We start from the raw sequence: 72,089 nt of genomic DNA on the forward strand, positions 1-72,089 counted from the left end.
TCGCTAGATAGACAGATAGACAGACAGATAGATAGATAGATAGATAGATAGATAGATAGATAGATAGATAGATAGATAGACAGATAGATAGATAGATAGATAGATAGATTTGCAAAGATTGATAAAGATATATAGGGTTGCAATGAAATACAGGTTGGTAAAAATAGCTAGGGTTTGATAGCTGGAAACATAGATTTGCAACTATAGATACAAACAGGGTTCTGAGATAGATAGATAGATAAATAGATAGATAGATAGATAGATAGATAGATAGATAGATAGACAGATAGACAGACAACGAGGGAGTGAGAGATATAGCTAGATAGACAGGCAACTTGATAGATATAGAGGTAGATAGGTAGCTTGATAGACAGGTGGATGGATAGACAGGTAGATAGATAGACAGACATTCAGGTAGCTAGACAGACAGTTAGCTAAAGAGACAGACAGATAGGTAGACAGACATACAAGTTCTCAATTTAAATACATACCTGCATGACATAGAGGAGTTCAGTTAAAAATGCACTTCATTGTGCGCATAGTAAAAAAAACTAAGGATAACTTCAAGAAGAACAGTTTCAAATGGACACAATTTGGTAGATTGTGTAATTGCAGCAGTGAGATGAAAAGGCCACTCCCAAAGGAATTTACAGCACCATCAGCAGGAGACAGGAACTGTTAAAGCCAAAACCTGTCCTGTGATCAACATGGAGAGCTGGTAGAAAGTGTCCTGCTATCTTATCAGACTCTAAACACCAAGGCAACACCCAAGTAAAAATAAAAGCACTGGCACTGAAGAGAACTACCTTGTGTGTGGTGGCGTTCCTTGTGGAAGATCAAAATGCAGTCATTCAAAGGAAAGTTATCCAGTGGCTTAAGTGGACTGACTCACCAACCCATGCTGTATGCTGTAGTGGTTGGAAGCAAAATGTGATTGACACACCAACAGACCAACAGATAAAACCAGATGGCTGAAAGACCCTTTAAAGAAGTTTATCACAAACCTTTTTTTTTTTTAAATCAAAAGGTCCTCGCTAACGCCAATTCTAAAGAAAAGAAGCAGGCTCCCGCCTTTAAAAAGAAAGCTCATGGTGTGCTAGGACCTGGAGCGTGGAGCCACATATTCCTAATGGGGAGGGAGCATGCAGCCCCCTCCCATGAGCTTTGTGTATGCCCTGGGATCACGTTTCCTGGGGACTGTTTTCATAAAAAGGGGAGCAGGGCATGTGGTCCCCCTTCGTGAGCCTTAATGCGGCCCTGGAGACCTCAAGCGTTGGGGAAAGATCACATTTGTTTGAGAGTGGGCGTGCGGCCCCCCTTCCCAAGCCTTGCCTTGCAAAGGTCTCAGAGACCCCATTCACAGGGGCCTTGTTCTAATTTTTTGTGGAGGTGGGCATGTGGCCCCTGTAACAGAGCCACAAAAGGTTCCAGGACCCATCTTCGGGACAGTATCAAATGTGCTTGGGGAGGGAGTGTGTGGCAGCCCTCACTGAGCTGATTTCAGAACTGTGGACCCCTACTACAGTGGCTTGATGTATAGCCCGCCATCAGCTGGAGCAGTGCGCTCCCACCATGCGGGAGCAAACTTTTAGAACGTATGCTCAAACTGCGGGAGGACAGTGAAAATCTGCTCTCATCAGCTTCCAACTAATTCAAAACATGTGGTGCCTTTGGATTGCACTAGTACCCACTACAAAATAAAAAGTGTCTGACTCTATCAGGGGAGTCAGCAGCGGTCGCAAGAGCCATGGAGATCCCCCTGCAACCCTAAAGTTAGTTTAAAGGGTGAGTGTTCACAAGGGGCATCTCGTTTTTCGCAACGCGAGAAGCAGAAACATAAAATGGTAATGACTTTTAGTTATTATCATTTTTGCGTTGTGGGCGGGTGGGGCTGCTCTGCTCACCGAGCAGGGCCGGAGGAGGAGTGGTGTGCCCACTCCTGTGCTCAATGACTGTTGGGACGGCCCTCTCGGGCCGCACAACCAGTCATGCTCACTCTGCCCTTCTACATGCACGCTGCATTGCAGCCTGCATGGAGAACATGTCCACCCAATAAGCCCCTGGGCCGTCCCAACCAATCACCACGCTGCTTGCAGCGTGGTGATTGCCTTAGGGGAGGGAGCCTGGTTGCCTGCTTCCTGTTCCTAGGACAGAACGGAAAGTGGTATGTTTCTAGGTCTCTTGGCGCCTCACAGGAGAAAACCACATGGTAATTATCACAAATTCACCTATTGGAATGGCGGTGCTGCAAGGTGAGGAGAACCACAAACCTCCCCAATTTATTTAGCCCAGGCTAACAGAATACACTAATACTTCCCAGCACACATCAAGAATTAATGAAAAACAGTAGGTAGTGTATAGACAATAAGCACAATTAGTCAAAGATTCCAGATTCTCTCTGTCTTCTTTTCTCTTTTATTCAGTTGATATCCACTCAGTCAAACGGCCGACACGTGTTTGGCGGCATACATGGGTATTAGTCCCATGACTTTTTCAAGGCTAGGTCCTGTCAATATGGATTTTCTTTCCGTGGTGATACTTCCAACCCACAGAGGGTGTCTACTTCCTGCGGCGTCCTTTACACACAATTTCCATGAGTTCAATATTCCGTAATGTTCCGGTATCAAGTAGCGTATAACGGTCTTCTCATCTCCTGGACGCTGTCAGTATCATGTTGTCGAGTACGCATGTTGTCCTGTTCCTGTTGGAGGCAGGAGAGCAGGAGCCGAGAAGACGCAGGACCCGGCCACAAAGAAAATTTGTATTCTTCTTTTTTTTTTATAATGGAACCCCCGCGCAACCTTCCTCGCAACCTCCCGTACTCCCCCGCCCGGGAGCCATGCCAGCCCTGACTGCTGTTCACGGGGGGATTAGGACACCAAAAACATAAATAAAAGGAATGCAAACATTTTTTATAAATGAGCGGCAGCACCTGCTCATTTGCAGTGGTGGCTTATGAATTTTCAAAGTGGTGGTGGGTAAAAGTTGGGGACGAGGGACAAGTTTGACTTAGGGAGCGACTGAAGCAAGTGAACCTGACAGGCATAAGGGGGTTTTGTGGAGGCAGGCAAGGGTCCCCTTGTCCTTGTCTCCCTTATTTTCTCCCACTTTTTCCCTTACCAAGCGCTGGCTTATTTGTAATGTTTTGGATCAACTGGACGAAATGCAAATGTGCCATAAGAAATTAAACTATTAAGTCTGCTTAAGTGTGTGTGGTAACCAGAATGCCTAAAATTTCACAACTGAGAAGTAAATGTATTTTCAGCGTGTGGAGTCCCTAGGCCATTAAAGTTTCAATCAATAACTTGGATCCAGAAGCTTGCTCAGATCAAAGACACCTTTGAGTACTGACACTGTTTGCTCTGAAGTGTAAAAAATAATTTTTTTTAATTGTTAAATTGCGAGCTACATCTATGAAGAAATAATATAGCAGCAAATACATTGTTTCTTCCCCCAAAAATCTATTTGTAGTCAAGTCATGTTAAAAAAACCGAGGACTTGCTCATTTGAATTAGACAATCAGATCTAATATTTGCAGGGGAATAACATTCATGATTTAGGCATTTTGGAGATTAAGGATCCACAAATCATACAGTCTAAACCCAAATGCTGATTTGATATTGGGGCGATTCCATAGCGGGTCACTTTAGCCATTAGACTAGATCTTCTCCACGTTAAACACTCAAAATATAGAATACAAAATATCGAGAGGACATAATATCGAATGAAAAATATGGAGAGGACAGAATATAGAATGGACACAATATAGTTGGAAATAATATCGACATATAGGTAAGTAATATCAAATATAGAATGTCATAATATAAAATGTCATTATATCGAATTTTTAAAAAATTATATTATATGTTAGTATATGTGTTAAAAGTATATAATATTTTTTTAAAGTATGTTACAATTTTTTTAAGATAATGAATTATATGTTAATTAATTTTTGCGTATATTAATTCCATAGCGGGTTGTGGGTTTATAGGGGAATAGGGTGGGAAGTAATTTATTTAAAATTAAAAAAATATATAATGTATTAATTAATAATTTTATGGTTAATAATTAATATTGGTAATTAATTTTTGCGTATATAAGTTCCGAAGCGGGTTGTGGGTTTATAGGGGAATAGGGTGGGAAGTAATTTAATTTAACGGCTAGGGCGCTCGACCTCGGACCTGGGGATCTGGGTTCGAGTCTCGGTAACAACGCCAAAAACATCCTGTGATTCTGGGCAAATCAGTTAATCTCCCCGTGCCTAAAATGAATGTGTGTCCTCATGTAACGTAACTGGTGCTATGTAAAGTGCTCTGATACCCGATTCAGTTCGGGTCTAGTTCGCGCTATATAAAACTCTGAGAAGAATGTATTAATTAATAATTTTATGGTTAATAATTAATATTGCTAAGTACGGTAACTAATTTATTATTAGATATTTAAAAAGTTTTATTCATAAAAGTTTCAATTAATTGATAAATATGCAAATTGTTATTAATTATGACGTAATTAAATATTGATTATTAATAATTAATGTAATCATGTGTTAATTATGTTAATTTTTGAGGAGTGTATTGAGTGTTTATAGGGGAGTATGATGTTTATTAAAATATTTGAAAAAACATTTTTATTAATATTTATATATTATTTAATGAAAGTAAATTTATACTGTTAATTGTGTTTATTAATTTACTTATCATTGTTTTTATATTTTTGTTAATTGTGATTAGCTAATTAATTAAATGTTAATTAATTATGTTAATTTATTAATGTTTTAGTTTATTGGAGGTGACGTTTATAGTGGAAAATAGTGGGAAGTAAATTAAATCTAAATAATAATTTTTTTTTTCATTAATTTTAATTAAATTGAAGGACTGGGTCTACTAAATTATACCTCTAGGCTATCCAACACTTTCTCTACTGTTGCACTCTCTGGAGTGGGAATAGTAAATTTTACCCCTACAATATCCAACGCGTTCCCTACTGTTGCACACCCTGGAGTGGGAATAGTAATTTTTACCTACCCGCTATCCAACACTTTCCCTACTGTTGCACTCACTGGAGTGGGAATAGTAATTTTTACCCACCCGCTATCCAACACTTTCCCTACTGTTGCACTCACTGGAGTGGGAATAGTAATTTTTACCCCTACGCTATCCAATGCTTTCCCTACTGTTGCACTCACTGGAGTGGGAATAGTAATTATACCCTCCCACTATCCAACACTTTCCCTACTGTTCCACTCACTGGAGTGGCAATAGTAATTTGTATCCACCCGCTATCCAACAAATTCTCTACTTTTGCACTTGTTGGAGTGTGAATACTGATTTTATTCCCTTAGCAATGTAATGTTTTTTATTTTGGTATATTTATTGTAGTGTAAATTATTAATTAACATAAAAAGTATTACTTTAATTATTCTACCTTCCAAATGCGGCTGCGTTATGCAGCTGCAGCTTCTCAGTAAGGGTGACGGAGCATCGCCCACTGCTCAAAGCCAGCAATCTAAAAATATAATGATAATAAAACAATTTTATTTTCATTATATTTTATTAAGTGACTGGTCGAGCCATGCGTGTTTAGGGTGGGGCGGGGCCGCGCCATGGCAAGGAGGAGGAGTGGTGTGCACTGTAAGTGACCATGTCTGTTTGTCCGTCTAGCCAAACAGACATGAACGCTTAGGTTTCTCCAACCCATCTGTAGAAGAAACTGCACAGACTCTCTGCCTGAGCGAGCGTCAAACCAGGCCACTCAGGCCAATCCAGGCATTGCTCTCATAGCATGAGAGCAGCATCTGGATTGGATGGGGAGTCTGTCCCAGGGACTGCTGGGAGCAGCAGGAGAGCAGAGGAGCACAGAGGCGCGAGATGGCTGGCAGCATAAGGTAAGTCTATTTATTTTTCTTATTAACCCCAGTACCCTTCTTCCCCTGCTGCCCCGCAAGTAAAAATTTCCAGCAGCCACAACTGCATTATGGTTTCGGATGTACATTGCGGACCAATGTAATTTTACCCACTAAGGGAGCTCAGTGGGTCCTTGTGCCTACTGGTGAGTTCTGCATCTAACCTTCTGGTAACAGGTTTATTGACAGTAACATAACTAAGGTTTTTTTATAGGGCTTACTACCCAGATGTATGTGTGACCCTCGCGCAACAAGTCCCTGTCACAGGAAGGTAGCACAAGGGGCTACAGTGCCTAATACTGAGCGATATGTACGTGTGTGTGCGTGCATAATCTTCAGATTCATGGTTTTTATCACATGGAGGCAGCTCAGAGGGTCAGTGTTCCTGCTACTGACAAATGTATTTAACCCTCAGATCACAGCTCATGAAGAATAACTCAATTGGTTCTTTATGCTGTATACATATCCCTAGTGCATTTATGAAATAGCAGAGCATTTTAATCAGTATATTTTAAGTGTGATTAAGTAAAATAAACTTCCTTAAACACAGCCAGTTTTAGAGCCTCCAATGTTTTATGAGTGACCTTGGTTACGGCAGCCTCTGTGTCCTAAACTTCTCCACTACTTGGCAGCCACTCCTTTTGGCACCCCCATCTGTGTATTTCACCTCCACTGGCCCCATTTGCTTCAGCCCTCCATCCTCTCTGGCTTTAGGCCAGTCCGCCGGTTTCTTCAATAAAAATCCCTGCACTGAAACATTAAGTAAGAGTCTCTCAAATTCAGTGAGACTCTGGAATGTTGAATCTTTCTCGGGCACTGTGGGCAGTGCTTAATTTGAACCGGTAGTTTCTGGTGCTCGGCATCAGCACCTCGTTGTCAACACCAGCACTTATGACAGTCTGCCACATGGTGGCGCTGTCTGTCTAATTTAGGAAAGAGCACAACAGCAGAAGTTTACTAATTCAATGTACATTGAAAGGACTAATACCTACTGCCTTAGCCATCCTTATAGTGTTTGGCGCCTGGGATAGTCAGAATTGTTACACTTGTGGGAATGTGCTGGCTAGCAGTTGTGTTGATATTGTCATTGGCAGTGCTGGCATGACAACGGGTGGTGCGAGAAGCAGTGACCTCATAACGCGAGCCCTGGCACTTATTTCTTTTTTTTTCTCCAAATTAAGCACTAACTGTGTGTATTGCCCAAGACACTGAGAACAGAAGTTGCAGGAGCACAATCTTTATTTATTGAATGGATTAAACTGCTTCAGCCGCTGTGGGATATGTTGGGATCAGGCAACATAACGTGTTGCTATCCTATGTTACAATTTCTTGTACAGCAAATGTCTTTGCAGAGACCGGCTTCTTAGTGCTAAAAGGAATTGTGTGGGTAGGTGCACTGAATTATGCGAAAAGGTGCTTCCTGAAGCTAAGCAGGTTGTCGTTGGTTCTGAGCTGGATAGGAAGGGAGTTCCAGGGCTTCGACACTCAATAGGCGAATAATAGCCTTCCACTTCTTGCTCTTTTGATTATGGGAATAGCCAGGAGAGACTGATTGTTCGATCTTAGCTCTCTTGCATTGTTATACGGAGTAATAAGGTGACTGAGAATGTGTGGACCGTGATCCTGTTTTACCTTATGTGTAATGCATAGGGCTTTGTATTCTATTCTTTTGCTCACCGGTAGCCAATGAAGGCAGCCGGGGCTGAGCGTGCGGATTGAATTTTTAGGAAGCCCAGCAATACTCGAGCTGCAGCATTTTGAATAACTTGCAGCTTCCTGATGACATAGGCAGAACAGCCTAGGTAAAGAGAGTTGCCATAATCAAAGCAAGAGAGTATGAGGCCTTGTGCCACTGTCTTTGGGTTTTCACAGGGAGCCATCTGCTCAAAATAACTCCCAAACGCTTCACTTCTGATTTGGGGGAAGGGAGGTCGCCTAGGCACAAGGGCCAGAGTAGATGATTCCAGAGAGATGGGTAAGTAAGTAAAAATTACTTTATTTGATTTGGTTTAAATCATAAAAAGAGCGGCTTAACCACTAAAGCACATAAACACATTACACATAAAATTCATGAGCAAAGTACAAATTAGTTAATAAATTCTCATTTAAAATTTGTGATAAAAACCTTTTTTTTTCTTTTCTTGTTAAAAGAAAAACACACAGTGCAGTTGGTTCCTTCGGTCTTGTAATAGTGAGTCTAGCTATGAGATATCTAATTGTTATGCTGGCTTCGGGCTAATTGTCTGGACTTTTTCAAATTACTTGCTTTGCCAGTTCAAGTTCTCTGTCTCTCTTTTCTAGTGCGTTTGCAGCTAAACTCAAAAACTTTAATGCTTTACATACCAATTGCACAGTTGACCCTACTAAACATTTTATTACGGCTCTGTTCTTTTTTCATTAACGTCCGAGAGATGGGTTGTTTCCAACTTTTATGACCTCCGTTTTGTCGCCATCTAGTTTAAGACAGCTGGTTGCCATCCCCTTGTTCAGTTGTTCCGGGTGGATGGACAGTTTCTCTGATGTTAGATTGATTTTGGGTTACAAGGAAAAGACGATCTGGGTATTTTCCGCATATGACACCATAGTAACACCTGATGAACAGATAATGTCTGCTAGAGGACGCACAAACACAATAAAAAGAGTGGGGCTCTGGGACGAGCCCTTAGGCACCCCACTTTTAAGCTGACGAACCTTCGACAGACAAGGTTCTTCCCTGACCTGGAAACTTCTATTGTCAAGGAATGAGGTCAGCCAATTTAACGCCCTTCCAGTGATGTCTACCGCTTTCAGCCTGTGTTGCAGGATAGAGTGGGAAACTGTGTCAAAAGCTGCGCTCAAATCAAGAACAATAAGCGCAGCTGACCCCCCCTGAATGTCTTTTTATTGTCCTCCTGAGCTGCATTTAGATCAGGTCAAGGCAGTGCTTTTGCCGTGAACCTGACCAGAAATTGTACTTGCCTTGTGCTAGGTTTAAGTCTGCTCATGTGTGCTTCCTTCCTTCCTGTCTACGCATGCCAAGGTAGTGCGCACCGGAAATGCGCAGTAGAAGTTTGTTTAGACAGAAGCCTGTCCCGAATAGTAAGCGAAAGGCACCGAAAACCATGCTGTGGACACATTGCAGCATATTTACAAGTCCCTGGTGCCACTAGAGCTTCACTTTTTTTTTTACAAGGCCACACAAAGCCACTCTGCATGTCTTTTCATGGCCTTGTGAATATGGCCCCTATTCATGCATCACTTAGCGTGAAAGGAGCATGCAATGGGTGTTGCTGTGGGCGTTCCACTGCAGCACCCATTGCTTTTTGACGCTGCCGCAGATTTTCAAGGATCTGTAAATCTGAGGCAGCACAGAAAACTAACAACACTGAATAGCAGGTATTAGATTGGTGCAACAAGGAGAAATACTTTTATTTCTCCTAGTTTTTTTGCTCTTTCTATGTGTGCTGCAGAATGCAGCACACATAGAAGGAGCAAATCACCTTTAATGATTGTTTATGTGCAGGAAGGTGTCCTGTACTGCACATAAACAATCATCCCTGGAGTGCAAGCACCTTTGCACCATGGCGCAAGGGTGTCTGCGTTGGCGCTAGGCAGCATTTTTAGTGGCAATGGAAGGAAAAATACAGGGGTGCACCATATTCCTGTGAATACGGTGCATCCCTGTGTTTTTTTTAAATGACACATTGCGCTGCGTTATTTCTTTGTAAATATGCCTCATTGTGTGCTATGTAATCCTTAATTAGGAAAAAGAACACATTTGCATGCATGCTGCGTCATGCATATATTTTCTTAAACCGCATCAAGTGTTCAATGGCAGGCACAGCAATGACGATTGCAGAAGGTGAACAGAAATCCTCACCAATGTTGAGAATACGTTTATCAGGAACCTTTTTAATTTGCCTTTAAGCTCACCTATCTTACCCCTGAGTTGAGATCTTGCAATAAACCCAATACTCACAGTTACCCTGTTAAACCCTTGTACTGGATCGGACTCTGGGCCACTCAAGAGCTAGTAACTTATAGAGACTCAATAAAGGAAATGATAGCTCTTGATAAAGATGTACGTTACCCTTGGTTAAACACAATAAGGCAGCTTACGGTTAAAATAGGAATGGGTGAGCTATGGACGTCACCTGCACGATATCCAAAGTAGATGCCCAAAAAGCGAAACAAAAATAATGGATGGAATAGATGCAACAAACCTGGAGTGAACACCAGGAGGCGAGCATATCTGGCTTTTTTCCTGATCCACAAATGTATACCAAGGTTGGAACCCAATATGGATAGAATCCTCCCCTACCAGACGAAATGTCTTCATGTCTAAAACAGATGTGGTCTGCTTCTGTTGAGAGTTCATCCCTCAAAGTGACTTAACATTCCCTCCAACTCTAGATATTGCCCAAGCTGTCTAAACATTGTTCAGACGAAAGCACATTTTTATGTTCTTTTGCCCTCTATATAACATAGCATGCTATCTGTAGACTTATGGGGGTGAGACACTACTGGGATGCTGCAAGGATTTTGAAAAGTGATTCAGGAGAACAAATAGTTTTTGCGGTCTCAAGGTTTCTCTATTGTGCATGGAACCAAAGGAATAAGGACTAACCTACGCAAAGCTCTGATATTGTCTAAGCTAGTGGTGCCAGTTACCCATTAAGAGTTGTTTTTTACCTAGTATATTATTTTACCCTGTTTGTTAATATTATTTGCCAACCCCCCAACTAGTTGTGATGACATTAATGACCTTGTGGTGTAAAAACACATTTATTTGATGTAATAATATGAATGTTTTAACTGATGTTAACTTTACAGGAGCTTTTATAGTATTAACTTGAGATGCTTTTACACTTACCATCTTTTTTAAATATATCAATTTTTTCTTTTTTTATATTTGATAATTGGAGGATTTTTCTTTAAATTTATTAACGGATGTGACATTTATGTGATTGTATACCTTTTATGGCTTGATAGCCGAAATATAGTTTATATATATAAACAATATGCAACCATTTTTTTAACGATTTGCAGCAAATCCCTACCCGGCCCCTTTATATCTTTTTTTTTTTCCAAACTTCAGGACCGCAAAATATGTCCTCCAGTCCTGTAATGGCTGCCAGCAAAATGTTTCTGATGTTGCTGGCAGCCAATCAGAGCACTTGCTCCCAAGTCACTCTTACTACCGCTCGAGCGAATATGCCTAAGGGAAATAATGGGCCAATCAGAATGCTTTATTTTTGCATTGACACTTCCGTGACAGGCTCATGAGACTCTCACAGACCCAACCGTCCAGATATACAAATATTTTTTACCCTTACTTTCTAAAAAAATACTAAATGGATTAACACCAAATCACAAAAATGCACAATCTGTGGCTCAAGACCTTGTTTCCTGCCATTTTTATATAATTACATTCGGCAGTTTATGCTGTAGCCCCTCTTAGAGAAATCTATGGAAAATGCATGAAGATTTTGCATTTTGGGGCCCCCTTTTGTCTTGGCTCCTGCTTGACAGATCATCCTGAAACCTTTAATGCACAAACTATGCAAAAGAGAGTACTTTTTTGGAAAGTTTTGTGGAGATTCGTCCAATGGTGCCAAAGTTATTAGCAACACAAATAATGCTTTTCCTATGGAAATGCTAACCTAACTATAACTACGTATTTACGTGTTTGCCAACTAATGCTTGCAAGCTACCTTGCAGGGACATTTCCATGTCCTGTCTATGAAGATAAATAACAGAAATGGATGGTAAACAATTCTAGGCAAAGATTCTAATTCAAGCTTGCAGTTTGTGATAGGCGAAGGGCGCATTACTTCTTTGTGCTGGCTATAAATAGTAACTTCAAGTTGATTTTGGAAGGCAGACTGTGTATTTCTTTGTCCTATGGCAGGCTGTGTGGTCAGTAACTCCACATGACTGGGCCTCAGCATTGAACAGAAGCTTGCTGCCTGCATTTGATAAGTGCTGCATCTTCCTGACGTAGTCTCTCTCGCCCTAACAACCCCCCTCCCCAGGGGCCAGGGCAGGGATGTTAGGGGGGAGGGCAAATGGGATTATTGTTCCCCTCTCTCCTTTGACCTCTCACCTTTGGTGGACTAGTAGGATTTATTTTATTTCTTATAAATAGAATCTTGTGACACTGAAGCAAAGGGTGCAGTTAGTGTAATTATTACCCTGTATGCACCCTCAAACACAATTTAATGGCCAGGATGAAATTATTTTTATGACATGCCATTTAATGTCTGTTGCACTTGCCATGACAACTGCATCTCTGATGGTGCTTTGTTTATAAGAACAATGGCACCAAACTAGTGGGCACATTCCTAGAATATCTGGTGTTTCATAGAATGTTTTACTAGAGTATTTAGTTTGCCTTTTCTGTGTCCTCTCCCACATCACAAATTATGCAAAATATTTCTCACTATGGTCTGCATCCACATGTGCGAACGACTGAGCTAAAGGCGTGAAAAATGTCTTGCTGCATAGTTTTTCTGCCATAAAGCCTGCTGTGTTAAGCGTAAGTCAAGCGTCTTGAGATATGTATGAATAAGAATTGATTTTTTGTATGAAATGAGATGTGGCCTGACGTCCAGAGCTGCCGACTTTGAAACTGGGGAACCAGGTTCAATTCCTAGCCTGGTCTCAACTTCCTGGGATTCTGGTGTAAATTTCCTAAGCTCCAGTGCTTTAAAAACATAAATGAATCTAACCTTGTGTAATGTAATCTGGTGCATGTGTAAAAAGCTCCAGTGCCCTTGACCTGGCCCAAGTTTGTGCAATATAAAACTGCAAAAGACTGCTTCTGCCTGTAGTTGAAATAGAATATAGAAGTGCACGCACTTCATATACCGGAGTACCTATTTAACATACTGGTGATCTTCCGTTGAGAGTGCCTGTTATGCACACTGGTGATCTTCCATTGAGAGTACCTTTTGGACACACTGGTGAGCTTCTGTTGAGAGTACATGTTTGACACATTGGTGATCATCGGTTGAGAGCACCTGTTTGACACATTGGTGATCTTCCATTGAGAGTACCTTTTGGACACAGTGGTGAGCTTCTGTTGAGAGTACCTGTTTGACACTGTGGTGATCTTCCGTTGAGAGTACCTGTTTGACACACCGGTGATTTCCACTGAAAGTACCTTTTCTGACACACTGGTGATCTTCTGTCAAGAGTACCGGGTTGACACCGGTGATCTTCTGTCGAGAGTACCTGTTTGACACACTGGTGATCTTCGGTTGAGAGTACCTGTTGGCCACACTGGTGATCTTCCTTTGAGAGTACCTGGTTGACATACCCATACCCGTTCTATTTAAAGGTGTGCAGAGAGTGGGTGTTGGTTTGTGTGCAGAAGGCACATTTAGCTCATAACAGCATGGCAAGGCTTGCTTCTTTCGCACAGCAGGATTGAGAATAATACCACCCTTGAGAAATGTGAGACATATTGTACAAGTGAGTGCACTGAGCAGAGTAGAGCTGCACCTAGGGTGCTTTGACGATGAAAATAGCCTCTCACAAAAGTGCTGAGGTGTAAAAGTGAGAGAGAAAGGGGCTGTAAAGTGAAGAGTGGGTGATACCTGATTAGAGTTGTCTGCGCATGCACACATATCCCCTCTATGAGTGCACACTACTTTTCATATTTATTGAGTGTGGTTCCTTACACGTACTATTGCCACAGCATGATATAATATTGCTCGATAAATAATAAGGGGCAGATGTATCAAGATTCCATGTTGCAATTCCTAAATAGCGATTTTTAAGGAATCACTATTTAGAAATAGCAAAATGGAATGTATGAAAAAAATCGTTATTTTTTTGCGATTCCTTAATCTTCCTTATTTGCGAAATCGCATTTTGCGAATTCGCAAATAAGGAATAATTTCCCATGCATTCCTATGGGCCAGGAGGCCCATAGGAATGATTGTGAAGTAATTCTCAAATTGCGAATTCGCAATTTGCTAATCGCAATTTGAGAATTATTTCAAGGGTGCAGGGGTGTCTGAAAGACACCCTGCTGCACCCCTGAACATGTGTGTACATATGGCGCACATACATGCCCTTTCGGCATGTGTGTGCATCACATGCCACCATCAAAAATGCCAAATTGTGCATTTTTTTAAAGACTTCGCAAATTACCATCAACTACAAGTTGGTGGTAATTTGCGAATTCTTAAACAAAAATCGCATTTCAAAAAGGCTACATACATAGCATTTAAGGAATCGCAAAATTGCGATTCCTTAAATGCTATGGCAAAATAAGGAATCGCAAATTTTTGCTATTACTTATTTTGCGAATTTTTGATGCATGCCAAAACATGCAAAAAGGCCTTTTGCTATTCGCAAAGGCTGAAATTCTGCGAATTTCGGCCTTTGCGAGTCGCAAAAGGCTTGATACATCTGCCCCCATATCTCCTCCTGCGGTGGGAGTCAATGTTCCAGGGCAGAGATGTCCTGGAATGTTCTTGCACACTCTCAGTTTTTTGAGTATGTGAGTATTCCCTTTTTAAAGGTACCCAAGGATCAGAAGAGATCTCTGGAGCCAAATTGTGATGGGTGGTAGACTGGCCTCAGTGGAAGCCACACATCTGGAGTCACTCTAACAAGTTGGTAGGGCTGGTGCACATGCCAGACACACATCTTTAAAGGACATAGTGGTTAGTGAACTCCAGTTTTCAACAAGGCATGACTCTGAGCTACAGAAGAGTTAGTCACATTCAAAGAGTATAATAGACAGGCTAGTAGGGCTTTAAAAATGACAGTCGCATGGCATTCACAGTTGTGAAAGACCAGTAGGGCTGCAGCAGCATTAGCTCATGTTAGTCAATATGTTAGTAGCAAATACACTAGAAACACGTCTGAATTTTTATTAGTAATGGAGAGGAAGGATTTACATTTCAGATGTACCTTTGTGAAGGTGTGAGGCAAATGGGACTGAGTAACAGTTTATTACATGTTAGCTTTACCTATGCCAGCCAGGTAAGAGAGGTACAAAGTCTGTCACATGTCTGGTTGTTTGTAATGAGCAGTAGAGCTGAGGCTAAGCCAGTTCCATGTCAGATGTAACTCTGAAGATGTACCTCTGAAAGGCTTGTTTCCAAATTGGTCATATGTCAATCATACAATTGAAGCATCTGTGCGGTTGGGGAAGAGCCTGGAATGTGTCACGTGGACCTCTGATAAACCTGCAGCATGCCTGCCTACTTGAAGAAAAATCCCACCTGCCAAGAAGTACCTAAGAAGCTCTTTTACCCCCACCCTGCCCCCATTCTCCTACTCCCAAAAAAAAAAAAAAAAGCTTGCTAAGGCTGGTGCCGATATCCTGGGGTGTTTTAACACCCCTTAATGGACGTCGGCAGTTCAAAGCCTCAGACAACGACTTGGAAATCCACTATTTACTGTGTTTTTCAGCTTGTTTTCCCTGCCACCCTGTGATTTCGGCCCTTCATCGATCCACATAACATAATTGGTGATGAGGATCAAACTTTGCCGGGACCCACAGACTTATGCTACTCTAGTCATCTCTGATTCTTCCCGCAATCTTGCCGGAGTTGTTAGCCTTCACTGAGCAGTGATGAGGTGAAGTTGTCTCCATGCATTCCAGCTACAGGTTTCCATTTTTGGATGCTAGGCTGACTTTTCTGAAATCCTTAGAAATATCATAACCTGTTGTCATCCTGCAGCGCACCTACACTGCACAAGATTCCTATCTTGAAGAAGTGTCAGCCTTCTGCCTGCCTCATCTGCACAAGGATTTTCAGCCCAAGGTATTGTTTATTATTAGCTCAGTGGATGACAACTCCCCATGAGCTCTTGCTCTGTTTGACATGCCTTTCTTACTGTGTGCTTCTCCAGTCCAGTTTGCACTCAATCAATAATTCTTAGTGAATGCATGCACGAGACATCAGCATAGGTGACTATATTTTGGGCTGAGTTTCTGGTTGAATTTGACTGGTGGGCATATTCACACCACAATTTAGAAAGAGACTTCCCTGTTTGGACTGAAAATCATAGCACTTGACATTTCATTTTATGTTGGAAGGTTCTTATCATCTTTTTTATGTTTAGTTTCCTTGAAACTTTACATTTCGGAAAGCAACATTTATTTTCAATTTTATTTATTCTCCTGACATTTCAGATTGCTTCACCGTAGTAAATTTGAAAACAGTTATGCTTCCACTGCCCTTTTTAAGTACACCGGGCAAACCTCCAATAAAGTGGAGGTAATGGATCAGAGTTTCTGAAAAATATTTAGTTGCCATCGATTCTTTTACATACATCCTTCAAGTTATCTCGGACATGCTGGTCATCGGGTGGTTGATATCTTAGCAGAGGAAAATGCAAACCCAGGCTAATATGAAACATTAGTTTATTCTGAAGCAATAGCTCCACTACAAAAACAGCATTCAGAAGAGCAGAGTGTGCTACTTAACTGTCACAATTTCCTTAAAAGAAAGCAAAGTAGTGAGGAAACTGTGGAAGACTATATAACCGCATTAATGTATTCTCAAGAAAAATATTGACACATGTATGTGTGGTCAATTTGTGTTTGTTATTACAAAGAGATTCAGGAACTTTTACTTGGCGGCAAAAATCCCACTTTGTTAGAAGTCATAGCTGTAGCACGCAGTATAGATTGTTTTCTCATTTCAGCTAGAGCATTGTCTTAAAATCAAGATCAGTCTGGTTCAGGGAACATGGCTTTAGCATTTGTCAAGGATAAATCTGATGGGCATGCTTCAAATGTTAACCTCATGCGTCCTCATGACAAGCTCAGCTCGTCTTCAGGCACGGTTGCGCTGTGCTCATGACGAGCTGAGCTCGTCATAATGGCCGCAAAATGCTCGCACGCGGGGATAATTCCCCCGCCAAGCTGAACGTTCTGAGGAAACGGGTGTAGCCGTGAGCACAGCGCCACCGTGCTGCGTGACGAGCTGAGCTCGTCACGAGCACCGGGGCGCTCTGCGCGCCCCCCTCTCCCCGCAGCACAGCGGGGGAATTACCCCAGCGGCGAAGGGATTAAAAATAGATATAGGAGTTATCATGATAAGAAAGGTAAAAACTTGTGCTACACATATGACTCAAAGACACATTTAGGTAATAATCCTGATTGTCCAGCTCAGGGGAAAAAAATCTGTATTTGTGTGAAAATTGGGCATTTTCATTCAGTTTGTAGAACTGGCGAAGTGCCATTGAAAGGTAGGAGTGTGGAAGGGAACACGAGGAGTTCAACAATGTTCTGTTAAATTTACATGCTGATATTTGTCCCACAGAGCACAAGTTCAAAGTTCTTTTGCGTCAAATACTTATAGGTGATGTACATTTTGGGGCTATGGCAGACTCCGGATAACCGAATACTGTGATCTCTGAAAAAACATTTTATCTTCACTGGTATGCAAAGTTTAAATTATGTGATCCTGAAATAATGCTTTTAAAGATTCTGAGATTAATCTTTAAGGTTTTTTCTGGGATAATTTAATTTGTTTAAGAAGAGATATTAGAACTAAAGTGTTTTTAGCTATCAAAGGATGGGACATAGTGGCAGAATTTAGCCAAGATGTGTATTTTACTTAAACCAGGAACAGAGAATCCCATTGACTTGGGGAATTTACTGGTTCTCCAACATTCATTGTTATTTTAGTGCTGATAAAAATAGCGTTAAGCATTTGTTAACTAAATTTCTAGGAGTGTTTAGTGAACACGTGGGTAAGGTTTCAGGTTTTGAACATTGTATTAGGTTAAAGCAACAGGCTTCACTTGTGTTCACATAGTGAGACCAGTACCATTGAGTGTAAGGAAAGATTTGAAAATGCTATTGGTCAGGCTATGTTTGGAAGGAAATATTGATCCTATTGACTCGCCCAAATAGATTTACCCAGTCGTGCACACACAGAAGAACAATGGAAGATTGGCCTGTAAGCTGATCTTCACACATTAAATTATAACATTCTAGTGGATTGTCATCCACAGCTGAAAATCCAGGATTTATTACCCAAATTTAGTGTTTCTCTTTTTTTGATATAAGATCTGCTGATAACCAGATATCACTATCTGCAAATGTGCAGGATCTAACTACTTTCATAACACCATTTGGTGCATTCAAATATTTTTGGTTGCCATTTGGTTTAGCTTCCACAGTGTCTTTCAGACACCTATGGACTGTCTTTGCTTGAATGTGCCTGGTGTACAGGCTTTCCAGAATTACATTTTAACATATGACAAACGACTGGAAGAACATAACTTCATCCTGGAAAAAGGGTTCAGTATTCTAAAACAAGGAGGGATGACAATAAGAGAAGACAAATGCATTTCTTTTTGTGTAGGAGGCCAACTATCTGGGACAGACGGTGTTTAGTGCTCTAATAAAACCTAAATTGAGTCTTATTAAAGTTATTGTGGATGCTCACGTACCTCCAGATAAGCACACATTGAGGAGATTTTCATGTTTAAATTAGTATTATTCATACTTTGTGCATTGTTATGCTTATATTGTACAGCCTTTAAGATCACTATTAAAAAAGGGTCAGATTTACTTGGTCAAAGGAAGCTCAGGATGTACCTGACAATACTAGGCACATGATTGTTAATGCTCCTGCATTAACCCTTTAAGTGCTGCCGTCGGCCAACGGTCGTCACGGGCACTACCTCCCCAGTGCTGCGTGCGACCGTTGGACGTCCAGTTCAGCACTGGATAATGGACAGCGCAGCACTGGGGAGGTATGTTTACGAGCTCCTAAGGTGTTAAGTGCTTTTGTGGCAGGTAACAAACGCATGATCTTAGTTGATCAAGTGGGATTGGTGTTGGTGCTGTTTTTAGCCAGATAGTGGATGGTCATGAATTTACTGTTGCATTTGCTTCTAGAGGTCTAAGTCACGCTAAGTAAATTATAGTACCATTGAAAGGGAAGTGTTGGCCTTCTCCTCAACTGTCGAAAAGTTCAAAAAATTCATTTGTCGCACTAAATTTGAAATTTACACAGACCATAAAACATTGGTTTTGTTTTAGTTGATGTCAAAGCATCTTCAAGATTTGTCAGGTTGTTGTCAAAGTTGCAAAAGTATAATTTTGCCATCAGATACTTACCTGTTGGGAAAAACGTTGGAGCTTACTGCCTTTAGAAGGCCTTTTCCAATTGATTACAGTATTGCGTATCAAGAAGATTCCGAATTTATGGTTGTGGCATTACTCTGCATGTAGCTGTTTCTGTAGCGTGGGGAGACACCAGTCGGTGAAGCCAGGCGCTTTATAAACAATGTATTATTATTTTATTATTATAGATGCTGTGCAGGAACGCCTTGGTTTTATATCTGAAACTGGTTTGGAAAGAACCATACAAAAAGATTATATCTTAAGGGATGTAATGCACTACATTTGGACAGGTTGGACAAAAGAGAGGTCTCTGTTCGCTCATTTAAGGTATAATGCTCATGTTACATGTTGCTCCTGAATGTAGCGTTGTCCATGCTATAATTTTGAGACACGACCAATGTGGACCTCTAGTTACCTTCGTGTGTTTGCTTAGCAAGATAGCACATGAAAGACATCTAGAGATTACTTTCACCTGTAAAAACAAAAACAGTTTTATTGGTGGCCTTCTCTTGATTCTCATGTTACTAATTGGGTGAATACATGTTCAGAGTGTTTATAGTGTGACAAACGCTGGAAAACTACAGAAACTATATTACACCCACAGAATTTCCAGATGCACCTTGGGAGAAATACGCCATGGACTTTACGTGCTCATTTAATGATTTGGAATCAAATCTGAAATACACTATAGTTTTAATAGACTGTTATTCAAAATGGATTTAGATCATTTTGCGGATGTTGCAAGCACAGATACCATAGTCATTTAAAAAAAAAATGTATCTTCCATTTTTTCTATTGAAGGGGCATTTAAATTGTCTGTCAGAGGCAATGGTACTCACTTTGTGTCCGAACATGTGTGGAAGTTTGTCCACAGTTTTGATATCAAACATTTACAAGTGGCTTTATATAGCCCGTCTACCAATGCTCTTGTAAAAAGAGAGAATCATTTTGTGAAGGAGGGTGTCCAAACAGCTTTTGCTTATGGTTTATCTGTGAATGAGTATTTAGCTCTGAAGGTGTGGAGTTAAAATACTACTGGGGAATCTCTGTTCACAATATTAAGAGAAAGGATGCCAAAAACAAATTTTTGACCAGAATGGATGTAAAAATGTTGTGATGTAACTGTTAAAATAAATTATGAGGCAAGTGTAAAACAAAAGGTTTAAAAAAAATGACACACAAAACTCAATTTAATAACAGCAAGAAAGTAAGCTATACTTTGATGAATTCAGGTGAGCTAGCCATCATTACATCTTTAAAGAAAGTTATGTAGGTAGTAGTTACATTTTTTTAACCTATTAAAGTTTTAAAAGAAAGCAAAAACATCTGTTTTACTTGCAGGGAAAAGTTGGCAGAGCAAGAGAAATGTGGTGCAAGTGAGTGATTTTCAAGCACAAATTATTTCTAATCAAAAACAAAATGTCAGGGGCAAATACTCTAATAGTTCTGATTTTTGTTTGCTGACAAAGATATTTCCGAGGCGCATACTCGGCCAATGCACAATCCTCCACAAACTGGTAGCAATATTCTTGACTCTCAGAGTGGAACACAGATGCTTTTTTCCTTCATTCTAACTCTTCTGACTTGAAATGACTTTAATTTGAGTCTTTGCCTGCTTCAACTTCTGAGGTAATTTCTGAAGCCAGCTCAAATGTGTCTTACAGTTCAAGTTTCGGTTCTTCAGATTTAAACAAGACACACAAGGTGTGTAATATTGTACAGAATACTAAAACAACCACTACACAATCTCAAGGTTCTTGCAAACATTCTGTAAGATTGCCTGTGAAATTTGATGATTATATTGTTTATTAAATGTGTTGGTTTTTCTAATCAAGGGGGCGGGGTGATGTGGTGAGTGCTTTATTAGTACATGTCATTGTTTATTTGTGAAATATAGAATGTAGTTCTGTTCTGTTGAATTGACCCAACCTCAACATTTTGTGGCAGTTGCTGAGATCGAGTAATCTAAGCAGACGGCTTTCTTCTCATCTGTCCTTGTTTACCATAAACTTTTATTGTGTTATATCTAAACGCATGATGGCCTTTCCTTCATCAGTCTACATAACATCTTTCCTGAGAAAAATAGGAAATTTTATTCAGGGGTGTATAGCAAGAGTTTTCTCAATAAGTAAACATATTTTAAGTATGAAAATGTAGAAAAAAACATTGTGAAAGTTGAAATGCTCCTGAAATTCTTTGGCTGTTGTAGATTTCAAAATTACTGCTGGGAATCATTGTGAACCTCAAGAAGTTGAAAATCTATTTCAAATATTTTATTATGTATTGAATAGTTTTTATCCTTTTACTCTTGGTGTGTGTAAATGTGGTTGTATGGTAAAAACTGGCCGAATAAAGTTTTACTTGACTTGACTATTTCAAATATATGAGGAAACCAGCAACAGTAGACATCATCGTTTGCCAGCTGGTCATGGAGAATCCTTCAATGGGGGCCTGATTCTCAAAGATACTAGTGGTAATACAATTGGAGTTTTCAACCTAACATAGGTGCAGGTGTACACATTTTTGACTACTCAAACGTTTTTCAGATTATGCCTGGAACCCTAAATTAGTCGCAGGTTTTATGTGTACGGTTGGGAATTCTGTGTCTGCTTTAGGATCAATAGCGAAACCTCTTCCCCAAACTCCCCCTAATTTTGTTGGCGTACCTTTCTACCTTTGGCTCTTGAAATGGTTTTGCTATTGTCCTCGTTAGGAGTAAATGTCTGACTTTTTTTAAAGGCTGCAAGGAGTCAGAGAGCAGTTTGTGAATACCCTCAAATGTTTATGTTTGTGTGTGTGTTCCAACTGGCATGGTATTCCAGCCTGGGAAAGTCCACTCTCCTCTCCACTGTGTTTACATTTACTCACAAACATCTTGGTCTCAGTTAATCATTTTATGAGTGCAGAACCAAGCTTTGTGAGTACCAAAAGTGCTTTTTCTCTTAGTATTTTGTTTGACACAGCCTTTGATTTTGATGGTGATGCACATCGGAACGCAATAGGCATTTCCATACCTTTCATTTATTTATTATAGACTGTCATTCTCACCAGGCATTAGGAGATTACACAATTACTAGGGTAAAATAAGACTAAATGTAAAGAAGAAGGGGTGTAAGAGAAGCAGGGCAAACAGCATAAGCGAAGAGAAAAGAAAAAAGGTTGAAATAGGATGAAACACCAAGTTCCAATAGCCAACAAATCATTTTTGGTAGAGGTATGATTGTAGATTCTTTGTGAAAGCAAGACGGGTAACTTGGAGTGAGATGAACGGTAAATACAGCCTTGATGTTTTCTTGCACTGAAACCTGAGACTTTGCAGTCCAACGCCATATCTACCAAATACTTAGGGCTCGATTCCGATCCGGTAAAAAAAACCGGCTTACGATTCGTATTCGTAGCCGATTCCGTACGATTGGGAAACTACCGTCCGACCAGCGAATTCCGATCCGTTACCGTTGATTTCCGTACGATTTTCTAAGATCCGTACGATTGACATTCGTATACCCGTACGAATAAGCCTCGGGCAGACCACCGTACGAATCGTAATCAGTCCGTACAAACTCACTATTCCGATTCGGAACGACATGCCTGAGCGAGATACGTACGGGCCTAAGTATTCACGCTTCAACATTCAGTCGTATGGGACATTCGCCTCACTGCAAGCTCCACCAATACATACTACACGCACACCCCTCGGCCAAGCCTACGCGAACACCCCCACCCGCCAACGGCCCGTACTACTCACTCGCACGCACAAGTACGACACGCACCCCCCCCAACAAGCCTACGCGAACACCCCCACCCGCCAACGGCCCGTACTACTCACTCGCACGCACAAGTACGACACGCACACCCCTCGGCCAAGCCTACGCGAACACCCCCACCCGCCAACGGCCCGTACTACTCACTCGCACGCACAAGTACGACACGCACACCCCCCCAACAAGCCTACGCGAACACCCCCACCCGCCAACGGCCCGTACTACTCACTCGCACGCACAAGTACGACACGCACACCCCTCGGCCAAGCCTACGCGAACACCCCCACCCGCCAACGGCCCGTACTACTCACTCGCACGCACAAGTACGACACGCACACCCCTCGGCCAAGCCTACGCGAACACCCCCACCCGCCAACGGCCCGTACTACTCACTCGCACGCACAAGTACGACACGCACACCCCTCGGCCAAGCCTACGCGAACACCCCCACCCGCCAACGGCCCGTACTACTCACTCGCACGCACAAGTACGACACGCACCCCCCCCCAACAAGCCTACGCGAACACCCCCACCCGCCAACGGCCCGTACTACTCACTCGCACGCACAAGTACGACACGCACACCCCTCGGCCAAGCCTACGCGAACACCCCCACCCGCCAACGGCCCGTACTACTCACTCGCACGCACAAGTACGACACGCACACCCCCCCAACAAGCCTACGCGAACACCCCCACCCGCCAAGGGCCCGTACTACTCACTCGCACGCACAAGTACGACACGCACACCCCTCGGCCAAGCCTACGCGAACACCCCCACCCGCCAACGGCCCGTACTACTCACTCGCACGCACAAGTACGACACGCACACCCCTCGGCCAAGCCTACGCGAACACCCCCACCCGCCAACGGCCCGTACTACTCACTCGCACGCACAAGTACGACACGCACACCCCCCCAACAAGCCTACGCGAACACCCCCACCCGCCAAGGGCCCGTACTACTCACTCGCACGCACAAGTACCACACGCACCCCCCCCAACAAGCCTACGCGAACACCCCCACCCGCCAACGGCCCGTACTACTCACTCGCACGCACAAGTACGACACGCACACCCCTCGGCCAAGCCTACGCGAACACCCCCACCCGCCAACGGCCCGTACTACTCACTCGCACGCACAAGTACGACACGCACACCCCCCCAACAAGCCTACGCGAACACCCCCACCCGCCAAGGGCCCGTACTACTCACTCGCACGCACAAGTACGACACGCACCCCCCCCCAACAAGCCTACGCGAACACCCCCACCCGCCAACGGCCCGTACTACTCACTCGCACGCACAAGTACGACACGCACACCCCTCGGCCAAGCCTACGCGAACACCCCCACCCGCCAACGGCCCGTACTACTCACTCGCACGCACAAGTACGACACGCACACCCCTCGGCCAAGCCTACGCGAACACCCCCACCCGCCAACGGCCCGTACTACTCACTCGCACGCACAAGTACGACACGCACACCCCCCCAACAAGCCTACGCGAACACCCCCACCCGCCAACGGCCCACACTACTCACTCGCACGCACAAGTACGACACGCACACCCCTCGGCCAAGCCTACGCGAACACCCCCACCCGCCAACGGCCCGTACTACTCACTCGCACGCACAAGTACGACACGCACACCCCCCCAACAAGCCTACGCGAACACCCCCACCCGCCAACGGCCCGTACTACTCACTCGCACGCACAAGTACGACACGCACACCCCTCGGCCAAGCCTACGCGAACACCCCCACCCGCCAACGGCCCGTACTACTCACTCGCACGCACAAGTACGACACGCACACCCCCCCAACAAGCCTACGCGAACACCCCCACCCGCCAACGGCCCGTACTACTCACTCGCACGCACAAGTACGACACGCACCCCCCCCCCAACAAGCCTACGCGAACACCCCCACCCGCCAACGGCCCGTACTACTCACTCGCACGCACAAGTACGACACGCACACCCCCCCAACAAGCCTACGCGAACACCCCCACCCGCCAACGGCCCGTACTACTCACTCGCACGCACAAGTACGACACGCACACCCCTCGGCCAAGCCTACGCGAACACCCCCACCCGCCAACGGCCCGTACTACTCACTCGCACGCACAAGTACGACACGCACACCCCCCCAACAAGCCTACGCGAACACCCCCACCCGCCAACGGCCCGTACTACTCACTCGCACGCACAAGTACGACAGGCACCCCCCCCAACAAGCCTACGCGAACACCCCCACCCGCCAACGGCCCGTACTACTCACTCGCACGCACAAGTACTGCAAGCACACATAACGCCAACACCAAAACGACCACAAGGACCTTGCTAACAAGTCGCACTACCACACTGAACATGTCTCCTGTGTACACACCTTTGACAATCAATGTCCTGGTCACAGCCAAGCAGCCAAACAGAGGACAAAGCCAACACCCACCCCATATAACACCCACACAAAAAATTCAAATTAAGCCACACCCACGATTTGACCAATAAAAGGGACCACACATACAACCCATCATCCTTTGCAACATACCCATGCTTGCGAGGAAACAGAGAGCACACCAACAATTCCAGCCACATACCTTCACACATACACCCTATCACATCTACACCAACACCACCTCCTTCACTATCACAAACACACACCCTAATCCATACACACCATCACACCCTCAATCACATACACCTCACACCATGAGCACACCCAAGAATCCAAAATTCACCAACCCGGAGATGGAGATACTTACTGATGAAGTCATCAGAGTCGACCCACAGCTGTTTGGCGCATTGGTCAGACAGACCAGCATGGCAGAAAGAACACGCCTGTGGGAGAGGATTGTAGACCGGGTCAATGCTGTTGCACCCATCAGGCGCACCAGGGAAGAATGCCAGGCCAGGTGGTACGATCTGCGGAGGATGGTGAAGAAGAAGATGGCACAGGATTACGCCAATGCACACCACACTGGAGGCGGTGGTCCCCGCAGACCTCCTGTATACCAGCCCTGGGAGGAGAAGGTCATGGTCCTACTGCCAGCGGTGGGAGTACATGGAATAGAAGGAGCCATTGAGTCTGGTGAGTGTACAAAAAACACAACTTACATGGGTAGACTAACAACAGTGCCCAGCAGCATGGGGTGGGTGGCCATGACTCCAAGCAGTACACAACCAAATGGTGGGAGTTGCAAGGGGGAGGCACATAGGGTGCAATGTGTAGGGTAAGAGGCTGCTCTCATGCCATATGTCCCAGGGACACACACAAGCATAATGCCCAATGCACAGGGATAGGTAAAGATCACACAAGATACTAGACCACAGCTGCTAAATATTAACATTTTGCTGACACACCTTTCAGAGATGCATCATTTTGTGACAAAGTAAGGCAGTGTAGCAAGAGAGCAAGCACAATCTACCTGTCTCCATCCCTGTCTCGCCCTCTGTCTCTGTCGCCCTCTCCCTCTGTCTCCCTCTCCCTCTGTCTCCCTCTGTCGCCCTCTCCCTCTGTCTCCCTCTCCCTCTGTCTCCCTCTGTCTCCCTCTGTGGCCCTCTCCCTCCCTCTCCCTCTGTCGCCCTCTGTCGCCCTCTGTCTCCCTCTGTCTCCCTCTGTGGCCCTCTCCCTCCCTCTCCCTCTGTCGCCCTCTGTCTCCCTCTGTGGCCCTCTCCCTCCCTCTCCCTCTGTCTCCCTCTGTCTCCCTCTGTGGCCCTCTCCCTCCCTCTCCCTCTGTCGCCCTCTGTCTCCCTCTGTGGCCCTCTCCCTCTGTGGCCCTCTCCCTCTGTGGCCCTCTCCCTCCCTCTCCCTCTGTCGCCCTCTGTCTCCCTCTGTCTCCCTCTGTCGCCCTCTCCCTCTGTCTCCCTCTGTCTCCCTCTGTCGCCCTCTCCCTCTGTCGCCCTCTCCCTCTGTCTCCCTCTGTCGCCCTCTCCCTCTGTCTCCCTCTCCCTCTGTCTCCCTCTGTCTCCCTCTGTGGCCCTCTCCCTCCCTCTCCCTCTGTCGCCCTCTGTCGCCCTCTGTCTCCCTCTGTCTCCCTCTGTCGCCCTCTCCCTCCCTCTCCCTCTGTCGCCCTCTGTCTCCCTCTGTGGCCCTCTCCCTCCCTCTCCCTCTGTCTCCCTCTGTCTCCCTCTGTGGCCCTCTCCCTCCCTCTCCCTCTGTCGCCCTCTGTCTCCCTCTGTGGCCCTCTCCCTCTGTGGCCCTCTCCCTCTGTGGCCCTCTCCCTCCCTCTCCCTCTGTCGCCCTCTGTCTCCCTCTGTCTCCCTCTGTCGCCCTCTCCCTCTGTCTCCCTCTGTCTCCCTCTGTCGCCCTCTCCCTCTGTCGCCCTCTCCCTCTGTCTCCCTCTGTCGCCCTCTCCCTCTGTCTCCCTCTCCCTCTGTCTCCCTCTGTGGCCCTCTCCCTCTGTGGCCCTCTCCCTCTGTCGCCCTCTCCCTCTGTCTCCCTCTGTGGCCCTCTCCCTCTGTCGCCCTCTCCCTCTGTCTCCCTCTGTCGCCCTCTCCCTCTGTCTCCCTCTGTCGCCCTCTCCCTCTGTCTCCCTCTCCCTCTGTCTCCCTCTGTGGCCCTCTCCCTCTGTGGCCCTCTCCCTCTGTGGCCCTCTCCCTCCCTCTCCCTCTGTCGCCCTCTCCCTCTGTCTCCCTCTGTCTCCCTCTGTGGCCCTCTCCCTCCCTCTCCCTCTGTCGCCCTCTCCCTCTGTCGCCCTCTCCCTCTGTCTCCCTCTCCCTCTGTCTCCCTCTGTGGCCCTCTCCCTCTGTGGCCCTCTCCCTCTGTGGCCCTCTCCCTCCCTCTCCCTCTGTCGCCCTCTCCCTCTGTCTCCCTCTGTCTCCCTCTGTGGCCCTCTCCCTCCCTCTCCCTCTGTCGCCCTCTGTCTCCCTCTGTGGCCCTCTCCCTCCCTCTCCCTCTGTCGCCCTCTGTCTCCCTCTGTGGCCCTCTCCCTCTGTGGCCCTCTCCCTCTGTGGCCCTCTCCCTCCCTCTCCCTCTGTCGCCCTCTGTCTCCCTCTGTCTCCCTCTGTCTCCCTCTGTGGCCCTCTCCCTCCCTCTCCCTCTGTCGCCCTCTCCCTCTGTCGCCCTCTCCCTCTGTCTCCCTCTGTCGCCCTCTCCCTCTGTCTCCCTCTCCCTCTGTCTCCCTCTGTGGCCCTCTCCCTCTGTGGCCCTCTCCCTCTGTCGCCCTCTCCCTCTGTCTCCCTCTGTGGCCCTCTCCCTCTGTTGCCCTCTCCCTCTGTCTCCATCAGTCAGTGTTTGTCCCTCGGTCACCTCAATGCACATCCCTGAGGCACACACACAGTTGCACACAAGCACTGCACAGGCCTCACAAACTCCATAGAGCTGAATGTTAAGGGATGTCTCACAAGTACCAGCAAGCATCTGCCATGTGCCTGTAAGACAGCCACCATTTCCTGTCAACACTGTACTGTGTCAGGACACACATCTCAGAAAGCTCAATAGTACACAATGGGCACAGGTGTAGGCAGCACAAGTCCCTCCTGTGCTCATTGCCAACACAAACATCAGGACAAGGTCACACATGCTGTGCATAAACACAAATCCAACATAATGGCAGCATGCCACATGAGGGGACAGCCAAAACATGAACAATGGACGCTTGCAATTTGCAAACAAAGTAATAGCATGGCGTGTTGTACACACCCCTTACATAAACTCATCCCCGGGAGACAGGCGTTGTATTGCAACACTGTTCCAATTGCCATGTACCACAACAAAACACGTACTCATAAGAATATGCATACAACTCTTACATGCACATAACAGAAGCTCCAGTCCATTGTGGCCCTCTAAAAAAGCTAGTGCCCCATCTCATTACCTTTGTGGATGTACATAAGCACCAACATGGACATGGGTATTGACAAGGTGATGCGTCTCAGAGAAGTGCCAAGTTCTAAAGCCATGATCTCCAAGTGGGTGTACAGGTCCAGCGGTGTTGCCATTGTTTGGCCAGTATGGAACAGCAAAAGACATCCAAAGTAGTAGCTGACATGCTAAATAATGATGCTCTGTCTCTTACATCAACATGCTGCATCTAAACTCTGTGCATGCTTGCCGCACACATAAGATTTTTCACCACATCCAGGATGTTGCGTGAAACTTACAAATTCTTTACACGTGTGGTGCCGGCAACACAAGACACAGCAATGGCTGTGTCAGTCATTGTCAAGAGATTGGATGAATGTATATACCCCATCGTACTATTGTGTTTTTCTACCACTAAATACACAACTGTACAATGTCAACTATGTATAGCTTGTGGAACAGTGATGCTGATAATGGATAACAAAACCACATGTCACTTGATATAGCCCTAACAGTGTCTCTCTCTCTCCCACACACAGGGCAACGTGCGGATCGCCCCCCCAGCCAGGGGGGCCAAGGATCCCAGTCCCAGGCTCAGCAGGACCCAGACCCCACCGCCAGCGCCGTCCCTCAACGCACTGTGGATGACCCCAACCAACCTGGCTCCTCTGGATCCCAAACCCCTGCAGCAACTATACCAGCTACATCTCTGCCAACCACCGGACCTATTCCCACCACATCCCAGCAGACAGGTCAGAGCCCTGCCCATGATTCACAAGAGAGCCAGTCTGAAAATGAGGGACACCCTTTGTCGGGCGCCCCTGAGGTTGGTGACAACCTCCACCCTCCCAGCACTCGGGGGGCCCGTCGATCGGATGTGCCCACAAGCGCAGGCCGTGCTCATGTGGGTCAGGGTGGTGGGAGTGGCGCAAGGCGGAGGCGAGAATCTGGCCAGTCAGCTGCAGGGACCGGTATGGCTGAACTCGATAACATCCTTGAGGCATACCGGCGGGACACCAGTGAGGTAAACCAGCTTGCGGAGACCCTCAACCAGCTCAAAGAACAGCAGGCAGAGCAAATAGCCAGGCAAGACCTGCATTATGGACGGGTGGAGGCACACCAGGCTCAGCTCTTGATGGTGCATAGGGACATTGTCCATGTGCTACGTCAGATGGCTGCCAACATGCAGCCCCCTCCCTGTGTCACAAGGCCAGCAACATCACGGCAAAGTGCAACACCAGCCACAGGGAGGGAGGAGAGGGAGGAGGTTGAACCCTCTGACGTAGCGTCCCATGCACCGTCCATGCCTGCACATGAGGGTCCCCCAAGGAAGGCGGGTCGTCCACGCCGAAGGCGTTGAGGGCCTGTGGCCCATGGACTTCTCCCAGGACACTGGACCTGGCATATAGCCCCTGGGTGCAACAGCATCCCCTACGAGACTCTCCCACAAGGACTTGCTGGTCACAGTCTGCCCAATGATGTCAGGCACTGTGGGCTGGACTCTGTTGACTGAAACAGTAAGCCATCTCATCTCCAGCAGTGAATTTTGGATTCCCCCCCCTTTCTGTACAGCACCTATTCACGTTTCATGCACTAGAGCACCCAATAAATAATTTAAACATCATACGCATTTGGTGAGTAATCTTTGAAACAGCATACATGTATATGTGTCAGCAAATGTCATAAATGCAAGGTATACAACAAACAGCAGTCATCCACACACTTGGATCAGAATCTGAGTGATGACACACATTGGTCAGAAATTTCCACAAACTACATACATGGATGGTAAGACACACCTGTGTGGGACAGTCAATGCTGGAGGGGGGAATGAATCCCAAACAGCTAGCACAGGCAGGCCCAGGAGAGTCACTTTGAGGAGTACATGTCAGTGTCACAAAAGTAGTAGTCCATGTAGGGAGTACCTACAACTGTGTCCTCAGGTATGTGAGCTACCATCAGCATGATGCATTACTGTGTATGTGATTAATGCCGCACAGGATGACGGTGGCAGGACAGACTGTGGGCAATGGGCTGGAGCACTCTACACAGGCACACCTGATTAGGTGACCTACCCCTATGGAGCTACAAGTACTATACTACTGTAATGGGAACAACGCATACAGAAAAACAACACACACCAGACAAATACCAACCCCGGAACCGCCAAATCACACCACACCCAAGAGACAGGGTCATGGTGTGTGTCCCATGTGCCAACTTGACTGACTGTGACAGCAATGTTGAAGTGGTGTGAGCATGTTGTGTTCTGGCACGTGACTGTAAGCTAACAGTTTTCGGATCTAGTGGTGTTGACAAGCTAACACTCTACAATAGTGTGCCAATGTAAGGTGTGTGTGTGTTGGACACGCCACATGACCTGGTGGTACGTAGACCCAATGTCATGTGAATCTGCATAGTTGTGCCAGTATGTGTTGCACACACACGCATAGCAGCAGCTATGACTGAGTACACAGCATTTTCATAGCACGAGGGTGAATGTCTGGTGTTGTCTGTGTGTAGGGTGGCCGGAGCATGCTCTATTAATGGATGGAAGGAGGGTCATCCTGTAGGTGTCTGTGTTCCTGGATAGTGTGCGCTGCATGTTGGCTGTGTATGCAGCTGCAGCAATGAGTGAATAAATGACGGCAGGAGGGGTGTGACTAATTGCTAAACAAACACATAACACAAGGGCAGCCGCAATGCGCAAAGTGACATGTGGATGTGAAGGCAGGAGTGTCTGCCTCACTCAGGATCACTGACTACTAAATGGCACAGTAAACACCACACATCACAGTCAGTGGATCAGGGCCCTTACGGTCAAGTGGGGCACAAGACACACAGCGTCTGCAGGTGTATACAAGAGCTAGTGTGTTCAAATCCAAACTGCACCAACAAAGACATCTACCTCACACACAACATAGTATTATAGCCTTCACCCACCCCATGTGTGTGGACAATACACAGTTACACACCTAACAAGCATGAGGTAACTAATTTGAAAATAGTATATGTGCACATTAGACGGACATGTGTGTAGAGACACAAGCAGGCACTAGATTCTGTAGGAGTCAGACGTCATGCACAACATGATAATCTACATTGTGAGCCCATGGAGCTATCACAATCATACATGTGCATTGTCAATAAGTCCAATTTACACTAATCATGATGTCACCTGTAATGCCGCTTTACGAATACCTACAAGGCTGTCAACGACTGGCCGTACCTTTCTTCATCAGACTGGTGTGATGCTCTAAGGGTTCCACCTCCAAATAGCCCATTGGTCTGAGTACAAACAACAGACACAAAAGGGTGATCAGGCGAGGGAAGGAGAGGATGGGAACTGCTGGGAGGGAGACCTGAAACAGAGGCAATTAAGCATTAGGACAACATTCTCATGTCACAGACACTTCAAAAACCTCATTAGCTACACTCTACCAGTCACACCTGTGAAGTGTACTGTCTGGTGACAAATAATGATGATTAATCATGCCATCACATCAGATTCGATGCTGTGACACAGACACATAAAAACTGGGACAGTCTGTCATCCATTAGAGTCATGTGTAACGCTCACAAGTGAGCACCCATGCAAAAAGATCTATGTAGTATAAACACATTCCCAGGCACAGATGAGGTAGACATCAGTAACAAATGGAAACATATGGAAATCAAACTACCGCTAACTCTAAAGTCTGTATGTGATATTGGTAAGCCATAAGGGCCCTGTAAGCTAACTTGAGCAAATCCACTCCAGCTGTTAGTATCACATATGACGAGGAAGTTAATGATCGACATGCAATGAAGGCACTCTGTAGCCAGTCTTTTGGTGTGGCAAGTATGCATCACAATGCTAAACATGATATGCATGTACAACAAATATTAAGTGCAAGTGATGTCCATCCAAGCTACATAATCAGACCCTACCATAGCACAGTCATGGTGCCGGCGACCAGAGATTCATGTGAATGACCGCACTCCACTGGTGCTACACAGAAATTCACATATGCATCTTTCACACTTTTTACTTTGTCATGCTAAACATACATGGCATCATGTGCATCTAAACATCACGGCTACTCACTGTGAAGGCTGGCGTTGCAGTATTCTCAACCTGCACTGAGGTAACGACATGACAGTGACATGATATACTGCTGCAAGGGGCAATGCATCCATGTTAACTGATTCACGGGACAGTTGTCTTAAGATGTGGAACATACACTGGGCAACACCAACACCACATGCTTTCATGGTACTCACACTGGACTGGCCCACAAGCTGGAGGTGAGGATCCAGTCACATTCTAATGCACACAGTGAGGCTGCAATCCCCCACAGAGTCCGTGGTTGTGACCTCTGACACAATGTCATGCCATGGTATGTGCAATGTTGCTGTGGCAATGTCTCCACACATTGATGCATTCACCAGAGTATCAAAGTACAACAGATGACAGAAGGGGTGACTATCCTGTCATGGGAGTGGCCATACATGTCATGAGGTACATAATGGAGTAGCATGTATGCAAGATGACACCACATGCACATGAACATGTACCACACATTTCTACACATACCAATGCTAAACAGCCTCATATGAGTCCTTACCCAAATTGACTCCTCCACATGTTCAAGCATGCTCCGTTGATGTGGCTGACGGTGCAATCATAATGAGCAGTAGCAGGATGACCACGATGTACCCCAACGGACAACAGGCAGGACGAGCTGTGGATGAGAGTGGCACACAAGGGGTCACGGTCGGTATAATGTCATTTTGACAATGTCTGTTGAATAGCCTGATGTAGTATGACACCTGTACATTCCGAGTGCACTCATAGCACGTATGTGTGTAGCATTCCAACTGAACATGTGACACAGCACAACACACATCCAATTGATCTTGCTTACAGTCTGTTGCATACATAGCATGCTACCCATGCTACTCTATAGTCCATCTTTTACTGAAAAGATGAAAGGACTCACCATCATGAAAAGAAGTTGCGGATGAGGTGACCGCGGATATCATCTTCACCCTCCTCATCACTGGCATCCTGGCCAAGGCCTTCATCCTCAACGGGCGGATGTTCCAGCTCATCAGGATCCAGGTAGAGTGGCACAGCCTTCTCCACTGCCATGTTGTGTAGCATGCAGCACACGGTGAAGATGTCACACACCTTGCGTGGGCTGTATTGGAGGGCTCCGCCTGTCTTGTCCAGGCACCTGAAGCGGCTCTTCAGGAGTCCAAAGGTCCGTTCGATCACCTGCCTGGTCTTCACATGTGCATTGTTGTAACGCTGGTCTGCAGCTGTCCTGGGGTTGCGTAGCGGAGTCATTAGCCATGGCATGTTTGGATATCCAGCGTCTCCTGCAATTTGACAACATGTACAAGAGTCAATCATATGATGCAGATCATGAAGTTGTGACATACTGACATACAGAGCTCACAGTGTATACTCACCAACTAGACATGCCCGGTGGTTGTGCAGCTGCAGCATCATCTGTGGTACCCTGCTACGCCTCATGATGAAAGCATCGTGGCACGATCCTGGATAACGTGCACAAACATGTGAGATAATCATGTTGGCAAGACACACCACCAGGGCATTTATCGAGTGGTAGTGTTTCCTGTTGCGATACGCTTGCTCCTGAGCCTGTGGTGGGACAAGAGTAACATGTGTACCATCAATTGCACCAATTACATGTGGCATACGGCCCAGGCCATAGAATTGCCCCTTGACATCTGTCAACTCTTCTGGAGTAGGGAATGTAATGAAATCATCAAGGTGGAGCAACATTGCTCCCAAAACATCACTCAATACCCGGCTAAACATGGTCTGAGACATCCCTCCCACATCAGGTATGGTAAATTGGAAGGTACCTGTGGCAAAGAAATGGAGGGCTGCCATCACCTTCACCTTGGGTGTCAGTGCACTTGGATACCTGTGGCGTGGTTGTAGGTGAGCCTCAAGCCTGCCCGTCAGGTCCTTGATCAACTGTCGGCCGAAGCGATATCGACGGATGCAGTTGCGCTCCCTCATGGCTTCCAAGTCAGGCAACGGCCTTTCCAGAGGGGGTGCCCTGCAAGACACAATTTTAAGGAAATGTCTACAACTGTCTGACTAAGACTATAACAATGTACATGGCACAAGCAACACCTCTTCAAATGATGTAGACAATTTGGAGTGTGGTGTGGGATACACACAGATGCCAGCTCCCACACACTCCTCCGTGGCGAAGGTAAATACCTGTAGTGTGTGGAATGGATGTGACATGCATACAAGCCTTCAGATGTACAGGTCTAAGTGACCATGACAATGTATCATGTCAGTGAGACACGTCATGTCAATGTCAGTAGGAGGTTGCACACCCAGAGGGCAGACTGCAATACACACACACACCACATGTGCAATCATTTGCACTGTTCAGCCTTAGTCATGTCGCGGTGTGTACTTTCAGTGAGAATTACATGACCATCATCATACATCATGATAATTACATTTGTCACTGACGGTCTGTAATGCCATCACACATGTGAACGGGTCATTTACACACGTGGCATGGTGTGTGTACATTAGTCACCCTGCCATCACAGCAAGGACACAACATATATGCTCCTACAGCAGATGCACAGTACTTTCAAGGACTAGTTACTTACCTTTTGTGAACCAATATCTGTAAGGAACAGTAGGCAGTAGCAAAGTGTCACATTTCTATACATACATAGCTTAGGACTAATTAGCCTCCCTGGGTGTCATTGATCTGACCAGTGAGTGGTGGCTATCCAGGCCACACCGGAACAAAAGTAGTGTTGTTGATTGGCATCCGACAAGGGCGTGGCCACGTTTTGGCTGTACCTACAACGCATACACTGGCAGCTGTTACACAAACATATCCCACAGAGAGTGTGGGTAGCAGGCAAAGATGCATGTCAAGTAGCTAAACATCACTCCCAGAGTCAGGGAGGATGATGACATCTTTGCGTAGTGCCTGTACCTCTTGGATACCCTCTACAGCGTAGGTAACGTGAATGTGTTCTGTGGTTTTGAGGGCTGCATGCAGATGCTTCCTGGGATGGGGTGGTAGGACAGGGAACATGGTCAGTCCGGGTAGGGCAGTGGGGGTCTGACAACGTGCCTATGTACAGACAAACATGCTGCGTGGCTGTACAAGCTTGCAAAAATACATACAGTACTCTCATCAAGATGAGCCTGCAGAGGCTCAGCGTAGCGTTAGTGTAGTTGAAGGACCTGAGTGACAAGTTGGTCCTCACCGCAACAACAGGGAGATGAAGGGCCATGGTTACAACCGCCCACATAAACACTACACTGAACGTTGCCAAATCATCCAAATACATCTTTTGAGTTGAGACATCACCTGTGTCTGGCTAGGTGTCCACAACACTCGCATCCCCCAGTCCACCTGTCCTGTGGTGTTGGGACTGACACTCACGTGCCAGTGGGTCTTCTTGACCCTCCCAATACTCATTAGCGCCAATTGTAATGAGGTGTGGCCAGCTCATTGATGTTTACATTCCCATGCAGCATTAAGAGCGGTGTTCTGCCACACAGTTACCACGGCGGAGCCGTACAGTGTGTGTTATCGGGGCCAGCACCACCCCAGAATGGCGCCACGGCTGACACCTGGGGGAGATCTGGCAGTGAGGTTGTGAGTTGCACCAGCGGGGACCTGGATGAACATTCCGATCATGTCTGTCACAGCGGTTCTGGGACGTATGCACCGCCTGCGTCCGTCACTCAGCGAATGATGGCGTCAGGGGCATATCAACTGAGGCGCAACTGCCCCCTGACGGGTACGGTGGGCCAGAAGCTGATGCAGAGTCACTGGCCGGGGTGAAGGACATCATGGACATGAGGAAGTGCAGTTACTCCTCCTGTGTCACATGCAGGGCTGGGACCGTAGGTCGTGGTGCTGGCTACGATGGCTGCTGTTCTGATGGAGCCGTGTGGTCGCCGTCACCCTAATCCCATGCAGCATTGCACTTGCATCATGGTTATTTGTCAATGCAATTACACATCTCTGACTTTTGTTGTTTACCTGACAAGTGTCGCCTGGGGAATGATGTACTAATGAGGGGCTCACATGTCTCCACACCCACACACATGCACTGGTCCTACATCCCAACCATGAGCTATTGTGCTGCTGTGCCAACTGCTGGAGTCTAAGTGGCTTGTGGGACATATCACACCTGGATTCATATGTCAGCTCCCCGCAATTGGAGCAGCTCTTGTTGTTGTGCCTGACGTGAAAACCGTGGAGACACAGACGGTGAGGGTCACTCACCAACATGAGGCCTTTTCATTCCTCACAGGCTTTGTAAGTGACATCCCTATTGGCACGGTCTTGAGTATGACAATAAAAGGTAAATGTTCTGAAGTGTTAGTACAATGATTTAGGGTACAAAATGTGTAAGCTTTAACTTAGACCGGAGCTGCGTTGGTGTTGAGAAACAAACAGAGGACCTGACGTGTGGACGCAGAGGTGACATATGACTACTCAGATAACGTCATCAGGGCAGACACAACGCCAAGGATACTTGCAGAGCCAGAGGAATTACACACCAACACACAAGTGTACGGTATTACGGAAATTGCCATGTCCAGGATGACATGTGTGGATATTCTGAGGTGAGTAATACTTTACTGACCTCTTCATGGCATATGCTAACAGCATGCACAATGTAGCACAAGGCACACACATGACGTGGTCACACAGGGTCATGCTGTGCGGCTATGACCCCTCTGTGACAGTGGGCATGTTCCTGTCATCATGTGGCAGTTCCCTGTACTGAATTGTGGCCCATTCGAGTGTTCATGTGCCACGCTACATGTTGCAGACGTCAATCGTGTTGAAATTGTTGAATGCATGTGATGCACATGTGCATCATGAATGATGACATGTTGTGCAAGCTATTTACACATCAACTGAGGCACACGGTCACAATCCCTGTGCTTCTTCAATGTCTGCCAAACCTGGCACATACTGATGTATGTGTGCCATGCTGATGTATGCATCCACATGGTTGACATGAGTGTAGACTACATCCCTGCTGTGTGATTTCCTAGTGTGACTCTGCCAATGGTGACATGAAGGTGGACAGGGACGCAGCCTACACAATCGTTCACTTGACCATGTCTGACTCAATGTACCCCAATGGTAGGGGCCTGTGTACGCATCGTTTCCCTATCGCCTTTAGGCTCTACTGAGCGTACCCCAATGGTACGGGCCTGTGTACGCATCGTTTCCCTATCGCCTTTAGGCTCTACTGAGCGTACCCCAATGGTACGGGCCTGTGTACGCATCGTTTCCCTATCGCCTTTAGGCTCTACTGAGCGTACCCCAATGGTACGGGCCTGTGTACGCATCGTTTCCCTATCGCCTTTAGGCTCTACTGAGCGTACCCCAATGGTAGGGGCCTGTGTACGCATCGTTTCCCTATCGCCTTTAGGCTCTACGCGAGCTGAGCGTACCCCAATGGTACGGGCCTGTGTACGCATCGTTTCCCTATCGCCTTTAGGCTCTACGCGAGCTGAGCGTACCCCAATGGTACGGGCCTGTGTACGCATCGTTTCCCTATCGCCTTTAGGCTCTACTGAGCGTACCCCAATGGTACGGGCCTGTGTACGCATCGTTTCCCTATCGCCTTTAGGCTCTACTGAGCGTACCCCAATGGTACGGGCCTGTGTACGCATCGTTTCCCTATCGCCTTTAGGCTCTACGCGAGCTGAGCGTACCCCAATGGTAGGGGCCTGTGTACGCATCGTTTCCCTATCGCCTTTAGGCTCTACGCGAGCTGAGCGTACCCCAATGGTACGGGCCTGTGTACGCATCGTTTCCCTATCGCCTTTAGGCTCTACGCGAGCTGAGCGTACCCCAATGGTAGGGGCCTGTGTACGCATCGTTTCCCTATCGCCTTTAGGCTCTACGCGAGCTGAGCGTACCCCAATGGTAGGGGCCTGTGTACGCATCGTTTCCCTATCGCCTTTAGGCTCTACGCGAGCTGAGCGTACCCCAATGGTACGGGCCTGTGTACGCATCGTTTCCCTATCGCCTTTAGGCTCTACGCGAGCTGAGCGTACCCCAATGGTACGGGCCTGTGTACGCATCGTTTCCCTATCGCCTTTAGGCTCTACGCGAGCTGAGCGTACCCCAATGGTAGGGGCCTGTGTACGCATCGTTTCCCTATCGCCTTTAGGCTCTACGCGAGCTGAGCGTACCCCAATGGTACGGGCCTGTGTACGCATCGTTTCCCTATCGCCTTTAGGCTCTACTGAGCGTACCCCAATGGTACGGGCCTGTGTACGCATCGTTTCCCTATCGCCTTTAGGCTCTACGCGAGCTGAGCGTACCCCAATGGTACGGGCCTGTGTACGCATCGTTTCCCTATCGCCTTTAGGCTCTACTGAGCGTACCCCAATGGTACGGGCCTGTGTACGCATCGTTTCCCTATCGCCTTTAGGCTCTACGCGAGCTGAGCGTACCCCAATGGTACGGGCCTGTGTACGCATCGTTTCCCTATCGCCTTTAGGCTCTACTGAGCGTACCCCAATGGTAGGGGCCTGTGTACGCATCGTTTCCCTATCGCCTTTAGGCTCTACGCGAGCTGAGCGTACCCCAATGGTACGGGCCTGTGTACGCATCGTTTCCCTATCGCCTTTAGGCTCTACGCGAGCTGAGCGTACCCCAATGGTACGGGCCTGTGTACGCATCGTTTCCCTATCGCCTTTAGGCTCTACGCGAGCTGAGCGTACCCCAATGGTACGGGCCTGTGTACGCATCGTTTCCCTATCGCCTTTAGGCTGTACGCGAGCTGAGCGTACCCCAATGGTAGGGGCCTGTGTACGCATCGTTTCCCTATCGCCTTTAGGCTCTACTGAGCGTACCCCAATGGTACGGGCCTGTGTACGCATCGTTTCCCTATCGCCTTTAGGCTCTACTGAGCGTACCCCAATGGTACGGGCCTGTGTACGCATCGTTACACCATTCAATGTGTAGCAATGGCAATGTCACCGTACTTGTGTGTGGATTTTTTAAATTTCATAGGGAACAACTAAGGAAACAGTGTACTGTTCCAAATGCAACCAGGTTGTCATGGATACGGAGTTTTTTACACTCCTACAGGTGTCCTGGAAGATTCAGTTAGGAAAAAGTATACAATGTTGCGAAAGTTGTTGTTCAGCTCTGGCTCTATTTTCAAACCATGCATATGTGTGTAATGGGCTTAGGTGTGATGTGATTGGATGGAACATAGGATGCAAATTATGGTGGCCTATCACACACTACTCCTTGGACTCACAGACCCTCTGCAGCACAGATATAAGGCAGCATGTGGCTGTGGGAGGGCACTTGCCTGCACAACATTGGTGTGCTAACCACAGCTGCTGTCTCTGAATCCTCTGGCCCTGATTAGCTGAACATGGAGAGGGCACCTGCATTCACTGATGGTGAGAACAAGGCCCTTCTGGATGCCCTCCTGCCCAACTTCAGCAAGCTGTATGGGAGACCAGGGGATCAGGTGAGTGATGTGTGCAATACCTTGGAGTGTGCACCTGTTGTGTGTGTGACATCATAGCCACTGTGTAGTAATACTGGATAGATGCAATGTTGTTGTGAGTGAGTGCCAGGGTGCACAGTGTTGTTAGAAGAGAGTTATTTGTTGTAGTGTGGTGTGTGACAGCATGTCACGTGCTGCATTGCACCCAGATATAGCATGTCTTGTTCAGTGAGTGTCATGCTCAAAGAGTGTTTTACAGCCCTCATGTAATCTGTAGATTTACAATGTAATGCTAAGCAGTTTTGTTAGCACACAGGCCACATACTCCTGGACAATGATGCTAATGTGTGTGCCATACGTTGCCCTATTGTCATCATGTATTTTGTGGACATATGGGTGTCTTGGGAACATGCACCAGGTATACTGATGTTCTGTAACTTTACATTTGTGACAGGTATCTGCCTATGAGAAGGGTGAAATCTGGGTGGACATCGCCAGGGCTGTCCGGAGCGAGGGGGGGCCTCGCAGGAGGCTTCGAAACATAAAGAAGAGGTGGCAGGACATCCGGTGCTGGAGCCGCCGCATCGCCCGAGTCCAGCTGAAGCTGGAAGCTCCACGCCGGCATGGCGGCAGCCGGCAACTCACCCCCAACATGCTCCGGGTCCTGGAAGTGGTGTTCCCAGACCTCCATAGGCAGTTGCAGGAGGGACAGCAGCACGAAGGGGGTAGGTACATGTCTGTTTGTAGTCATGTGTGTGAGAAATGGTACCTGAAGAGCTCTACGGCATGGTCACACTCCCATAGTTTGAGTGGTGTAGTCAGACAGGCAGTTCATGCATTGGAATTCGATTGTCCCTCTGTCAGCAGCTGCTTCTTTACATGCCTTGCCCTACTCCACAGTAGAGGTTTGCTTTGGCTAATGCTTGTTTTTGACATGTACTCCTATGGTGCAGTGTCTCAAGTTGCATCTTCCTTTGCACATCTTCATGTTGTAGGGGGGTATGTCACACCTGTTCGTACCTTAAATGTAGCACCACATGTGCACTATGTCTGCCCTTCTTCATATTGTGGCACTGTTCTTGAGTCTCAACAAGTGTTTTGTGCACAAGTCAGCCTCAGTGGCCTTTGTCCATGGTACACTTTCTAATTATCTTGTGTTAGCTGCAGGTGCACAATGTACATGTGCTATATTTTGGACTTCTGCATACTCACACTGGGCAGTGCGTGTGTGCATATTCTCTCCATCTGTGGCATGTTCTTTGTACATGGTATTGATGGTTTGCCACACAATGTGACTTTGGATGTACAAAGCGGTGATGGCAGTGTGAGGTGATGGAAGACTTGTTTCAGGTCCCAGGACGGCATCACATGGCAGTTTGCCCAGGACTTTTCTAATGTGGCACAGAGTCAAAGCTAATCAAACATGACCAGGTCTTGATTTGGGTGGCAGGGTTGGGTAATGAACTGTTATGCATCATCAGCTATCCTGTTGTCAGGCAGTGGATCATGATTGTGTCTCTCATACAAGTATTTTACTTGCCTATACCTTGTCTCCTACCTTACATTGAGCTGTGTGTCTCTGACATTTCTCCACAAGTAGAATTGTCATTATGAAGAGTTATGTGTCATGTGACTCATGATGCATGCCATGTTGACGAAAGAGGCCATATGATTTGCAGCTGATATGTCTGATGTGTACAGGTGACTGATATGTTTTAATTCTTCTCCTTGCTCACAGCATCATCATCTGAATCTGGAGGAGACAGAGGCGCGGACCAGGCGGAGGGACACACCGACAGTGCCACCTGCTGGGAGGTGTCAGAGGGAGGCAGTGGCACAGAGTGGGAGGAGAGTCTACAGGCCGCACGACATGTGACTGACACATCGTACCATGCCGACGAATCCGAGACAGACTCTCAGGAGGGGGGGGAATATGCAGCAATGGTCACTCATACATCTTTGGCTGCCCTCCCCTCCTCCAGTCCCATCTCCAACCTCCCACTCCTTGGTGTGCCTAGGGTCCGTGCTAGCCCCCGTGTCTCCTTTGTTCCCGGCACCGCAGCCCCTGCCCCTGTGTCCCCTGCTGCCCTCAGTGCTGAGACAGTGGACCTACTCCGGCAGATTGCAGTAGGTCAGGCATCCATGCTGTCTGTCCTCCATGGACATACACAACTGATTACACAGGTGGTGTCGTTCATGGAGGGCATGTCATCAGCCATGTCTGATCTGCGTCGGAGTGTGGCTGCCATTGAATCAACGCTGACGGCAGCTATGTACACCCAGCAGCATCTGTCCCCCCCCCATCCTTCCGAGCCATCCACCTCTGCCTCTCACATACCTACACAGCATACACGCACACGCCACAGGTCAGACACACCCAGCGCACACACACAGCATAAGAAGCTCAAAGCTCCACGCACACAGTCTCAAGGGCAAGTAGGCACACCCACAGGGAGAGGGGAGACACCTCACACACACATCCACACACCCAGTAGGACTGACTCACAGCCCTGTACCTCCACCCCCAATGTGTCCCCGGGTTCTGGTGGTAGTTTTTCCGCCCTGGCTGAGGTGTGCAGCCAGGTTTTTGAATCTACTTTCGGCGATGCCCCAACCAGTGTGGATGAATCCACTACACCTGCACCCACTCCACCTGTCCTTCCCTCTCCTGTCCATGCGGTGCCGGAGGATTCCACAGATGGTGCCCCCATAGTCAGCACAGCTGATTAAACGCCATGTGCAGGCATGTTTGGGTGAGATGACACCCATGGAGGCACAAGCTATTGCTGAGACTCTATTGGACTGGCCATTGCCCTTTAATGAGCGAGGACTCTCATTTGCTTTTCTTTTGTGATTCCGCTGAATAAAGCTGATTTTTTATTTTCAGATTTGTAGTTTGTGTGATGATGTCTGTGACTGCTGGGTGCCTGGGAGCTGGTGTGATGTTCACATTTAGGTCTACTAAAATGTGTCTATCTCCTGAGGGTAATGAGGTTGACAATGGTATGTTTATGATGTACGAGCTGGGCAGTGGTGGGCACTCTGATGCTGGGCACTCTGATGCTGGGCAGTGGTGGGCACTCTGATGCTGGGCAGTGGTGGGCACTCTGATGCTGGGCACTCTGATGCTGGGCAGTGGTGGGCACTCTGATGCTGGGCACTCTGATGCTGGGCAGTGGTGGGCACTCTGATGCTGGGCACTCTGATGCTGGGCAGTGGTGGGCACTCTGATGCTGGGCACTCTGATGCTGGGCAGTGGTGGGCACTCTGATGCTGGGCACTCTGATGCTGGGCAGTGGTGGGGACTCTGATGCTGGGCAGTGGTGGGCACTCTGATGCTGGGCACTCTGATGCTGGGCAGTGGTGGGCACTCTGATGCTGGGCACTCTGATGCTGGGCAGTGGTGGGCACTCTGATGCTGGGCAGTGGTGGGCACTCTGATGCTGGGCAGTGGTGGGCACTCTGATGCTGGGCACTCTGATGCTGGGCAGTGGTGGGCACTCTGATGCTGGGCAGTGGTGGGCACTCTGATGCTGGGCAGTGGTGGGGACTCTGATGCTGGGCAGTGGTGGGCACTCTGATGCTGGGCACTCTGATGCTGGGCAGTGGTGGGCACTCTGATGCTGGGCACTCTGATGCTGGGCAGTGGTGGGCACTCTGATGCTGGGCAGTGGTGGGCACTCTGATGCTGGGCAGTGGTGGGCACTCTGATGCTGGGCACTCTGATGCTGGGCAGTGGTGGGCACTCTGATGCTGGGCACTCTGATGCTGGGCAGTGGTGGGCACTCTGATGCTGGGCAGTGGTGGGCACTCTGATGCTGGGCACTCTGATGCTGGGCAGTGGTGGGCACTCTGATGCTGGGCACTCTGATGCTGGGCAGTGGTGGGCACTCTGATGCTGGGCACTCTGATGCTGGGCAGTGGTGGGCACTCTGATGCTGGGCAGTGGTGGGCACTCTGATGCTGGGCACTCTGATGCTGGGCAGTGGTGGGCACTCTGATGCTGGGCACTCTGATGCTGGGCAGTGGTGGGCACTCTGATGCTGGGCAGTGGTGGGGACTCTGATGCTGGGCAGTGGTGGGCACTCTGATGCTGGGCAGTGGTGGGGACTCTGATGCTGGGCAGTGGTGGGCACTCTGATGCTGGGCACTCTGATGCTGGGCAGTGGTGGGCACTCTGATGCTGGGCACTCTGATGCTGGGCAGTGGTGGGCACTCTGATGCTGGGCAGTGGTGGGCACTCTGATGCTGGGCAGTGGTGGGCACTCTGATGCTGGGCACTCTGATGCTGGGCAGTGGTGGGCACTCTGATGCTGGGCACTCTGATGCTGGGCAGTGGTGGGCACTCTGATGCTGGGCACTCTGATGCTGGGCAGTGGTGGGCACTCTGATGCTGGGCACTCTGATGCTGGGCAGTGGTGGGCACTCTGATGCTGGGCACTCTGATGCTGGGCAGTGGTGGGCACTCTGATGCTGGGCAGTGGTGGGCACTCTGATGCTGGGCACTCTGATGCTGGGCAGTGGTGGGCACTCTGATGCTGGGCACTCTGATGCTGGGCAGTGGTGGGCACTCTGATGCTGGGCACTCTGATGCTGGGCAGTGGTGGGGACTCTGATGCTGGGCAGTGGTGGGCACTCTGATGCTGGGCAGTGGTGGGGACTCTGATGCTGGGCAGTGGTGGGCACTCTGATGCTGGGCACTCTGATGCTGGGCAGTGGTGGGCACTCTGATGCTGGGCACTCTGATGCTGGGCAGTGGTGGGCACTCTGATGCTGGGCAGTGGTGGGCACTCTGATGCTGGGCAGTGGTGGGCACTCTGATGCTGGGCACTCTGATGCTGGGCAGTGGTGGGCACTCTGATGCTGGGCACTCTGATGCTGGGCAGTGGTGGGCACTCTGATGCTGGGCAGTGGTGGGCACTCTGATGCTGGGCACTCTGATGCTGGGCAGTGGTGGGCACTCTGATGCTGGGCACTCTGATGCTGGGCAGTGGTGGGCACTCTGATGCTGGGCACTCTGATGCTGGGCAGTGGTGGGCACTCTGATGCTGGGCACTCTGATGCTGGGCAGTGGTGGGCACTCTGATGCTGGGCACTCTGATGCTGGGCAGTGGTGGGCACTCTGATGCTGGGCAGTGGTGGGCACTCTGATGCTGGGCACTCTGATGCTGGGCAGTGGTGGGGACTCTGATGCTGGGCAGTGGTGGGGACTCTGATGCTGGGCAGTGGTGGGCACTCTGATGCTGGGCAGTGGTGGGGACTCTGATGCTGGGCAGTGGTGGGCACTCTGATGCTGGGCACTCTGATGCTGGGCAGTGGTGGGCACTCTGATGCTGGGCACTCTGATGCTGGGCAGTGGTGGGCACTCTGATGCTGGGCAGTGGTGGGCACTCTGATGCTGGGCACTCTGATGCTGGGCAGTGGTGGGGACTCTGATGCTGGGCAGTGGTGGGGACTCTGATGCTGGGCAGTGGTGGGCACTCTGATGCTGGGCACTCTGATGCTGGGCAGTGGTGGGCACTCTGATGCTGGGCACTCTGATGCTGGGCAGTGGTGGGCACTCTGATGCTGGGCACTCTGATGCTGGGCACAGGTGGCCAGGGGGGGGTGTCTCAGACACACACTCTCATACTTACACATACAATTACTTAGCAGACGTATGTCCCACACGTCTATTGCACTGGTGTTGTGCGGTGAGCTGGATGACGTACATCGAGCTGGATGACGTACATGCAGCACGTATAACACTGGTGGAGTGCGGTGACGTACCGTACCCCGAAGTCGATGACGTAGGTGCGGTACGTCTCCGTATGACACTGGTGTTGTGCGGTGACGTACCGTACCCCGAGCTGGATGACGTACATGCGGCACGTATAACACTGGTGGAGTGCGGTGACGTACCGTACCCCGAAGTCGATGACGTAGGTGCGGTACGTCTCCGTATGACACTGGTGTTGTGCGGTGACGTACCGTACCCCGAGCTGGATGATGTACATGCGGCACGTATAACACTGGTGGAGTGCGGTGACGTACCGTACCCCGAAGTCGATGACGTAGGTGCGGTACGTCTCCGTATGACACTGGTGTTGTGCGGTGACGTACCGTACCCCGAGCTGGATGACGTACATGCGGCACGGTGCGGTACGTCTCCGTATGACACTGGTGTTGTGCGGTGACGTACCGTACCCCGAGCTGGATGACGTACATGCGGCACGTATAACACTGGTGGAGTGCGGTGACGTACCGTACCCCGAAGTCGATGACGTAGGTGCGGTACGTCTCCGTATGACACTGGTGTTGTGCGGTGACGTACCGTACCCCGAGCTGGATGACGTACATGCGGCACGGTGCGGTACGTCTCCGTATGACACTGGTGTTGTGCGGTGACGTACCGTACCCCGAGCTGGATGACGTACATGCGGCACGTATAACACTGGTGGAGTGCGGTGACGTACCGTACCCCGAAGTCGATGACGTAGGTGCGGTACGTCTCCGTATGACACTGGTGTTGTGCGGTGACGTACCGTACCCCGAGCTGGATGACGTACATGCGGCACGTATAACACTGGTGGAGTGCGGTGACGTACCGTACCCCGAAGTCGATGACGTAGGTGCGGTACGTCTCCGTATGACACTGGTGTTGTGCGGGATTGTGTGGTGCAACGTACCCAGACATGACAGTCGTGCAATGGAGATGTGCTCGTATGGCAACACGTACAGGTATGTTGGTGTTCGTTGTACTCACCTTCTGCGCCGTCGTCGGTTTCTATATACGAGGTGGTGGGCGTACAGGATAGGGATGACACGGACGATGGCGTTCATGTCTTGCTTGTCGTGTACCGGGTGCCGGGTTTGACGGAGTGTGGGTTTACGGTAGTTTAGAGCTCTCGTAGCAAAAGAGCCGTACGGTGTGTGTTCGACACGGATCGTACTTCCTGGGTCGGAAGGCGCGGTCTATTTACGTACGGACGCAGCGTGGTGCGTCAGCCGACTGCAAATCGTACGGATTTTCGATTTGTACGGTGTTTTGTACGAGTCGTATGGAGCCACGCATTTATTTGTGATCGTACTTGCTGAATCGTACGGGGACGCCTACGGGTGCTATTCGTACGGGGAAAAACGCTCCGAACTGCAATTCGGAGCGCTTTTTACCGGATCGGAATCGACTTGTTAGTGTATCTAAATCGAATGTAGATACTAAAAAAAATAAAAAAAATTGAATGTATATTGTACAACTTAATTCACAGATTCAGGATTTCAGGAATAAACTGCACGTATGATGGCAAACCCTCCTATATCCATGTTTTAAATTTTGAGTGTTGTGTGAGACAATGGGTTTAGGAAGCGGGGTAGGTGAACTTCCCTGATATTGTATGTTTTTGTGGAAAACATGAACATTGGCTCCTGCAAAAGACCAGATTAATAGCCACTCTAAGGTGGTAAAGGGAAGGGAATTGACCGAAGAAGTGTAGAGGAGAGCGCTCTCTGCAGGAACACATTTTCTCAAGCAAGAAAAAAAATTACTTGTGCAAATGTTCAATTCTGTGTGATTTAATCCTAGTAAAAAAACGGCATGAGAAAATGTTATGAACTGCAAGACTTGATATATACTATTGTAGAGCTTTGATTTTGTGAAATTGATTGCTAGAGAGGATTTTTTGGTTATTTGTAATTGCTGGTATATTTGTCATTTGTTTTGGTTTAATCTTTAACATGAACCCACTTAGACTTTTTTCAGATTTTTTTTTTACACTTTAGCGAATGCTGCTATACTCCTGTTATTTTACTGTTTTATTTTCTTAATTGTATGTACTTCTTTTTAGGAAAGCGTTTACCTAAATTAAACTATGAATGTGTTTGTTTCAGGATACCACTGCAGATATTCTGTCAGGGTATGACAACTTGTGGAAGCCAAAAGCAAAGCATTGCATGGGAGATGTGTGTTTCTGTGGGCTTGCATTTGATGCTCTCAATATGTACACATTAGTTATTTTTTTATAAATGCACTTCCCAGCACTGTCAGCTGTGCTGGCCTGGGAATTTCACTTTAATGTGCAGGCTCTCATTTCATATGCTGTGCTCATTACGCTGTATTGATTTGCGCCTGCACCATGTCTTCATTTTCCTACAGCCATGATGTCATTTTCTCAAAGTATAATAGATACCATGTGTTTTGTTTCCTTCTTTCACAATACTTAATGACAGATTATATGATATTTACCTGATGTAAATAAAAGACTAATGCGTTTAAAGCTTGCAATCTCCTATCATCAAAAGCATGGTTAGGAGCAAAAACCTTCAGTAGTCTATTCACATACTGCATTCTTATTCTATGAAAAGTTTTACTACAGTAGTATTACTCACATACAACAAAAAACTATTCATAAAACTACGACCAAAGACATCCACCACCACCCCTATATTTTCTGTATGAAGAATGGTAACCTAAAGGTGATGGAGATTTGTCATAATAGTTATAAAAATGTTCACTTTCACTAATAATTCATTTTATATTCATTTCTTTAAATAGTACATTTATTTTTATTGTATTAATATTTTAAACTATAATATCTAATTTGAATTAAATATAATCCTATATATATATATAGCAAAGTCAATACACTTCCCTGATAATTCTTTATATTCTGGTCCACAATAGTTCTCTGAAAGCTTTTGAAGTTTAAATATAAGATATGTAAACACAATATTTTGGTTCCTGATTTTATTTGGTGAAATTTGAGTATGCTGATATTTTTCCTCGATATTATGTCAGAAAACCGACCACTGTTTGCTTCACACCGATCATGAGTAGTCACTTATCCTGTACTGCAGAGGTGTGCTCCTGCATGGAAAAACAAATAAATGTCCACCCACAGAAGAACGCCAGTGTAAGCTACTTACAACTGCGGGTCACTGCACCCCCGCTTTAAGAGCAGGCCCGCTGCTCAAAAGGAAGCATCCAAGAGATAGGAAAATAATGTGTGCCCCTGCACAGTAATACCCTGAAAAAAAGAAATATTGAAAAAAAAACAAGGGCTATTAACACTAAAAATTGAGAGTGCCACAGCAACGTTGGCAAACTACAGAGAAGTAGCATTGCAAAGAGGACAACAAATAAAAAAACACACAGGGAGCAATATTGAGAGCAGTAGAGTTTCTAATGATGGCATGAACATCTTACTTCATTGAGACAGCAAATAGATTGGGATGTAGTGACCCATTATGGGAAATGAAGGTAAACCTCAGTATAGTAAGAAATGGGATGAAGGAGATGAGGTGGTAATTTTAACTTTACTGGTCAAGCATTGTGTTGGAACTTCACGGTTTTCTATTTTTTCAATGATTCCACACATGAGAAAAGTTAACAGCAATCCATCCAATACCGGTCCCTGGCACAATCAATCTTTTTCACTTTTAGTACTGCACAAGTGATCGTCTTGTGCATTACTATTACAAGTAAACCAGATTCAATGTTGCAGGAACAACTCAGGTGGGACTGCTATTGTCTTACTTGTGGAGGCTTTATGGAAAAAAAAAACATCTACCCAACTAAAATGAAAAGACTACTTAAGCCATATGTAGAAACTCAGCTTCCAGTCTAACAGCTTGACTTTTAAGCTTTTTAGAAGTACACATTACACCATGCATTGGATCAATGGCGGAAAGAACCTGTGAGCCAATACATCCCCTATCCTGAGTGCCTGCACTGTTCAGTTTTCTTCGTGGCCTACATTGTAGGATTTCAACCATGGCTCTTGGTAGGAACAGGAACAGGTAGGAGATTAAATACTAAATGAGCTGCAGTCTTCTGCTCATTTAACCTGCAATATCCCACCATTAATTGAGCAAGGGCAAAAAAATTATAATGACCAGAAAGAGGACACATCCCTATCAGGAAAGCACAAGCCACAACTACGTTCAACTCCATGTTCCCTATTGAAAGGCTGACCAGCTTTTTCTGCTCCACAGTCAGAGAATAGGACAAACTTTAAAAAGTGTTGGTGAGGGGCCACTCCGCTGTATGGTCCGAGACACATTAAGGGAGGTTCAGCACCTCACCTATACAGTTATGGTTGGGAGGGGATAATAAGCATTATGAAGTGGCAATAATGGCCACAGTAGAACAATTGGAGCAGTGGCTTCTGATGCAGCAGCACAGTGCCTTTGACTACAGTTGGTGGTGGCATATTGTGGTTACCAAAGCACGCATATCTTGCCAACCATAAATGCATCTCAGACACTCAACTCTCAAGAGTTGCACTTGATGTGCAAATTGTAAGCCACAATAGTGGGTGGTCAAACCATCAAGGGAGCTACTGTTTTAAAATGTATACATCCGCAAAAGGCCGTGAGCTGATCCAACATGTGATGGATAGCCACTGCAGTCAAAACATGAAGTTACCTGATTCAAACAAGTCGATGGCTAATGGGCGCTCACATAAAGTCCCTTTCTGTATCTCTAGAAAGCAGTAGGCACTTTACAGACTCCATGACTACATCAGGAGGTTCATCCTCAACATCCTGGAAAATTACGCCAGCTGCCTCTAGTCCGAATGTCCTTTTATAGGTGAGAGGCACTGTCAGTGCCATGCTGAAGCTGGGACAGGTAGTTCTAGTTGCCATGGTGCATATCTCTCAGAAGAGCAACAGTGTTGAGGCCTTAAGGGCATCAGAGGCATCCAGGCTCAATTATTTCAAGTTTATGGATCTGGAAGCCTTGTAGAGCTCAGTGCTATGAGATCTTGCAAGACTGGAAATGTCTCATTTGACATTTTGAGGCCTAATCCTAGATATAACACCATGCCAGGCAATTGAAAACCAGGGCCAGAGAAACTCTCTTTAGATCAACTGCCTCATAATCAGATTGTTTTCAGGACTTCCAGCAATCTGGACAGAATCGGATAAAAAGTAAGAAAATATCACAACAAGTTTGTTGTGCAACTCACCTGGAGCAGCAAGTTATGTATTCAGCTTATGGATAACACAGTCAATTGAAAAATGGTAAGTTTCTGAGAAACAAGCATTAATTTGAGGACTAATTTGATAATTACTAGTAAGACTAATTAATTTAGACTTTGTTGCTATCTCATGTTTTCGTCTATGTATTAAAACATGTTGTATACAAAAGTGGGAGCAAAGACCAAACTAATATTTAACAGATATTGTGAAAGATATATAACATACGATGAATCCTGTTCCGTAGCAGGAATCTTGGAACAATTGGAAAGTAAAGAGAAGAACAAATCCATAAACAAAAGTATGGACAATATGTTTACAAAGTAGAATCAATAAACGTTGAGTTTTTGTGCAAGTTTAATTATAGTTGTTGTACAATATGTGTCATCAGACATTGTTGAAAAGAGATACAATACAGATGTTCTGTGATTGACCCTTCTGTGGACTATAGCTTGCTTACCCTTGCACTCTACCGAATAAGGTGTATTCTTCCACTGCCAACATTATGGAACAATACATTTTTTACTTTAATTTATTTAGTTCTTCCTTGGAGTGCATGTCTTGCTCCCTGCTTTTTTTCAGAGCATGCTGTGCCATTTTTTTGTGTTTCCTCCTCACTCACCCCATCAATCTCCTCTCACCTTTTGCCTGGAAGGAGGCTTTGGTGATGCCCTGGATATTGTCTCTTACACTTTGCTATGCCTCCTTAGGCTTGGTTTGTGAGCCCGCTCTCCCTCCTCAGTCGCCCCTCCTGCTCCATGGTGTCAGCAGCTATTCATTTTGTGAATAACAGATGCTTTGTGCTGGAACTGGCAAAGCCAATAGTGGCAATCTGCCATGTTCAAAGTGTAGAAAATATTGTGTGCTGCACCTTCAAGATTGCTGCTATGCTGCGTGACTCAGTGTCTGTTGCAGCGCAACTTTGCATCACGCAACCTGCCGGCCATCTTCAAAGTATGGATGTCTCATGGCATGCGAGGGAAGACCAGAAGGCACCTTGTTGCTCTAACTGATTTTCTTTCAGAATTGATATTGGGGAAGGAATTAGCTGGCTTCTTATTCGTTCTTCTCCTCTACTTTTGGATCAACCAAGATAATGGGCCTGCTGGCATCCTTGGAGAAAAGGAGAGAAATAGGTAAGTTCTATTCCCTTGCTATTTCTATTTGAGAGTGTTAGGGAATTGACACCGTGAAACCCGTCACCACATCGTTACCTAGGCTCACTTGAATGTGCAGGGGTATGTAGCCCCAAGCAAGCAATGTTGTGAGGAACCCAGTGTGCTCACGGGTAGGAACAAATGGAGAAAACAAAACACAACCTCTACTCGAGGAAAACCACAAAAAAACTAAAATTAGTATTGCGAGAACACTCCTAGGCCAGGGAGTTCCTCTCCTTTTGTTTTGGTTTTTAAGAATTAGTGAGAAAGCCCTTGATGTCCGTGCTCCCTTAACCTAGGGTTATGCGTCCAACCAATGGCCCTCCTGACCTGAATGACTGCTCCTTGCTTCTGGGTAACCACTGGGCAGGAATTGCACTCTGGTTTGGACTTTTGGCGACTCCACGTTCTCTGATGAGCGGGCCTTTTTTCCGAAGTCTCTGTCGTCTTTTGAACAGTACATAGTACCTCCTCCTCTTGGCACAACAACCATGTGCGTCCCTCTTCACTCATTTATATGTCCCGAGCAACTGCTGCTTGACCTTGTCCTTCTTTTCTGTCTTTGTCCTCATGGACAAAATGAGGTTTTGGCATTTTCTGCCCTTGGTCCCTATGTGAACATCGGCTCAAGGGGGATCGACAGATGAATCTTCCTCCCCATTGTACCCTGCATCTTGACAATGGAAACAATGTTTTCTAAACTTTCAAGATTGCCACTGCATTGCATAGCCTCGTTGTGTCACACAACAAAACGGCTATCTTCAAAGTATAGAAAACAGCACATTAGAACCCTCTGCCTGATATGCCCTACTCTTTGCAACCACTAAAACACTTTTTCAAAGTATTAAGCCCATTTAACTATTAGGAAATGTTTTTCCGAATCGTTAAATTGATTTAGAAAACATTAAGGGATTACAATTTTGAATAGGCGTTTTAAGGGCATTCCTTCCAAATACAGATTTCTTAAGGTATGTATTAATATTTGGCAACTGAAATCCAATAACAAAACATTAATATTTTACCTCCAACTCAAAGGAAGTGGCAACAACCCATCCTCAAAAGGGAAGGTGCCCACTAGGGACCCTTTCCCCTTTATGAATGGTGAAAAAACATTTTTAAGAGGCGGCAGTGGTCCCATGCACCACTGCCGAATCTTCAAAAAGTTTGCAAATATTTTCATTTTCTATTATTAATTGCTGGCTACATTTAGAAAAATAAAAGACTGCTTTATTTAAAAGCAATCACAGAACTGATTGTATCCAATCGTCCTGGATTGCAATTTAATATCTCCTTCATTAATATTTATAAGGGAGGTTGAATTGCGACATGCTAGTATTCAGTATTTTGTGAACCGGTGTATTAATATATAGGTCGGTATACAAAATAAAAATGCACTCAGTAAAGGTTGATGTGCAAATTGCAACCCCCTTTACCTAAAGCGTTGTTCATACACGAGGCCCATATATGGCGTTGCTTACACTGAGACCTTTCTGTGGCTTTGTGAGTGGTATATTTATATCCCAGTTGCATTAGTTATAATATATCACGCATCACTTGCTCAGCCACTTACTCATCACAGGTTTCCAGACCTTGCCATAAATAGCTGCTGTGCGAGAAATGATCATTCAACTGGATAGCTCATTTGCACTCAGAAAGAGCATTGACACAAATTCACTCATATCAGCTTAGGTCAGACAAGAGCTGTTTTATGCCCTGATTACTAATAGTTATGTAAAGGCTTTTAGCTGAGCAGAAAATAACATTATTATCCTTGAATGGAAAAATAAATCACCCTCCTGCACAGGCTCCTGGTACATTTTTTTTTCTGCAGAAGAAAGCCATTAGGGCCTCAAGATAATTAAGCGGTGTCTGCTCCTAATAAAGGAACACTATACTGCTCCTATAATTAAAACCTCCCCTTTAGTTCAAAGATATGCTTGTGTTCATTTGAATTCAAAATGTTTATTCGACATTTTTATGTAATACTTATTTCTTGTATAACTGGCACCATGTAAACAATGGAAATCACATCTTTGTCTCGTTTGCTGAATATATGGATGGTGTATAGCAGGCAAGAGTTACATGTGTACTGCTGGGGATTCTTCTCTGCTTTGTGCTTGCCCCTTTTTTATGTACTTATCTGTATTCATTTGTTCATTTTTCTATTGCCTTGTCTTCAAAGGAGAAGGTCTCCTGCTTATTGGTCTTAACAAAAAAGGGATTCACCAACTCCAATGTGTTCAAAATGCAGCTGCCAGACTCGTTCTTAATTTGCCCAGAAAAACATCAGGGAAGCGAGCTTTGGCGACTCTTCAATGGCTCCCTATACAGGAACGCATCTTAAAACCATGTGTATAGCCCACCGCATTGCACAGGGCAAAGCCCCTGTGTAGCTTCAAAATTTGCTGACCATCTACAGTCCTAAACGCATTCTGAGGTCTCTTGGAAGTATGCAATTCCATGTCCCTCGCATTTACAAAGCACGGATGGGAGGTCGCTCTTTTAGATATTTAGCTTGCAAACAATGGAATACATTACCTATTGAACTCCGAATGGAGCCCTTGGAAACAAGGTTTCGCCTGAAACTTAAAACTCACCTTTTCCCGAGGAATTAAACTCTGGAGGTGTGTTATTCCTACTTCCACCTGTTGCTGATTGCTTGAATCTCTGCTTTCCCTTTGGACTGCGCCCACAGCGCGGGGACACACTGATTATAGTGTAACCATGCGCTTTACAAATGTTTTTATTATTATTATTATTATTATTAATATTATGTTCAGATTCATTTTTGAATTCGAATGTCAGAGAAAGTCATGAAAGACAACATAACACATACGTTCAATACGAAAATATACAACACTTCATACAATGCTAACCATAAAAATCCAGATATCTCTCACCCTATAAGTCTAAACTCTTACAGTAAGATACAGCTGATTTGAGCATCCTGCATGATGTTGTTAGTGGGCATCCTGTCCCAGATCAACTGAAGTGCCCTGGAGTGTTTTTTCCAATTTCTTGGTCTTTGTCGCATGGTCATTATGAATGTATGCTTAGTTGTGCTTTACTTAATTACCTTGATACCCACAGCAAGGCTCTGTGTTGCTGAGTGCTGTACCAAATGTGCTCTCCCTAGCGAACATGACTACCATTAGCTTGCTGGGTTGCACTAGAGTAGCAGCCCAGGAAGAATGTTAATTGACAACTGTGGAAGAGCAAGTGGCCTACTAGCCAGTGCAAAGGTTTTGCCCAGTCCTATATAACCGGATCCTTCACAAGATTCTGTGTGCATGGATAGGGCTCTTATATGTTAAACCTGTGTGCATGGTTGGATGACCTAGGATAGTATGGTTATGATGATGAAACTGTGCGGCACCGCCAGCCGCTGCCGGTGCTGGTAAGAGCGTGGGACAGTGGGGCCAGGGGGGTGTTCGATAGACGACCATGAGGGAAAATTAAATACATAATTATTTGTCTCTGATAGTCATCTGTCAAAATCTCCCTCAAGCGCCCCCACCGTTCTTACCGGCACAGGCCGCGGCAGTGCACCACGCTGGAACTTAAGTAGCTTGGTAGACTAGCAGTGACTATTGCTAGCGTTCCTGAAGAACTTTGTGAAGAGTCAGTCTCCAAAGTGTTGGAGCGAAGTAGACAGCAGTCTTTTTAGTTGTCCAGGGACAACCTTTTCCTGTTTCCTGCCCTTTTGTCCTTTGCAGTTTCACCCCCATTTGAGTGGTGGATGATGTGGGGAATATGGACACAGTGATCTCCTTAGAAGTACAGAGTTAGCCTTTAGTAATCGCCAGTCATTTGTTCCTCTGCAGCTGTTACATATCCAAAGGATAATCATCTGGAGGTGTGAACGTTTCTTCACCCTTGTACCCATATTCTTGGTTTCTCCAGAGGAAATTCCCGGCCTTATTACATCCTGACCACAAACTCCAGCAGAGTGTGGATGGCCTGTCGTCTGTCTGCGAATGGATAAGACAAAGTGGGAGAACTGTCACAATCCAGTCCCAGTGCTGCAAACAAGGAACACCCAAATTCTCTCTGCAAGGCTAGTGTTAGGCAAGGACTGAAATGCCAAATCAGTATTCTAGAGCTTTTAGTTGATCTGTGTCAGCACACCCCACATGGACTAATGCGTTCTTCAGCTTGTGCCTTTGCAGGCCAGCTTTGTAGTCAGGTGTGGGGACATTACCCGCAGAAGTCTGTAATGACCTACTGGAAGTGCTCCAATCAGCCTTGGAAAGGAGTCTGTTTTGCTTGCTGATGGAGGGGTGATGGAGGTTTGCCAGCAAGATGTGCCTCCTGAGAGGAGAAGCATAGCCATAACATTGTGGAAGAGGGAAAGACTGCTCAGAGGAGAAGCACAGCCATAAGTACCTTGTGGAAGAGGAAAAGACTGATCCTAGCAACTGAAGTGAGAACCCCACCAAAGCAAAGAGGGAGAGTGGTGCTGAAAGGAGACTGTGGAGATCCCCGGCAGCTTGGTGCATCTCTATGGCAACCCTCACCTGGGCCTTCAGGTTTCTTTGGCCCTGCTCCTTACATTTGAAGAGTTCAGTGAGTTTGCTGGCATTAATTGTGGATAGTCCTTAGAGCCAATCATGAGCTGCTCAGGATCTGGTGTGTCCAGAAAGTGCTCTGCACCACAGAAAACTAAACCACAGATGAACAGTTCCTTCTTTGGGCTCATCCCTCCTAATAAGTGAGCCCCATGATCTTTCCTCATTAGCCTGCCCCTGGATATCTAAGAGTACTGGCGCTGTCGACATGTCCAGTGCCCTTACACATTTCTGCCTCACCTTTTTCCAATATGTGTAGGTTGATTGTACTGCTAGCTTTGACAGGCCTGAGATACTGACTTCAAGAAACCCAACCACTCACTAGCTCAATCACTACACATCCACACCTTTCAGAAGAGGCTAGGAGAAGATGAAGTGATAAGTATTGCTGTATCAGCTCCAGAACTAAGATCCCCTGCATCATGCCCAGGTAAATTTAAATATACTTATAGAATTGGGGATTAGGTCTGTCCAATGGAGTATTTTTCCCTCCGCTCATGCTGATTGCTGCTTGGCGTATCATTCCACCTTCTAGGAAGTACTTCTATTGCACGAGGGACTATTTTAGATATGAAAAGTGCAGTTAATAACTACTCTGTTGTTCTCAATGAATTATGTAACTCTTATATGCATTCTATGCTGAAATGAATCTGTTTTTGCTACATTCAACCCGACATTGACAAAGTCAATAGGGATGGTTTTAATTTCCTAAACAAAATCTGTGGAAGCAACACATTCAGAAGAGGTTTTGAATGTCTGTGTTTGGAGCCTCAGCTTACCAAAGACAAGCCTATTGGCTTTGCCAAAGCTTGCATCTAATTTGACTCCTTTTTGACACCATAAAAGGAGAAGGTTACTTATCTCACTCTCTGGGATGCAGACTGGGCCTGGTCAGCCCCGGCTGATACAGAGAGGTTGCTAAAGAGGGTGAAAGGGGCTTAACTCATAAAGTATGAATGGGTTGAGGTAAAGGATGAGGAGGTCTTGTTCACGTTTTGAGATTTAAAAGAGTTTGTTCTATCTGTTAATAGCAATTCTCCTGATTTGGAGTTTATATGTTTATTTGAAAAATTCCTGGGTCGGCGCTGCTCTTAATGTCATTGCATCCATAGAAAACACAAAAATATGCCGAGGGAGCAATTAATACCATTAAACGTTTGAACTGGCCTCGGCTGGTTGGAAAGTTATCCTCATTTGAGGACGTGGTCCTCCTTTTGACTTTGTCCTTTCTTTCTTTATGGATATTGATTAACTCTATTGAAAAAAATTCAATTATTATTTTTGCTTGTATATTGTATTCTTTGTAGAATGTATGATAATTGTGTACATGAAATGTAAATATTTGTTTGTAAATAGTTGTGTTTTGTAATTGAAATGTATTGAATGTACAGCTTTTCCTTCTTTGCGAAATTTAAAAAAAAAGTACAAAAATTCTAAAATAGACAGGTATAAATAAAAATACCGGGTCAAACTCAATAATTTCGTGTTTACCCTATTGGTCACAAATAAGTGTTTGAAAATTGGTTGGGGATAGGCATATTTTTGTGTTTTCTAATATAATAGGGCCCAGCCTACCCCATACCCTGTATTGACCTAACTCCTTAGCTTTATAAAATTGCATCCATAGAGGCACGGCTTGTATGCAATGTTTAGTAGTGTTCTTGACATAGCAGCGACTTTCAGAGGCATAATTATATTTAGTGAAGTATGTGGAATGGCGCTTGGTTCCAAGCAAATACGGGGCCCACTGTTCCCCAACTATGCCTGTCTTGTACTACCAAGGAGGGGGCAGAGGGACTACTTTCCTCACATAAATTAAGCCCAATAGCACTTAAACCATGTCACTGCCATGCTAGCTAGAACCTAGATGACTCTTTTCCTCAGTCAGATTGAGTGCTTAATTTGAGCCGGTGGTTTCCGGTGCTCGGTACCAGCACTTAATTATCAACACCAGCACTTATAACATTCCTCCATATGGCTGTTTGTCTAATTTTAAGTTCAGCACAACAACAGTTGTTTAATAACTGAATGTACATTACAATGAGTAAACCTGCCGCCCAAGCCATTCTTATTTCCATGGGATGGGTAATAGTTATGTTGATACTGTCATTGGCAGCGCTGGCAGGGGCAATAGGTGGTGCAAACTGCAGTGGCCTCCTGATGAGGGCCCTGGCACTTATGTTTTTACAAATTAAGCACTGATTCTTCTCCCGACAATAAGCAATAATTCTGTATAACCTTTTGCGTTTTTCAGAATCCTAATCTTAAGTTTCATTTCCAAATATTTACTACACACACACTCTTTTATTGAGAAAAGAAATCATGTTCTCATATTACTGTATTATTTAGGTAAACGTTTGCCATTTTTTGTATATCATTTTGGTAGTAGATCCATAAAAATACAGATTGCTTTACATTCCTCCTTTCATGCTATAAAGGATGTAAAGGGTTCCCGAAATCGATTTGTAAATGCCCACAACGTGTAATATTAATATTGTATTAGGGACGATCTGGTGATTTACCTGGTAATTAAAAACTTAAGATGTTATGAACAAACTTGGTGTTAAGAAGAGCAAACACTGCAGTTAAGTAGAATTATCCTTGTGTTTCCAGTCCAGTGTCACAAGCTGGAAAGTTATGTTCTTCTGTAATGAAAATTGCCTCTGTGCAGCAGTGACTGTAACTAGTGGGAAATTAAAGAGAATTCATAAGTCAGCCTAAGCGGATTTCCAAGTATTATTCAGGAACATGTTTTCCTTAAAGGATATTGGCTCAGTTTTTTGCTAAGACAAAGTACTTCATTTCATATTTTATCATGATTAACAAAAAAAGGGAAATCATTAGCATTCTTTCAGCCGCCCTTTCTAATTATTTCTTAATGTGGTCCATTTTCCCCAGTGATGTTTCAAATTCCGCTTTTACTCAGAGAGCAATTACAAAAGAAGTCTAGATTTCAGCTCCACAAGTGTATGATTGGATTTCATTTCTGTTATCACCAGGGGTTTAAATCATCTCCAGCTACTGAAGTGTGCAATGTTATACTGAGGATTCAGCAAATGGGTGAAAAATACCTTCATTTGCTTGAGGGGGGGGGAGGAGGGGAGACATGGGCAAGTATATCTGAAATGGCGGTTCTCTCTGTCTACGCACGGAGGTGCTTATCACAGCCGCCGCCAGCGCAGATATGAGTGGTAGAGGGGATTTTGATGGACGATTACGAGGTGAAAATCAAATAAATAATTAATTTTTCCTCGTCATCGTCCGTCAAAATCCCCCCCACTGAGTCCCACCACTCCTACCTGCATGGGCCGCGGCTGGGGTATCAAGAGTGTTAAATAAAAAAGTGGCCAGGACAAGGGCACCTATAGGTTTTCTACCACGGAAAGCAGCAAGCCTAAAACTCAGCGTTGATAATAACAATGATTCTAATTGGTTGGAAAAGTACCCTATCATCATATTGCAGGAGACCTGGGCAGCAGAAGCTTTAGAATCCCCTGGCTACATTACTTTTATTTCTGTGCCATAAAGGGCCATATTTGTTGGCCAAAAGGTGGCCTAGTGATTGTGGTGGCTGATTCCTTAAACTTTATTGGCCAAAAAATGAATTGTGCACACCTGCAACATCTTGGTGATTGTACAGGAAGTGTCTATGGTTTTACGATAAGTGTTAAACCACAGATTGTGGCTGCATATATATATTTAGTTCCTGGCGAGGATTACAAGTTCTTGTAAAATGAGTTTAAGCTTAGTTTTGATATTTTTGTCTGGGATTTGCCTGATGCAATTATAATAATTGCTGGTTAAAAAGTATACTAAAATGAAAGGTGCTTTGGCTCTTGACACTAAGGTTGACAGCATCAAAGAGGGTTGGGCACAACTAGAATGTCCTTTCTCTGAAGCAAATCTTGATCATCTGGAAAATCTACTGGACAATTGTTACATTTATACACTGATTGCAATCTCAGCATGATAAATGGGGAAACAGTTTTTACAATGCAGGCTGAACCTCGCGTCCATTTCCCTGCAAGCTGAACCACGTTCGCCTTAACCACACATATGCGTGGTTAAGGCAGGGTACAATTTACATGCTACATGGACGGAAGCGGGAAGAGGAAGGATCGGGAGAAGACACGGTTTGGTAAGTGGGGCTAGGGCCGGGTTTGGGGGGGTAAGTGTATTTTTTAAGGGTTGTGGTAGTTCTTAGGGCTCATGGTTGGGGGTAGTTTTTAGGGCTCAGGGGGTGGTCAGGGTTCTTTTCAGGGCTGGGGGGGTCTGGGTAGTTTTTAGGGCTCAGGAGTTTTGGGGTAGTGCTTAAGACTCAGGGAGGTAAGGTAGTTTTTAGGGCTCAGGGAGGGGTCTGGGTAGTTTTTAGGGCTCGGGGTGTTGGGTAGTTTTAAGGACTCAGGGCAAGGGGGCTGGGGTGTGATCTTTACCACACATCTCTTTACCAGTCATGCCTTTACCACAAAATTGTGTGAAAAGGCATGCGTGGTAAAGGAACACTCTCTTTAGACGCATTCGTTGTTCGGGCAGCATTGTAGAGGCATGCGTGGTTTAGCCAAGCATGCCTCTGTCATACAACTGCTGAATGGTCACTGCATTGGTGATGTTCCTGGAACAATGCATCTGGTCTAATGACCAATATTTGTGCTTGAATTGTACCTATGTTTAGGCCGAGAATCTCTGTACGATCAAATATTTCAATGGTGTTCAACGGGCCGCTAGAGATTTTTCTCCACAATTCATAGGGGCGGTGGTGATTTTTCATCTTGTGATTTATAAGGAGGGTTTGTTCAATCCTCGGTTTCATGGGTCTGAGAAAAAAAATGCTCCCACTTAGACGCCCTGAATAATTCATAACTAAGCCTGGGTGGAGTTTACGGAGTTATGATACACGGAACTCCGCGAAGTGCAAAAAATAAACGCCGCTGTGCCACCCGGAGCTCAGCAAGCAGCAGAGTGCATTAGATAAATGCCGTTCGCTGTGATTTTCAGTGGCAGGTGTTTGTCCGCGCTGTGCAATCATAGCGAACGGCACCATGCGAAGTAGTGTGGCTCACTGGTTAGAGGCGGCAGACCCGAGAGCAGAGGACGGCCCGGGACCAGGGTTCGATTCCCGGCGCGGCAGGTTTCTGGACCAGGGTCAGTGGACACGATAATTCTCTCGCCTCGGTGCCCACTCTGATCAGCGATCACACTCGGCAACTCTGGGCATTAGCTTGCCTCATCTTCACTAACGGCCCCACCAGACCGCCGGGGATGCCTGGTCTCACCCTGGAGATACCCATTAAGGGACCATCTCTCAGGGAAGCCAGGAAGGGTTTCGCAGCGGTCGAAGCGCCTTGGGACCCTACGGGTAAGTAGTGCGCTATATAAATGCCTATACATACATGCAAAGTGCAAGCAGGCGCTGCTTCCTTTCAGCTACTCAAATGGATTTTTTACTTGAGCGCCAGCTTTCTCAACACGAACAAACGGTTTCTCAAGGCGAGCGGTCGTGAGCATTCGCGACCGCTCGCAATGAGAAATCCGACTGTCTGTGTTGACAAATCTCGCCGGGATGTTGACTTTCCGTGCTCGCCAACTTGACGTTGACAATCGTGAACGAGGAAAAATCTTGCCGTGAGGTGGATTTCCCTCACTGGCGCTCGCAAACTTGACATTGACGAGCGCGAACGAGGAAAAAACGGAGCGGAGTGCGGAAAACTCTGCAAACTTCACGAGCCGAGCGGAGTTCACCGCCCAGAATTATTTATAACCAATCCCTTGATTTAACTGTATCCTTCTTATTAAATAAAGTATCTTTGGTCACAACAGCTAGGTGAATATTAATGATCAAACAGCTAGATCTCAAAATATAAACCTCCCAGGATTAAACCATGAGGCAAGCCTCTTATGAAAGAACACAGGTCACAAGATGAGTGACATTAGTATAAGTCTCCATTTATCTTCTTTGGCTAAGAAAAGACTACTCTCTGAAGCATAGGCAGGAGCAATCTCGCAAAGATAATCTGGCAGATGCATCAAAGATATGTTTTGCGAGTCCTTAATAGCGAATTTTAAGGAATCGCTATTAAAGACTCGCAAAACGGGATGCATGTAGGAATCGCAATGTTATTAGCGATTCCTACAGATTCCTTATTAGCGATTCGGTAATAGCTAATCGCTAATAAGGAATGAATGGGAAAGCCATTTGTTATTAGTGATTAGCTATTACTGAATCGCTAATGTTCCGCTATTTCAAGGGTGCCAGGGTGTCCAAAGGACACCCTGTTGCACCCCTGAAATGGACCTGTGCACAAATGTTACACACACACATGCCCTAAGGGCATGTGTGTGCGCAACATGTTACTTTGAAAAATGCACAAAAGTGCATTTTTCAAAGTTTTAGCAAATTACCACGAAGTTCAACTTCATGGTAATTTGCTCCCCCTATTAGTGAATTCGCTATTTTTTTGGGTTTCATGCATTGCATTTAAGGAATCTCATTTTGGGATTCCTTAAACGCAAGAGCAATTTAAGGAATCGCTATTTAGAGATTCCTTAAATTGCGATTTCTGCATTTGGGATGATGCATCCCAAATGCAAAAATACCGGGAGCAAACGGCCAGATTCTGAGAATCTGCCCGTTTGCTCCCGGTATTTTCTTTGATGCATCTGCCTGAATGTCTTTTAAATGGAAATCGTATGTTTACAAATTGTCTCTAAATATTAAAGCTGTTGGTCATATGGTGAGTTGTTAGATGCTGAAAGCACTGTTGTTACAATCTATAGAGTTGCCATTAAAAAACTCATGGGCCATCGTTCTAAATGGTATAGTCAGTACCAATCAACATGTTAACTGTTTCTGTATTGAGGCTGTATTTGATATTCTGGGTGGGGGCTCCTGTCTTACTGTTTTCTGGGATGGCTCAATTTTGGTTACTTATTGAAAGAAGTGTCATAGAGCAGCTCAGGGAAACTACTGACTTTGGGCCGTGATTAGCCCTCCCAGCATGGTGCTAGAAAAGCTTTTTTTTGGCAAATATTATTTTTGTCTGCAGAAAGGAGATTAATCCAGATAACACAAACTGGGTTTTACAAATCTTATTACATGCTTCACAAAAAGCTAGTGCTTTCAGGCCTAGCAGGGCTGACCATTGAGAAGAGTCACCTCCCCAACCCTGGATGTTATCTCAGAGGCAGTGGGTAACCATCGCAAATATTATTTTTGTCTGCAGAAAGGAGATTAATCCAGATAACACAAACTGGCTTTTACAAATCTTATTACATGCTTCACAACAAGCTAGTGCTTTCAGGCCTAGCAGGGATGACCATTGAGAAGAGTCACCTCCCCTACCCTGGATGTTATCTCAGAGGCAGTGGGTAACCATCCTACTAAGCTGGAGGGCAAAGGGAGGCTAACAGTCCTATATCAGCATCCTTATTGATATAACACCTATAGTCCTAATTTCTGTAAGTCTAACATTGCTCTGGTCAAACCATAGTGTATGACTCAATCAACTTCCATTGCAAATATGGGTGCTTTTCCATATATCCTTTGGTGTCGGTATAGAATGTGAAGATTGTCCACTCATGAGATATGGAATGCAGTATGGTGGTTCCAGAACAACAAGTACTTTGACATTGTTGATATTGTGTTTTTAAGAGAAAACCCATCATGTCCATTAGATTGGAGCTGGATTTTGAGTCTGATAACCCTCAGACCCTGCAGATTGTATGGACCCCTTGTATAGTTTGAGCAGCGCAAAAGGGGATAGTTTCCAAGCTCTACTGCAGAAGGTGCCAGACAGGGGCATATTATAAATAAAGCCTAACTAACAAAATGATGTCTTACCCACATTAAACAATGCATCCAAAAACAAGTACTCAACATATTTTGGTTATAAATATGACCTGAAAGGAGCATGGAGGGCCTTTAGTATCATGGATATGTTCATTTGGTGGCTAAGCCCCCATGTGCATCTGATAGTTGAACTGTTTACCAAAGCAAGGCTAGCTCAAAGTAATATGATCACCTTTTGTCTGAAGACTTATTGCGAGTTTGGCGGTGCGGGAGCAGGCAGCAAGTGCCCCCTTGCTCCCACACCGCCAAACTCGGCTGCCGGTCACTCGCCAGATTTTGAGTTTTCTCGTTGTCTGGCAAGCGATCCTTTGGTTTTCCCACGACGGTGCCTTTGAAAAAGGCACCGCAATGGAAACATCAAAGCAAGTTCCTGCACGGCATGGACAGTTAAGTCCATGCCGTGCAGGAACTGGGCATGCATGCAGACAGGGGAGCACACCATGTGGCCCCAAGCATGCATCCCCATGACCTGAGGCACCAGGGGGCCATGTATGGCCCCCTTAGTTTCCTCACCGTCGGCAATTTCATGGCAAGACCACCACTATCAGACCGCTGGTAGTGAGGAAACTTGTAATATGCTTGGCGGGGCAGCCGTGGCCCAGGCAAGCATATTGTAGCCTCACACCGCCGCGCTGCCTCCATAGATTGCGGATCCTTCGCGGTTGCAGCAGTGCCATGGAGATCTGATAGCCATAGTTGTAATACAGCGATCGGACCACTGATGCGGTGGTCCCAGACCACTCCGCACCTCCACCATGGGTTTAGCGGTCCAATGGCCCACTAAACATCAGAATCAGGCCCATAGTCAAGATCCTTGCCTCTTTCAACAAGGTCAGTTAGGGTTCTTGGCTTTACAGCTTTTTTTGTTAGGCCGAGACACAGTCTATTTTGCATGTGATGCTGTGGTGTGATATATTATAGCTGCTTCAAGACATATGATTGGGATGGACTTTGGCAACTTGGACTGTGGTAATCAGAAAATGCTTCACTCTTTACTATATTTTTCTTCTGGTCTTAAATGTGTTAATTTGTCATTTTATAGCTATATTTGATATGTTTACATTTTCTTGCAGTTGTATTATATCGAAAAAAAACATATAGTGGTTGTATGCAAGGAAAATATTTCCAAAGATGAAGGAAATAACTCTTCAGACACTGACTCCTATAGAGAATGAAGCGAAAATTATGCTCCCCACAGAATTTAATATTATATTAAATTCTTGCTATATACAAATCTCCATACCACACTTCTGCTGTTTGTAAGCACTATAAAGAACAGATGTTACTACTACTAAGTTTATTGTCCTAATTGATTTTACAGAGGATGGAAGGATGTAAGTCTGAGTAGGCTTTGCTGGGTTTTGAACTTGTACTGTAACAATCACAGCATAATCACTGTACCATCCTGATGCCTGGACATTTCAAGATGTATCATCTTTGAGCATTACCTTAGGCTGGTAAAACATTGTACCTCCATACTCTTGCTGTCTTGTATGTCATTCTAGCCTCATTTGGATCTTCTCACTCTCACAGTATCCTCCGTGGCCTGAGTGAGCCGGGAACTAGGTTCCCTGATCATACATCTCTTATCGCGGTTTATTAGGGAAAGACAAATTGTCTGACCCAATGAATTATTTAAAAAATATATATAAATTGTGTTTAGTTTCTGCATTCTACAATATCTGTCAATCATTGTAAATCAACGAGTAAACACATTTTTGGCTTTTTTTTGGTCTGATCATTTTTGTCGGTTGTCCTTTTTTAAAGACAAATGTAAGTTTTACTCCTATATCTATGCTTATAAAGTTAAACCACACAGTAACTTGGGCTACCTACATGCTTAACCACTGGGTAACAAAGTTGAATGAATACAGTCACAATATGTCATAGGGTATTGAATAGGGAGTTTTACCATAATTTGCAAATACATTAAGAGACAGCATTGTCAAAACCAATGAGCTGTAAATTTAGGCTCCATAAGGTTGAGATATTTGCCAGTGTGGCAATGAGTTTTCCAAAAAAAACACAGATGTAAATTCATTCACTGTGACACATGTATGGTAATTAACCTTATGGAATGGTTGGAAGTAAATACATACAAGTGAAAAAAAGACTTGTAAAAAAAGTTAATAGGTATTAGGGGCGGGCTAAAGATTAAAATTTCAAACATCGGGGCACAGGGAGGGAATAGGAGGGCAATGAAAGGAGCACACAGGGTAGAAAGGATAACATTACTAAATTATGGGGCGCTTGATGAGGAGTGGGGTGGGAGCATCGGCGGGCATGTGAGGGAGAATGAAAGGAGCGTGCATTGAAAAAAAGAAGGGGGAGCAAGGCAGTGTAAACTGCTATGGAGAGGTAACTTAAAAATGAATTCTCTCAAGCAGTCAGTGGAAAGATAAAACTCATCCATTCCGAATGCTAAGCCGGGAATGCTCCTAGAAGAGACAAACACGAGAATAGGAAGGGAAGACATTGAATCAAGAACAGGTAGCTCAGAAAGAGAGGCAACACATGTGTCCAGTCATAAGTAAGGGGCTGACCAAAAGCCCTCTCTTATGTGCATGTAAAGTATTGTAAACAAAAGGTCTAGTCAAAGCTGTCTGTAGGCGGGACCTAAGGAAAACATCTAAAATGGAGAGCTATGATAGGAAATAAACTATAAATCCTTTTTAAAGCAACTGCCATATCACAAATATAGAACAGCACAACACCAAGCTAACATAAACATATCCTTACACATAATATCACCGATGTACTGGTAAAGGCGAAGTGCTTTAACAGATATGTCTTACACTACAGATAAGAGAAATATGACGTGGCTGGTTGAAGAGCAGCAATAAATGTGATAGTGTTCTGGAATGCCTATATAGGAAGGTTCCTAGAATTCGACATTTATTTCTAACCTACATATTGGTACTTGAAGAGAAGAAAAAAAGGGGTTATCAAGAATATGATCTCTGGTCTACTGTCATAAATTTCTGAGTGTAATGCTAACTGGAAAATATAAAGTTAAACACAAGAAGGCAGCCTGAGCTAACATGAAACTAGGAAATATCTCTGGTGCTGTGATTTTAAACATTTATCTGTACTTTAATCTACAAAAATGAAAAATGCTGCATTGCTAAGGCATTTTGAGGTTTTCATGCAAATCGGAACTCCCATTAAACAAGGTATCAAACTATGCCAACATACTGAACTACAAGCATTGGCAACGGCAATTTATGTCTTTGGATTCCAATGCAAACCTGTTGGCTTGGCTAATGCTATCCGCCGAAGCTGTGCAATTTCAGCAAAACAATACAATAAAAAAGGTGCAATGATATGCAACCATAACACATGAATGGGCATACTACATAATGCTATGGAGTTCCAGTGAGATGACATACACACACATTCGTAGTCATACATGTGTGTGCATATGGCATGACATACCTGTCTTTGTCTTTTCTATGGACCATTCCAAGATGGACACCCATCTTGCTGCAATAAATAAACCAAAACATGGTAAATGTGCACTTAAAACATGTTTTGAAAACGAAGTTGCCGGGAAGCTGACATGCTCTCCAAAAAAGTTAAAAAAAGGTCAATAAAATAGGTGAGGGGCAAGGGAACAATAGTGGGACAGATGTGGGATAGGAGAGAAAGTAAAGAGTTAACTAAAACATGTAATTAAAAATTACAGTGTCTAAGCAGGAGGGTAATAATGGACGAGTTGGGGGGCAACACGAAAAGCGTGGGTCGGGGATGTGAGAGGGAAAGCACGCACTAGGGGAAGAGAGTAAGAATACACGTCCACTTCAAAGGAGTCATTAATAGAAAGAAACAAGCATTGGCATAGCCAATAGGTCTTTCGCCTTTGAGAGAGCGCAAATCAAGAAAAAATAGAAGTGCACCATATTTACAAGCACGTTGTATTGGTTTAGTAAACATTATATAAGAGTGTCGAATCTATAGAGTGAAAATACATAAGAGTGTTTAATTAAAATAGAATACTTATATCAAGTGTGAAGAACTAATGTAGATGTTTGTAGAGATGTTAGAATGATGTTGAAATCTCATGTTATGTGGCGGTGGTAGGGGAAAATGTAATTCTGCTAATGTAGAAATGTGTAGGCCACATGGCAGTTCACATAGAGTACAAGATGCTGTTACACTCTTACACGATGGTGGATTTTGATGTTATTGTAATTCAAAGTATTATTGATCATGGAACTGAAAATTATGTTTTATAGAAGTGTTTAATATAATCATTGTGTTTAATAAGTTAGAATACTGTTTAGATTAAGAAATTAAATGTTTTGCAGAGTGCACAGGCCTGTTCATGTAATTCTAATAGGCCTGAATAGACAAAGTTGTTTCTTTTGATCTGTATGTGCTCGTTAGAGAAAGGTCGTGCTAGGCACAATTTGTGGAGCTTGCTCGATGGTTTACGACTCAGAAGATACGGTGGAGGCCGGAATTTGAGGCCCACAGTACAAGTGTCTGTTTGCAGGTGCGAGGAGGTTCCAATCAAGAAAGTGATGAATAGACTTTTGTTCAAGAGAACCAGGCACAGGCCTGGAGGAGGCTTCAGGAATTTCCTGGGGGGTACCGTCTTGCCGGAGAGGAGCCTGGTAAGCAAGGTCAATGCTAACGATGGGCCCAGAGGAGTATCAGCATGGAAAATGCCAGAACCAACACCACGTGAGGGGCTTCTCTAAAGGGCGTTTCTATTGTAAATGTGATTTTGTATTAGGGACAGCACCCCTGGGTGGAGTTAAGGCAGATGGTCTGAGGAACCTAAGAGAGCGGATGGGTAGGCAGATAGGGAACTGCGAGACATCGTTTTTGCAACAGAGACTAAGGGAAGTGTGTGATCTTCTTTGGAAGTCACCACTGCTGACACCTTTTTAGGTTAAGATCTTGTTAAATAGGGATGTCACTTAGTCTAGTGTAGGGACAGTCTAATCTGATTTTCTTCCTTTCTGTAATGACTCACAGGCTACAGCTTGTATCTATTCTTGCAACTTTGATGATTTTTTAATTAGTTTTGGTAATATTCTTCTGCCGACTAAGAGCATTTAGAAAATTTATGTTTGTATTGATACCCGTATATCTTTTGAACCTTATATTGAGATGTATGTATCTTCAGTTAAGTTTGGCTTTGTAATAAACTTTTAAACTTTTAAGCTTAAGTGGTTCTTTAGAGTGGACTAAGTCATTAACTGATTGACCTAGTAGTGGATTGCCTTTTACTCTATGACAGGTACCAACGGTTCAGTCGACCGGAGTTGGGATCTAGATCTATAACAATAGACCAGAAATCCCGCGTTAACAGTTGGTAGCAGAGGATGGTTACCTTCTTGAGGAAGGTGATCTAGACTAGGTTAAGTTTACCCCAAGGTCCCTAGAGATCGAGAGGTGGCCTGCCGAAGAGGGTGCTGTCGGCGCGAGAGAAAAGCAGCAGATTCGGACGAGAGTGAGTATAACAAGGGTCACGCGTGGACAGATTGCAGTGTTTTGTGTTGTATTTGTATTGTAATGTCATGCGGAGTTGAATGCCTGTAGTGTGAATGAGAGAGGGTTGTGAGCGCGCGCAACCTGGCAGACTGGTAAACTGGTAACCTGGGAAACGGGGGAACCGGTGAACTGGTGAAAATCTTAAGTTCGGGGAAGAGCTTAAGTGGTTCGGGTGTATCGAACATCCAGAGTAGTTGTCGACCAGAGAAAAGGGGGTCATGAGGTACCATTGATCGCCCGCAGGACCGAGATAGGGGGAATGCAAGAGTGAGTGTGTGGGTAACGGACGCAGGTCGAAAGTTACCGTGTGCAAGTAACCTATTAGAGAAGGCGATTGTCTGGACCAACGGAAAGACATTTCGTCAGTTAAGGTGACAATTACAGTTAGACTGTGGACGTACAGTCAAGGAAAGTGATCGCTTGGTCGGAAGTAATAATTTTTCAGAGTATGAATGGGACGCATGCATGACCGGGAGACGAGCGGAGAAAGGAGGGGAACTGCTGCGAAAGGGGGACGAGTGACGTCAGCGAGAGCCGCGCTGTGATAGGCCGGTCGGTGTGAAGCCGCGCTGAGACGAGTGACGTCAGCGAGAGCCGCGCTGTGATAGGCCGGTCGGTGTGAAGCCGCGCTGTGATAGGGCGGTTGGTGGGACGTCAGCGAAGAGCCGCGCTGTGATAGGCCAGTTAGCGAAAACCGCGCTGGGATTGGTGGATTGTCATCAGGAAGTAAACGAACGCGGAGAAAATAGAAATTCGTAAATTTTGAACATGAAGTGTTTTAAATGTTTGAGAGGGATTTTTAAGAGAATCTTATTACGGGGAAGAGGCACCGCCAGAGGGTACACCAGCTCACTATATGGCAACGAATGTTGGGTTGCATACTATACTGTGGCTTGGTACTTGGAGTAAGATTACAGAAGGGAATGAGGAACTGACTTTTCCGAAATACGGAACGTTTAGACTAGAAGTGTTACATCAGTTGAAAGCAGTTATGTCCTCATTGAGACCTTTGCCTAGACCAACACAGTTTGAGGCGCTTAATGCGTGGATTAGGGCGGCGCACGACAGGAATCAGAACAGACGCCAGGAAAGGGTAAGGCGATCAGTAAGGGCAGTGCAAGATGCCAAATGGGATGCAGAGGCTAAGAGATGGAGGGTACAGACGATTGAAGTGGATAAGTTGTACCCAGTGAGAGAGGTTACAGGAGAAAAGAGACCAATAGAAGAGGATGATGAGAGCGAGACGGAGGATGGCCTAATAAATAGGTTGTTGATAGATAGACCGCCTCCGGAATATAGGGAGACAGAAGGTACGGAGCTCCCAAAGGAAGACAGGGTTGACATGGAAGGAAATAGGCCACTCCCTATAACGAATTGGGTACCTACCAAAGGTGAGGAGACACCTCAACATAGTCCTGTACAGAGAGTAGTCGGAAGGGTTGTGGTGCAGAAGATGCCAGCAACAGAGAGGGTTGAGTCTTATGGATTACCAGATGCTTTTCAAGTACCCGTTACCATAGGCCCTATAGTGTCGGTTTATCACCCAGAGAAAGGGAGAGAGGAAGAACAGGTACGGCTAGAGAGAGAGAGAGTTGAGATAGAAAGAAGGAATAACACGACAAATGCCTGGAGGCAATTGCCAGGACCGATAACGTGGAGCACCCCATTGGATTCAGCAGTGGGTCCCGTAACAGAGCAGGGGGGTCAGAGAGGACCGATGGACCTAAGGGGACCACGGCCGAAATCCTATAAAGAGTTGAGGGCTGACTTGAGGGAATGGGATGGGTCCACAGGAGTACCGAGCAACAGGTCAAGAGCAGAAGCAGAATGGGGAAGTCGAGGAAATGGAATATTATCTCACTGCGGGGCTAGCGAAAGCAGTCAGGAGTGGGAAGGTAAAAGTCAGGAGAGTAGAGGAGTTACACGTCATATTGACGGAGGAAATGGACAGGAGCAAAAAGGCAGAAGCACAGAGTGTGGAGAGACATCTCGT

At 45.7% G+C, this 72,089-nt stretch overlaps 1 protein-coding gene across 1 annotated transcript; it reads left to right on the forward strand.

Moving 5' to 3' along the window:
• Positions 1 to 5,867: 5,867 nt before the first annotated feature.
• LOC144790740 (uncharacterized) lies at positions 5,868 to 42,797 on the forward strand. The gene is made up of 4 exons (XM_078665450.1): positions 5,868 to 5,884; positions 16,041 to 16,125; positions 40,522 to 40,792; positions 41,806 to 42,797. The coding sequence occupies exons 1-4, from the start codon at positions 5,868 to 5,870 to the stop codon at positions 42,795 to 42,797; spliced, it is 1,365 nt and encodes a 454-aa protein (XP_078521576.1).
• The last annotated feature ends 29,292 nt before the right edge of the window (positions 42,798 to 72,089 follow it).

This window comes from Lissotriton helveticus, chromosome 11, assembly GCF_964261635.1.
Source record: "Lissotriton helveticus chromosome 11, aLisHel1.1, whole genome shotgun sequence".
NCBI classification, from domain to species: Eukaryota; Metazoa; Chordata; class Amphibia; order Caudata; family Salamandridae; genus Lissotriton; species Lissotriton helveticus.

Excerpts from the sequence above, each read along its gene's own strand:
- LOC144790740 (XM_078665450.1), top strand. Across the intron at positions 16,126-40,521 it reads AAACCTCCAATAAAGTGGAG|GTATCTGCCTATGAGAAGGG; the intron begins GTAATGGATCAG and ends CATTTGTGACAG. Across the intron at positions 40,793-41,805 it reads GGGACAGCAGCACGAAGGGG|CATCATCATCTGAATCTGGA; the intron begins GTAGGTACATGT and ends CCTTGCTCACAG.